This window comes from Lygodium microphyllum, chromosome 27, assembly GCF_053477565.2.
Source record: "Lygodium microphyllum isolate KBCC chromosome 27, Lygodium_microphyllum_v1.1.10, whole genome shotgun sequence".
NCBI lineage: Eukaryota > Viridiplantae > Streptophyta > Polypodiopsida > Schizaeales > Lygodiaceae > Lygodium > Lygodium microphyllum.
This window is the reverse complement of record NC_141161.1, coordinates 13,203,039-13,275,127: the sequence shown is the minus strand read 5'-3', so window position 1 is coordinate 13,275,127 and position 72,089 is coordinate 13,203,039.

Here is a 72,089-nt window from a genome sequence, read left to right as displayed (position 1 = left end):
AAATTACGAATATCAAGGGAAAAATATTCAACGTCGAAGGCGGCGGCTCAATCTAGGACGATTTTAAGCGCCAAAGTGCTTTAAAGGCGCCCGAGCGACACTTGTTGATTTTTCATAAATTTTCAGACTGTCGTGCGGATTGACAAGAGTTACCGGCCAATGCGGGATGTCAAGCCGGACGCTCAAGATTTTTCAGAGCTCAATTCGAAGTCCGGACGGGGAAATGACCACAAAATGGTCAAGATATGAAAAGGTGGACACTTGGGAGGCCAAAATTGAGCATGCCTTTTGAGTTTGGACCCCCCCAAAAATTTTATGCACCTTATGAAGCAAAAAACGTGGAGAGAGAATGAGGGATGAAAAAACGTGGAGCAACATGACGGCCGTTTTTTGCACCCTCTCATGATGGAGATGGAGTATGCAGGCTGAAAGCAACCTATACAATCGATCATGGGGCTGATCTTTCCTCTCTTGGCTGATCTTATCACCTATCTTCGCCTATCCAATGGTGGCCTCTGTGAAGAATTCTGATTTCAGTCTTTCTCTCTCCTCCCTCTCTCTCCCCTAAGGGCAGATTCATGTGGTAAAGAAGAAGAAGAATGGATGATGGATGCTTGTCCAATGAAGACCGGATTGCTCCGTGGTGCAAGAGGAGGGTAGATTGCTGATTGTGGATTGTCATGAGCATTAATGGTGGCTGGAAATCAGTCCCGAGATATGGCAAATAAAAACCCGCAACCCGCAAAGAACGGTAATCTCATTTTTACAAAGGAAATTGATGTTTTATGCAATTTGCTTCATTAATACTTGTTTCCATGGGATGATTATGCATTATAATGTTGTTTGCAATGTTTTCCAACTGTTTGAAATCAGAAAATTAGAAAATCTTAAGTGTTGTGGAGGAAATTAGTAGTGTAAAACCCGTAAAACACGCGAAATATGGGAAAATTGGGTGTTTTTGAGATATCAATGGAAAATATAGTAAGACATACCAACTAAATTTATGGTTTTGTTGCAAATGAACCTAAGGGCCACAACCCACAACTCATTTTGTATTTTCAGTCGTTTAATATTGCAAAAAATACAAGAAAAATAGGGAAAATTGGAAAAAAATAGGGAAAAAATAGATTTTGAGTGCCCAAAATTAAAGAAAAATAAGATTCATGTTTGTGGATGTATGGGGGGTCTGAAGTATGAGGTTTAGCCTCAGTTCAGCCCTAGCTTTATGTTTTAGTGAGTTTTTATGGCTTTTTATGCAATAAAAATGTGGAAAATGAACCCTAAACCTATGCAATAATGCACAATCTAAACGGGTGAGGGGGTAGAGTGTATGAAAGGGGTTTAAATGCTGAATGAAATGATGAAAAGCTTGCTGGTTTTTTATGCATACCATTTAGGTTGGTCGATAATTAAAGATTAAGAGTCTAGTAGCACGAGGGTTTCTTGGTGCTAGGTTCATGCAACGCCGCATACGAGCAATAGTCAAATTCATTGAAAGAATGCTTTTGCACTAAACACAAATGCTGATTTTCTTAATTGTTTTAGCATGTGGACATTCAGAACTTGTATAAATCATAAAGAAATGTTAAAATGTATCAGACAATATCTCCTGGATGCATGGAAATTGCTTTTTAGAGAAATATGACCAACGTTGAGTGAGTAAGGTTGTCCAAGCTGTAGGCTAGGCGTTGGGTCTAAGGGGAAAGAAAGTGAGGAATGGTACATTCTTGGATACGATCAATTGGTACCTTGAGTGGAAATGTGTGCAATGTTGTGTTATATATGTTTAGCGATGCATCGAGGGGCCAATCCCCAAGATGTAGGAGAGTCGCAGTGAGGTAGCGGCAGTCAGCCGTGGGAGGACCTCCTATGTTTGTACTTTGTGCTATTTGGCAATGTGCTAGGGACTCCCTCTGAGGAGTGTTAATTGGGTTAGAGTTGGACTATGAGACGTGATACAAATGTAAGATATTTAGGAAGATGATGTATATATCATCCACGCTCCTGGCCACAAGGCCGTGGGGTTGTTGAGCGCATGATAGAGGTCTGGCTAGTGCATGAGCCAGTGCCGGCCCGTTTTAGGTCCCATCAAGGTTGAATTAGTGCAAGCATTTGATTGTGATTTGAATGCATTAGGATTAAGAAAACATGAGAAAAAGAAGGCTATGTATAGTAGGGTTTCTGTTATTGTAAACAAGCCAAAAAGGAAAAAAGGTAGAGAAAAAGAGCTCTAATATATAATGCATCAAAAGGAAGAAAGAGGGAAGATCAAAATTGAGTAGAGAAGGACTTTGATAAGCCAAGAACAAGTAGAAGATCTCACTTGCACATTTGAGAGTGAGAGAGAGAGCTTGAGAGAGAGAGAGATAGAGAGAGAGCTACATTGTAATGTGCTCATCTATCAGCTGTCCAAGCACGTTTTAGTGGTCCATCGAGAAACGAATCTAAGCGTCACCGCGCTCGGCACTCCCATGGAATGTTTCGGGGTTTGTTGCCTAGGATTTCCCAAGAGTCCACCTAGCAACGGAATGTTCATAGCCGAACCCACTAGGATCGACCTGAAACTTGAGTCCCTAAGGGTCAAGGTCTCCTGAAAAATATTTTAGCGTCGATTTCTAGGCATCTTACTTTACCTAGAGATACCCAATCCGAAGCAGACCCATGCCGCACTTGGTTCAAGAAGAATGGGAAATGAGAGGGATGCACCGCTCAACCTCTCTGCCCGTAGGGCATAGTCCCATTCCGGTCCCCTAAAACAACATGAATCAGGTTCTAACCTAACCTTATCTAAGGGTCAAATGATGGTAAAACCTTGTGAGAAGCCTCCCAGTTCTCTGGGACCACCCGACCATAAAACAAACTCGTTGAGGATTCTACCCACCCACTTCCCTTAATAGTTTTAGTTTTCTAATTAGGTCCTACCACAATTATGTGTGACATTTAAAATCAGTTTCATTAATTAAGCCTTTTAGGGAATAGGATTTGTTCACATAACTTATAGAATAGATATGAGAATAGTGCAAGCAGTACTTTTGATAAACAAGTTCATTAACTTATTTTCTAGTTAATATTTGTCTCCTGCCCATACAAGAGAATTATGTATCCCTTGTGTCCAACAGAAGTACTCGGTCCAAATCACATGGCACCAAAATTTCCATCCTTTATCTAGAATAAGATCTTCCAATGCCCTCGACGTTGGGCTCACGGCAGTCTACAATTTCGTTCCGGTCTTGGCAAGGGGTGTCCAGAGCTCCACTGACCCCAAGCGACCTAGGAGTGAGACACAACTTCCATGGTCGGCCTTTTCACCACTCGACCTTTGGCTTGTGAATTGAGAAGTGCCCTCTCCGGGTAATCCGCAGTGTGAGCTTGGAGATGATCCACCCGTGCAAAATATCCTTCCTTAATTAATCCAATTAAGAATCAAGCATAATTAAGGCAATCAGCCTAATATCATCTTCTAGTGAAACATTCCTTTATTTTCCATAGCTACTTGTCATTACTGACCTTTGCCATGCTTTTACCATCAAACACAAGCACTTGGAATATTTATCCAAATCACAATGTAACAACGAGTTGATTGTAAAAAGCATTTAGGGTGTTGTTGAATCAACCAACAAAACTAATTGTATTTTTCCTAAACAATACAAGAATAGATGTGATAATAACTCCATTACATATTTGCTCTCCCCCTTGGGATCAAAGAGCGATTCTATGCAAAATTTACTAAATACTTGTATGCACAATTCCTAACGTTATTCTTTTTTCGATTTTGCTATTTATAACCCTTGACCTATTGCTCTATCAATGAATAAGCCAAATACAACTAAGTGCAATTAACTTTCCTTGATACATACGCTTTGCAAACTCCATCTTCTGAATATGTGAGAAGAGGCTTATCCCTTCCCATGACCTATTCTTGTACATCATGTTGGGGGTAAAGGCACCTTCGCCTAGCCGCCCGTGTATTACTACACTGACAGTCATTGCCACTACACAGTGCAGGTGGCGGATGCCCGTCACTATCACTTTATTCTTTATTCTTTTAGTGACTGTTTGAATAAAGGAAGGCCCAATTACACATTGTGACAATTGGAGTTCCCATTTCTTGTCTCTCTCTTTCTTTCTCTTGCTCTCCCACCATAGGTCTGGAGTGCAAGCTTCAATCCTTCTCTCCTTTCAACTGGTATCAGAGCAAGGCTTCTGACTCTTGAGTTTGGCTCGTGGCATTCTCAGCTTCCCATTGACTCCCCACTCGCATTGGGTCTCCTTCCCAGTAGCCATAGCTCATTCTCTTGAGCTCTCGTCACTCCCCGGCTTCTCGAGCTTCTTCTCGGCCTATTGAGGCACCATCAGGGCATTGATATTGAGGTATTGCTTCATTATTTCAGAGATTTATCTCAGTCCATAGGTCTAGGTAAACAAGGTTTTCACAAGTTGTGGGCAGCCATAGCTCACACCTCTTGGAGCTTCCTTCACCTGGATATTGCTTCCAGCGTATCAAGGCTTGTGCTGAGGCTTGGTGTAGGCCTTCTTTGGCCCCCATTTGTGCTCCCTTTGGGCCCCATTGTTGACACGTGGGACAGTAGACTCCCCATCCAGCTCACGTTTTTTTTGCACATGTTTCAAAATCTGGCCCAAAAATCACTCTTTTTGTCATATCTCATGCATTCGGACGATTCAGGCAAGGTAAGAGTCTACGTTGGGGTTTTGGTACACTCCGGACGTGATGGTGATGTTGGATTTGCCAAATTTTGATGAAAAAATATTCTGCAATAGATTTCAAGTTTGAGACTGTAACATGCCATATGAACCCCCCTGTAATTTAAAAAAAAAGAAAAACTTATTATCATTAGTGCAAATTTCTTTACTCCCCTCTCTCTCCCTATCGACAGCACGTTGGGGAGAGAGAGAGAGGGAGTGATGGTGCTGGGAGGCATGCAACCTCCAGGTGGGAGGGGTGGACATGCCACCTACCTCCTCCCCTCCCCTATATAAGGGGAGGCTTCTCCCCTCCCCTAGGGACAGACAGAGGAGACTACGTCCTCCCCTTCCTTACGTTGTCACCGCCCCTGACCGTCATTGTTGTGGGTCCTTCCTTGGGGCCTCCGTCCATAGCCACCTCCCCCCCTGGCCGTCAGTCGGCTCTTCCTTCTCCCCCCCTCCTCACTTAGTGGTGCTGCACACCCCTTCCCTGGGCCTTCCGATTGGGGCTCCCCCCCCTCCCCGCCGTCCTATTGAAACGGGTCCTTGGGACCTATGACCATAGCCACCCCCTTCCCCCCCCCCTTCCCCCCCCCCCTTCTGATCACCAGTTGCGCGGGGCCCCGTGAGGGAGAGTAAGAAGAAGGGAAGTAGAGGGAGAGAAAGAGAAGAAGAGAAGGAGTAGGAGAGAAGTAGAGGAAGAAGAAGAAGAGGGAGAGAAGGAGAAGGAGAGAGGAAAAGAAGGAGTGGGAGAGTGAAGAGAAGAAGAGGGAGAGAAGGAGAAGGAGAGAGCAAAAGAAGGAGAGGGAGAGTGAAGAGAAGAAGAGGGAGAGAAGGAGAAGAAGAGAAGGAGTAGGAGAGAAGTAGAGGAAGAAGAAGAAGAGGGAGAGAAGGAGAAGGAGAGAGGAAAAGGAAGAGAAGGAGAGAGGAAAAGAAGGAGTTGGAGAGTGAAGAGAGGAAGAGGAGAGAAGAAGGAGGAAAAAAGGGGTAGAAGAGAGGAGAGGAGAAGAAGAAGGAGGAGAGAAGTAGAAGAAGATGAAGAAGAAGAGGTAGAAGGAGAAAAGAAGAGAAGAGGAAGAGAAAGAGAGGGAGGGAGAAGAGGAGAAAAAGAAGAAGAAGAGAGAGAAAGAAGGAGAGGGAGTGAGAGTTGGTGAGTGACTGCAAAGAGCCACACCCAAACCACTCCCTCGGTGAAGGACCCCATCCAGCAGTCTTACCCACCCAAACCTGTCAAACTGAACACCGTTAAGGTCCGGACTGCCCAATCTCCGCGAGGCGAATGGCTCCCAGGAAGAAAGTCACGGGAAGCGTAGGCGCCCAAGCTACCGGTAATGCAGGAGAGGTGAGCGGAACGATCAACGCAACAAACACGAATCAAACCCAAGTTTTAAGCTTTAAAATTAATTAGGTATTATTTCTCGTGGAAGAGATGAAATGGTTTGTGATGTGCATGGAATAAGAACGAGTCTTAGGGTTTTGTTTACTCTAAGTACTAAGTTGCATGCACAGAAACGGTAGAGTTTGGAATTCGCATAAGATTATGTGCAGGAAATGATAGCTTTTACAAACATAAAATGATAAGGTTATTGCCTTATTTCACATAAAATGATAGCTTTTTAATCAGTTCAGTGCATGAATAGTCACTTAGAATTCACATTTTGCAGTCATGGTTAAAAGAAACACATGAAATGTAAATTTTTGTTCATGAGATACACTTGCATCGTTGGACAGAACCCTAGACTTTCATATACACAAGTCACATGTGATTCGGTGCATTAGAAATAAGTACTCGTTGCCAAGAATAAAGAGAGATAAAAGTTGTTTAGGAGATACAACTATACTAAATGCACAATGTGCATGATGGTGAAAGGTTGATTGGGAAATCCTGCATAGAATCGCACTAAGAGAATCGGAAGGATCGCATGCATCTAGACAGCATCTTGAAGGTCTAAATGAAGAATCATGTGTTGCCATGTGTGTTAACTGAGCTTGGTTGGAATTAGAGATTAAAAGACCCTTGGTTGGGTTGAGAATAAGGCATGTCCATTGCCTTGACTAACCAGCTAATGCTTGAGTTAGGGATTAAGATACCCTAAGGTAAAACCCAAGGGAAAAGGGCAAGTCAAAAATAAGTTAACTTATCAAGACCATTTGCTTGCACAATCTTGTTTGAAATTATTGGGATCTTGCCAAGTCGCGAAAAGACCCAAGATCGGATGTTGGGAGCATCTGGGAAAAAAAGGAGTCACACCTTAGCAGTTGGTCGTACAAACGACCTCCGAAACGTTCGTACTTGTACTTAGGTATAGTATTTGATCTCTCTGCTCAAGGAACTAATTCAAGGAAAACACTTAATGCTTCAGGTTGAAAGCCTAAGGGGAGAGGCATGAATAGTTATCTCCGACTGTCTGCCTGGCCCTATCCAAGGGGGTTGTTAGCCGTGCCGGGTATATGGACCTAACTCGCCGCGAGAGGTCTCTCTGTGGGTGTTGCTTGCAATGGGAGGACACTTGGGTGCCAGGTGAGGCTCTGGCTGTAAATCCCTTGCCTCCGGATCCCGTATAAGAGGCCAATGTGACTCGAGATGGGATCTCCAGGCCCGTGTACTAGTCAACGGGCGGAACTTGGAACAAGAATCCTGTAGATTGTTGGGATAGCCTTCCGGGCGTGATATTGGATGTACTCTAGGATTTTTATAAATAAAGAGCAGATATTGGAGAAAAGAAAATTTGCTGACATTGTTTTTGTGTCAGTGCCTAAGTTGCGTGAAGGAACCCGTGATTAATTTGATTACTTAAGGAAACTGCTTTTGCATGTCAAAACATAATGTGGTAGGTAATTAGATAACTAAAGCAAACTGAGGAAAGTGCGGTGGACGTGACTTAGGTCCGTCCTATGGAAGGGTGGTCCCAGTTAGCTGGGAACTTTTCTCAAATGATGAGATAATAAGACAATGAAGACCTAGTGTCAATAGATGTAGAATTTTCAGTTTATTCTGTTTTAGGGAAAAGGAATGGGACTATGCCATATGGCAGAGAGGTTGACCTTCGCATCCCTCTTGTTTCCCATTCTCCATGAACCAAGTGCAGCATGAATATGCTTTGACTCTGTTGTTCCTACGCAAAGTGGTACATCTGGAGCTCGACGCTAGCTTCTTCTTAGATACTTTGCCGATAGGAAAGGAACCCTGACCTTAGGTTGATCCCAAGTGGGAACGGTTGGACACTTCCGCTCGGGGTAGACTCGGGAAGACCGAGATCACAAACCCTGTGTCATTCTTTGCGAGTGCAAGGCGGAGCCTTCTAGACACTCCTCTAGACGAGCTACTAAGACGTGCCAGGGGAACTTAATGGAGGAAAATAAAGGGAAATAAGGGGACACCCAGGGGAAGGTGAGCAGAATAGAGTAGTGTTTTTTGTTGAAAACATTTCCTTACTCACTTATGGATGCTGGATTGCAGAGTCATGAAGCTTGGAGCAATTTCTTGGTGTTCCAGGTCATGCTCATGACTACAATGCGTGCTTCAGATTATCGTCAAAGGCCATGATGAATATTTGGACCACATCTATAATCCTTCACTCCAATAAACAAAGATGGATGGGAGAATCAGGAGTATACTACATAGCAGCCCACCAACTTGCGTACCTTCAAACCAACTTGAAGAGAATCAAGTGGATGGAGGATTTAAAGATCATGAAGCTGTTCATCTTTGTCGAAGCTCACGCAAATGAAACCTTGCATGTTGGTGGTCGGCAAGTCAAGCAGAACAAGTATGTGTACGAAGAAGTGACTTGGGTAATCCCTGCCGACAGAATCAAAGTACTAGGGCTCTATGAGAAGAACTAGTATCAAAGGAAGGGATACCCTAAGCTTCCTATGACTTATCGATTCCTGAAAATCCATGACCCCACTCCATATTATTACTCAGTCCCTGTAGCCAATTGTAACACAATCCTATTTTCCCTAAACTGATGTACCAATCAGCTTGCTCTAGTTTCCCAAAATAAACGTGCTCAAAGGGCTATGCCCTCATGAATGAACAAGATTTTTACTATTGTCTATCCTGATAGTAAATATAAGTTGTTAACATAAATAATCTTATTGTCCAGACGCAACCCCAAGTGCAGGTTCCAAGTTCGACTCCCGCACTAAGTATAGCTATGATTCAAGAGAAGAAGTTCCTTCTCAAACAAATCAAGCCACGTGACTTGCGTTTATGAAAGTCTAGGGTTTTGTCCGACGATGCAAGTGTATCTCATGAACAGAAATTTACATTTCATGTGTTTCTTTTAACCATGACTACGAAACGTGAATTCTAAATGACTATTCATGCACTGAACTAGTTAAAAAGCTATCATTTATGTGAAGTAAGGCGATAACCTTATCATTTTATGTGTGTAAAAGCTATCATTTCTGCACATAATCTTATGCGAATTCCAAACTCTACCATTTTTGCGCATGCAACTTAGTACTTAGAGTAAACAAAACCCTAAGACTCGTTCTTGTTCCATGCACGTCACAAACCATTTCATCTCTTCCACGAGAAATAATACCTAATTAATTTTAAAGCTTAGAACCTGGGTTTGATTCATGGCAAGGGAAGGACTGTTCAAGCTGATGTCGAGATCTGGATTGAGTCCATGGAGGACTATTTTTAGGCAGTAGGAACTGCACCTGCTAATAACCAAGCTATGCTCGCCAAACTTAAGCTTACAGGCGAAGTAAGACTTTGGTGGAAACAATGGTGCAGAGACCAAGCGATCTCGGAAGGGACAGTCACTTGGGAGAAGCTTAAGGAAGCTATGCGAGGGAGGTATCTGCCACCTACCTATCGCACATAGAAGATGAACAAATTCTATGAATTGAAGCAGCTTGGACTATCCCTTGATGAATATTATTCAAAGTTTGTTTCTCTCTTAAAGTACGCGCCACCAATGGATATGACACAACAGGTGTCAAAGTTTTGTGTTGGGTTAAATCCATCCATAAACACCCGCTTGGAATCAATGCGCCCAATGGACCTACAAGACGCACTCATTTGAGCTGCACCAATAATACAAGAGGTGCAGACCAAGACAAGGAACAAAAAGACTTGGCCTTACAGGGATTAGAACAAAGGAATGTATAGGGCTCAGACTAAGAGAGCGCAGCGTCAGAATCAGGGACAAAGGAAGAAAGCTAGGACCAATGCTGTCAACAACTTTGCTCCTATACAAGGTAATGACCGCAATCTACGTTGCTTCCATTGCAACAAGCCCAGACACTTTAAGAGGCAATGTCCCAAGCTTAGTAGAGGACATTGCCAAGGGCCATTCCAAGGAGCTGCCCATGGCCAAGGAGCCACTGTCATGGCCAGAGGGAGAACCTCCAGTGTTTCCAACAAGGAGCTGGGTGATGAAGAAGATCCATCCATGGATGCTGACATTGAGAGGGCAACGGTTCACGTCGCTCTTCACAAGAAGGGTCTGAATCGCCAATTCTCGGTGATCCAAACTCCATCGAATTATGAAGATAAAAGCTTCAAAACCCTAATTGATTGTGGTAGTACACATTCCTTCATTTCACCGATCTGTGCAAAAAGGCTAGGGATAGCCACAATAGACGCACCTACTTTACTTGTGGAATTGGCAAATAGTCGTGAGGTCTCTTGTACTAGGCAAACTACTAAGGTGAAATTCCTACTGGGTGGGAGGCCAACTTTGGTGAGATTCAGGGTAATGAACCTAGATGTCCACGAATGTTTACTTGGAATGGATTGGCTAATACCTAATGATGCCCACATCCATTGTGAAAAGTGCCAAGTCTCCTTCTGAAATTCTGAAGGGGAACTAGTTACGACTCAAGGGGAGGCTGGTAAGCCAAAAATACAGCTGGCAAAAGCAACACGGATAATAAAAGGAGTTAGAAAGGGCCTACCTGTCTATCTGATTAAACTGAATAAGCTAGATCAGAATCAAGAATCTGGGGAAGAACCTTCATGGTTAAAGGAATATGCAGACGTATTTCCTGAGGAGCTGACAGAACTTCCTACTCAAAGGAAAGTCAACCATGAAATCAAGCTGGCACCAGGAGCTGCACTAGTCGCAAAGAGGCCGTATAGGATGTCCATCCCGGAAGCTATTGAATTGAAAGAGCAACTCAAGCAACTATTAGACCAAGGCTACATCCGTCCTAGCAGTTCGCCATGGGGAGCTCCAATACTATTCCAAAAGAAGAAAGATGGAATGATTCGGCTATGCATTGACTATAGAGGGTTGAATCAATCAACCATTAAAAATAAATACCCCATTCCAAGAATAGATGAATTACTTGACCATCTTCAAGATGCAAAGATATTCTCTAAGATAGATCTCAGATCTGGATATTATCAGATAAGGATCAAGGAAGAAGATATCCCGAAGACTGCATTCAGCACAAGGTATGGACACTTTGAATTCCTAGTGATGTCATTCGGGCTAACAAATGCTCTTGCTACCTTCAATAGGTTAATGCATTATATATTTAGGCCCAATCTTGATGACTTCATACTCATATTCTTTAACAATACCCTAGTCTACTCTAAACAAGAAAAAGATAATGAACCCCAGCTTCTCATTGTTCTTGAAACAATGAGAGCACACAAGCTTTATGCCAAGAAGAATAAGTGTGCCTTTTTCAAGTGATAGATTGAATATTTGGGATTCATTGTATCAGGAGAAGGGATTTCAGTAGATCTAGCCAAGGTTAGAGACATTCTGGAATGGCCAACACCAACTTTTGTCAAAGAAATACGTAGCTTCCTTGGATTGATAGGATGGTACATGATTTTCATCAAAGATTATGCTTTGATTGTAGCACCTCTAACTGACCTACTAAAGAAGCAAGTAGCAATTGTATGGTCACCTGCCGAACAGACCAGCTTTGACAAACTAAAGCAAAGCTTAATATCAGCACCCATCCTGAAACTTCCTAATCTTAATAAGGAGTTTGAAGTGGTAACTGATGCTAGCGCACTTGCCTTAGGATGTGTGCTTATGCAAGAATGTCATCCTGTAGTGTATTCTTCAAGGAAATTGAAGAGCTATGAAAGGAATTATGCTACCCACGATCTGGAGCTATTGGATGTCATCCATGCTGTTAAACTTTGGAGACATTACTTACTAGGTAACAAATTTTCCCTAGTGATGGACCACAAGAGTCTTAAATGGATCTTCACCTAGAATGAGCTTAATATGAGGCAATGTCGATGGATCTAAGTGCTGGAAGAATATGACTTTGAAATCAAATACATGCCTGGAAAAGAGAATGTAGTTGCTGATGCACTCAGTTGCAAGGCATTTCTAAACTCCCTTATTTTGCAAGATCCATCAACAACCAGATCTCTAGCCACAAAGGTATCAATGCTAAACAACCCAATTATTGAGCTAGCTAAAGAAGAGGCGTGTCATGACCCAGTCTACCAGAAATTGCTAAGGGAGATCCCCATCAAGGATCAAGACCTGAAGCTATAGACAAAGTATCAAGAATTCTCTGTCAGTAGTGGACTTGTCTACTTTAGGACAAGATTATGTATCCTTGCAAGCCAATCTCTCAAGCAGAAGATACTTTGGGAAGCCCATGACTCCCCTTTCTCAAGACATCCTGGCTATGCCAAGACCCTTAATGCGGTCAGGAAGAGCCATTATTGGGATAGGCTCAAGGGTGACGTTCTCAAATATGTCATGGAATGTTTGTCTTGTCAAAGCATTAAGGTAGAATATGTCAAAATGCCACTGGAAATTGAAACCACTTGACATTCCCCAAATGAAATGGGAATTCATTAGTATGGACTTCGTGATTGGCCTACCCCAAGTTCAGGGAGGATACAACTCTATTATGGTTGTAGTAGATATGCTCACCAAGGTTGCACATCTCATCCCTATCAAGACAAACTATAAAGCCTCATACATTGCAAGATTATTCATCAAGGAAATATTCAAGCTGCATGGGCTACCCAGAATAATCATTAGTGATCGTGACTCTATCTTCACATCACACTTCTGGAGGGCTATCTTCGAGGCTATTGGAACTCAACTATGTTTTAGTGCAGCTTACCATCCCCAAACTGATGGTCAAACAGAACGAGTCAACCAAGTCATTGAAGATATGCTTAGGGCATACTGTTGTTGCAAACCCAAAAAGTGGATTCAATATTTGCCGCTGGTTGAGTTTGCCTACAATGCTTCCTACCAACAGAGTATTCAGATGACCCCTTTTCAAGGATTGTATGGGCATGATTGTCATACCCCTTTAAGCTTCTCGGGTCCAAATTTGAGGGTAGAAGCTTCAAGGCAGATGCTAGAAGACATGGATGACCAAATCAGATCAATAAGACAAGACATCCAAGTCGCCAAGGATAGACAGAAGGCTTATGTAGGCTTGAAAAAGCAAGATAGATCCTTCATTGAAGGTGATATGGTCTTCATCCGCATATGCCCTAAAAAGAGTTCACTGTCCTAGAAGCTAAATCCAAGGTATTGTGGACCTTATAAGATCATTAAGTGCCTAGGGCCTAATGCTTACAAACTACAACTGCCCGAAACCCCAAAGTTTCATAATGTATTCCACGTTAGCCTATTGAAAAAGTATTTACCTAATCCAAATCATATACTTGATGATCAGCAAATTGTACTGCCTAGCCAAGGAGTCCTTAAGCTATGGCTTAATAAAGTCCTAGATATCAGGGAGAGGCATTTGAGGTCAAGGACCTTGAGAGAATACCCCATCCAGTGGAAAGATTATCCCAAAGAGGATGCCACCTAGATGGACGAAGATACTCTCAACCAACAATACCCCCGGGTCCTCTCGAGATGAGGACATCTCGATTCCTCTAAGGGGGAGAGGATGTAACATGCCATAGGAACCCCCCTGTAATTAAAAAGAAAAAGGAAAATTTATTATCATTAGTGCAAAATTTTTTACTCCCCTCTTTCTCCCCGCCGACAGCACGTCGGGGAGAGAGAGAGAGGGAGTGATGGTGCTGGGAGGCATGCAACCTCCAGGTGGGAGGGGTGGCCATGCCACCTACATCCTCCCCTCCCCTTATATAGGGGAGGCTTCTCCCCTCCCACGGAGACAGATGGAGGAGACTACGCTCCCCCCTTCCTTACGTTGTCACTCCCCCTGACCGTCAGTTGTTGCGGGTCCTTCCTTGGGGCCTCCGTCCATAGCCACCTCCCCCCCTGGCCGTCAGTCGGCTCTTCCTTCTCCCCCCCTCCTCACTTGGCGGAGCCACACACCCCTCCCTTGGGCCTTTCGATTGGGGCTCTTCCTCCCCCCTTGCTGTCTTGCTGAAACGGGTCCCTGGGACCTATGACCATAGCCACCCCCCTTGTGATCACCAGTTGCGCGGGGCCCTGTGAGGGAGAGTAAGAAGAAGGGAAGTAGAGGGAGAGAAAGAGAAGAAGGGAAGGAGTAGGAGAGAAGTAGAGGAAGAAGAAGAAGAGGGAGAGAAGGAGGAGAGAGGAAAAGAAGGAGTGGGAGAGTGAAGAGAAGAAGAGGGAGAGAAGGAGAAGGAGAGAGGAAAAGAAGGAGAAGGAGATTGAAGAGAAGAAGAGGGAGAGAAGGAGAAGAAGAGGAGTAGGAGAGAAATAGAGGAAGAAGAAGAAGAGGGAGAGAAGGAGAAGGAGAGAGAAAAAGGAAGAGAAGGGGAGAGGAAAATAAGGAGTGGGAGAGTGAAGAGAGGAAGAGGAGAGAAGAAAAAGGAGGAAAAAAGGGGTAGAAGAGAGGAGAAGAGAAGAAGAAGGAGAAGGAGAGAAGTAGAAGAAGATGAAGAAGAAGAGGTAGAAGGAGAAAAGAAGAGAAGAGGAAGAGAAAGAGAGGGAAGGAGAAGAGGAGAAAAAGAAGAAGAAGAGAGAGAAAGAAGGAGAGGGATTGAGAGTTGGTGAGTGATCGCAAAGAGCCACACTCAAATCACTCCCTCGGTGAAGGACCCCATCCAGCGGTCTTACCCACCCAAACCTGTCAAATCGAACACCGTTAAGGTTTGGATTGCCCAATCTCGGCGAGGCGAATGGCTCCCAGGAAGAAAGTCACGGGAAGTGTAGGCGCCCAAGCTACCGGTAATGCGGGAGAGGCGAGCGGAGCTACCAACGCAACAACGCACAATGTGCATGATGGTTAAAGGTTGATTGGGAAATCTTGCATAGAACCGCACTAAGAGAATTGGAAGGATTGCATGCATCTAGACTGCATCTTGAAGGTCTAAATGAAGAATCATGTGTTGCCATGTGTGTTAACTGAGCTTGGTTGGAATTAGAGATTAAAAGACCCTTGGTTGGGTTGCGAATAAGGCATGTCCATTGCCTTGACTGACCAGCTAATGCTTGAGTTAGGGATTAAGATACCCTAAGGTAAAACCCAAGGGAAAAAGGGCAAGTAAAAAATAAGTTAACTTACCAAGACCATTTGCTTGCATAATCTTGTTTGAAATTATTGGGATCTCACCAAGTCACGAAAAGACCCAAGATCGGATGCTAGGAGCATCCGAGAAAAAAAGGAGTTACACCTTAGCAGTTAGTCGTACAAACGACCTCCGAAATGTTCATGCTTGTACTTAGGTACAATATTTGATCTCTTTGCTCAAGGAACTAATTCAAGGAAAACACTTAATGCTTCAAGTTGAAAGCTTGGAGGGAGAGGTAGGAACAGTTACCTTCGACTGTCTGCCTGGCCCTATCCAAGGGGGTTGTTAGCTGTGCCAGGTATATGGACCTAACCCGTCATGAAAGGTCTCTCTGTGGGTGCTACTTGCAATGGGAGGACACTTGGGTGCTAGGGGAGGCTCTGGCTGTAAATCCTTTGCCTCCGGATCCTACACAAGAGGCCGACGTGACTCGAGATGGGATCTCGAGGCCTGTGTACTAGTCAACATGCGAAACTTGGAACAACAATCCTATAGATTGCTGGGATAGCCTTGGAGCATGATATTGGATGTACTCCAAGATTTTTATAAATAAAGAGCAGATATTGGAGAAAAAGGAATTTGCTTGACATTGTTTTTGTGTCAGTGCCTAAGTTGTGTAAAGGATTGATTAATTTGATTAATTAAGGAAGCTGCTTTTGCATGTCAAAACATAATGTGGTAGGTAATTAGATAACTAAAGCAAACTAGGGAAAGTGCGGTGGACATGACTTAGGTTTGTCCTACAGAAGGGTAGTCCCAGTTAGCTAGGAACTTTTCTCAAATGATGAGTTAATAAGACAATGAAGACCTAGTGTCAGTAGATGTAGAATTTCCGGTTTATTCTGTTTTAGGGGACAGGAATGGGACTATGCTGTATGGCAGAGAGTTTGACCTTCGCATCCCTCTTGTTTCCCATTCTCCATGAACGAAGTGCAGCATGAATCCGCTTCGACTCTGTTGTTCCTATGCAAAGTGGTACATCTGGAGCTCGACGCTAGCTTCTTCCTAGAGACTTTGCTGATAGGAAAGGAACCCTGACCTTAGGTCGATCTCAAGTGGGAATGGTTGGACACTTCCACTCGGGGCAGACTCGAGAAGACCTAGATCGCAAACCCTGTGTCATTCCTTGTGAGTGCCAGGCGGAGCCTTCTAGACACCTCTCAACGGGCTAGTAAGACGTGCCCCATAAGCGGACAAGCGGGCACATTACAGAGACAGCATGTATTTGTATGCCTATGGCTTATGTGATGCTTCTACTGATGTCTATTGATACCGAATTACTTGTGGATGTTATGCCTCTTATGTGAGACGCATTTGGAGCCGACTTAGCTCAACCATTGACTATTTTGAACAATCCCAGATCTGTCCAAAACAAGGCAGCCACTTGCTACTTCAATTTTATGCTTACAGGTCTTGGCATTTGATGCCCGATTATGCCTGGTTGGTGCCTATACATACGGGAATGTATGCCTATGGTTTGCCTATGGATTTGAGCTTGGATTGAGTACTAATTTGCTTAGTTTACAGAGGTTATATGCTACTGGAAACTTCAAGGCTGAAGCTATTTATGCTACAGTTGGGTTATGCCTATTGGTCACGGGGTGCTCCCGGCTACTCGGTATGATGCCATGATGTATTTGGACTATGCCACATGTCTTGTTTATGCTCCAAAATGCTTTTGAGCTGAGATTAGAGCTCAATTTGGGTTTGACTGTCACTTGTTTGCAGCTGGCATTTCATCTATGACATGGTTTATGCCTAGGCTACCCAGTATGTGTTATGATGTCTTGGTGAATGCTTTATGCTTTGGCTGTGGATGGCAGTTGTTTGAGCTCATCTCGACATTCATTTGAGTATTCCCTTGAGTAGTTGGAGACATTGACTTGGATTTTTCCGTTACGACTTGGCATTTTCCATTACGACCTTGGATGCTATTGAGGCATTGTCTTGGTTAACTGTCTTTGGTACTTTGACTTGGTTTGCTTGAGATAATGAGCTCATTTATCCGCCTTTTGAGCCAGTGGGAGCATCTTGTATGCTTGACCGACATTGAGGAGGAGGTTTATGCTATTTGAGCATTTTGCAGATACTTGAGACTTTGGGATCTCTTACACTTACATGTTGCATGGTTCATGCACTGATATCTTGGAATTGCTTTTGACCTGAGCTTGGGCTTTGAACACCATATTGGGAAAAATGGAAATTTTCCATAAGTTTGGGACATGTGGTCAAATCTTTTTATTTGTCATAACTTGAACAATATAACTCCAAATCAAGCGATCTATAGCTCAATAGATTCCATTTTTCAAGTTCTTTCCAATGATAGGTCACATCATATGGTTTTGAGAAATTTATAGGCATGTTATTCGGGTGCCATCTTTTTAGTATTCAAAATATGGGAATTGGGAGATTCCCAAACTCACTAATATTGTGTTTTTGCACTCTAGTGAGCATACACCTATTGGTGTCAGGTCTTGCCAGTGTTATGTATACTTTGCCATACTGTCCAGGGTGTATGCCTACTCATTGACGGATGCTTTGGTGACATGTTTGGGTGTTTACTTAGGGTCTTGATGACTGTTTGGTGCTGATTTATGCTCGTTTATGGTTAGTCATGTCTTGACTGTCATTTCTTGACTTGGTGCAATGATTTGGTCAGCAATTGCCTCTCACACTACCCTGCTGTTATTTATTACAACAAGCATATAAATCCGGACTGACATATATTTTTCATGCTGAAATATTCTCAGCTTGCATTATGACGAGTTCGTCTGATCATGCTATTTTCAACATCACTAAGCTTGATGGTATGAATTACTCTTATTGGAAGAGCCAGATTTGGTAGGTATTGGTGCAAAAATTGCAGATTAAACCATTGAGGTTTAGCGGGGGCAGTCGCCTACAACTATGCCAGATGAGGAATGGTTTGAGCTTGATGAGTTATGAAAGTCCACTATTGTATTATCTCTCATAGAACAGGTTCATTACAATGTATTTGAGTACTCTTAATGAGTCATGGGATGTATTTCGCACTACATTATGTGCCTCTACTGCTATGTTGAAATTATCTAATGTTGAGAGTGCTCTTCTGTAGGAAGAGGTTAACCGTAAGAATTTGGATGCCTCTCATGTGTCGCATGCTATGACAGTTAGAGGCAGGAATAATGGATATGGAAAGCATGGCAGTGGCAGTGGCCGTGGACGGGATTCTCAAAAATATCAGTCCAAGTCTCGTGGGAAGTCATGTAGCAAATCCCGTGGCAGGAATGCAGATGTTACTTGTCACCATTGTGGGAAAAAGGGCCATATTAGGCCACAATGCCATGAGCTGCGCAATGAAAGGTGCAAAGATAAGGGAAAAGACAAAGTGCAAGATAAGTCTTCTGATCGCAGCATAGTGCCTGCAAAGTCCAGTGTTAAAATTGAAGAGATCAATGTTATGCAACATGAGGATGTTGAAGATGATGATTATATCCTTGCAGCTTCTTCTAGTGCTTCGCAGATGACCGAGATACACTCTATGTATGCATAATGTTGGCTCTTGGACTCATGTGTGTCCTTTCATGTGACACATTGCTGAGAGTGGTTTCATTCATACCATACTACTTCGGGTTCTGTGCGCTTGGGTGATGACAGCTCTCTTGATATTGTGGGCATTGGAGATGTTAGGCTACATTTTCCTTCTAGCAGCAGTTTTGTTATGCAGGATGTACGCCATGTGCCTGCTTTGACATGCAGTCTCCTGTCAGCTAGACAGCTTGATGATCCAAGTTATCATGTCTCTTTTGGAGACTCTGCATGGAAGATCACTCGTGGTAGACTTGTGATTGCGAGAGGTGCCAAGGCTGGAAGCCTCTATCCCTTGATTGTATCCGCTTCTTCCCTTGATCATGTTTTGTCTGTGGGTTCTATCCCACATGTATCTCCTTGGCATGCCCGTTTGGGCCATATGTATTTGAAGGGAATGAAAATGCTTTTTGGTTTGTAGTACCTACTGCCCCTTGATTATGCATGTTTTGATTCATGTGAGCATTGTCTTTATGGCAGGCAGACTAGTCTACACATAAGAATTCTGGTAGGCCATGCATGAGTGAGCCCTTGGCATTGGTACATTCAGATGTCTGTGGGTCCATGCCTTGTCAGTCTATGGGTGATGCAAAGTATTTTGTTACGTTCATAGATGATTTTTCATGAAAAGTTTGGGCTTATCCCATTATGCTGAAATCCGATGTCTTGGCTGTGTTTCAGAGATGGCTTGCATTGGTTGAGAACCAGTCTTGGTATAGGCCAAAATGCCTAAGGACAGATAATGGGGGTGAGTATGTCTCACGTGCTTTTGAGCAATTATGTGATGAGAGGGGTATTAAGCGTCAGTTGACCGCCCCCTACACCCCCCCCAGAATGGTTTGGCTGAGCGGATGAATAGAACCATCTAGGAGCGTGTACGCAGTATGCTTAGCCATGCATGTCTACCACAGAGCTTTTAGGCTGAGGCAGTTAGTACAACTGTGCATATCATAAACAAATCACCTTCTAGTGGTTTGGATTTCCAGGTTGCCGAGGAGGTATGGACTAGAAAACCTCCCTCTTATGTGCATCTCCGTGTCTTTGGATGTGAGGCATTTTGCCATGTGCCCTAGGGACAAGAAAAGTGTTGAGATGACAAGCTCAGCACATGCGGACACTGATGATGGACCGCCTGGTTAGATGGGTCCACACATCTACACTTAGCATGTCGGTGGTCATTATGAATCACACATGGCCACTGACTCATTACTTATTATATTCAGGTTGTTACACCTATTTACAGCTAGCATAGTTATAGTGCCAGTTGACTAGTGTAGTCGGTTATGCATTGTTTGACTTAGTAGGCCACTTTCCTTTATGTTGTATCTTAACTATTCTTTGTGTACATTGTAAAGTGTGTGGAAGAAGAAAGAAAAAACCAACAAGAAAACGTTTTGGCCTCCATCTCTCTTCTTGTCTCTTGAGTGAGCTTCTCCTTGTGCATTATGTGTGTATTCGGTGCATCATCTCGAGCAAGTCTCCCCACCACGCAATTCTTGACATGGTATTAGAGCCGCACCACTAAGAGAGGCTGATTTTGAAGGCTGAAGTGAAGGAGAAGAAGCAAGGTTCGAGCAAGCAAGCCACGGGTAAGAAGCTCTTCCATCCTTCCACTCTTTCTCTTGGATAGTGCCTGTGGAGGCACTGGAAGTAGGGCAGAGAAAAAATCTCAGATTGCAGTGACATTTGGTGTGCGCGAAGAGCATTGTGTATTCTACAGATTATTCCTTTAGGGCTTTCCCACATTTATTTTGGGCATCTGAGGCTGTTTTAGGCCCCGTTTTATAGCCGCAAGGTTGCGGATAGTAGTTTCAGGGTACACTGTGATTTCGATTGTTTTGACCAAAAGTAAGTGCGCAGGTTACAGATTGTTATGAAAAAGGCTGTCTGGTGTATTGCTGTGCACTACAGATCGAGGGTTGCAGAAGATTTGCTTGCTGTTTGGTATTAGTTTTGTGATAATGGCAGAGAACAGTGGAAGCCCCATCATTGAGAAGCTCGACAAGAACAACTACCCTTCATGGAAGTTTCGTGTCACGAACTTCCTTATTGGAAAAGGCCTCTACGAGTTTGTTTCAGGTGAAGAAAAGGAGCCAGAGGTGAGTGATCCTCCAACTGCAGAAGAGACAAAGGCACGAAAAGAATGGAATGCAAAAGATAAAAAATTCATGTATTGATTGTTTGCAATAATTGACAATAATATGCTGGGACACATTAGAAATGAAGAGAATTCATATGCAGCTTGGACTATACTTGAAAGTATGTTTTCTGTAAATACAAAGGCACGAAAGATTCAACTCAAGCAAGAGTTGAATACATTGAAGAAAGGGAAGATGTCTATCAATGAGTATGTGCTGAAGGTAAGGAGCATTGAAGATGCCTTGGCAGCGATTGATGCAATGCCCGATGATGATGATTTGGTGTCGTCTACCTTGGGTGGACTTAACAATGAAAAGGCTTGGAAGTCTTTTGTAACTTCCGTATATGTTAGAAAGCCATTTCCAGATTTCGATGAGTTGGTCTCCCTTATGATCACTGAAGAGATCAACATGCAAAGTGAGACATCTAAAAAAAGTAGTGAATAGGTCCAAGCTTTCTACTCCAGTTCAGGAAGGGGATGTGGCCGGTTCTCTTCAAGAGGCTGTGGTACAGGACGTGGTAGTGACAATCAGCAAAACAGATTGAATCAGCAATTTGGCGATATGCAGGTTTTAGAAGGTCGTGGTAACTTTAGAGGCAGGGGGAGCTTTAGAGGAAGAGGTGGATGGAAGAACAGAGGTTCTAACAACTCTGGTATTGTGTGCCACTACTGTGGCAAAACATGTCATATTGCAGCCCAATGTTATGCTAAGAAAGATGATATCTGCAGTGGTAAGTTGCAGCAAGGAAACTATGCATCGTCTTCACGACAGAATGAAGACAAAAATGAACGTCTGTTTGTTATGCAGCATATGCTGCATGCTGTTACAAGAAAGGGAACACATGATGATGTTTGGTATGTTGATTTAGGTGCATCCAATCATATGACCAGCCATGCAGAATGGTTTGGAGAGATGTAGGATTTGCAAAATGCAAGTTATGTGCAGATGGGTGATGATTCATGCCACCCAATTTCACACATTGGAAAAGTTCCCTTGTCCTTGCATGATGGTAAGACAAAGAGTCTTTTAGATGTATTACATGTGCCATCTATTACAAAGAACTTGGTGTCATTCGGTCAAATGGTCAAATGGTAGAGCAAGGGCTGCAAGTGAGATTTAATGCAAAGGGCTGCTTTGTAGAAGACTTTAATGACAAGTGCAGATTAGTTGCAAAGGGAAGTAGAATTGGACGTATGTTTACTCTGGATGTTGGAATTCCTACTATGAATGCTGCTATGTATGCTAAAGGAAAAGATGTTGTTGCAGATATTGAAATTTAGCACAAATGCATTGGACATGCAAATGTACAAAGGCTAAAATTAATGCAGTCCAAAGGGTTGGTTACAGGTTTGCCTACATTTAGAGTTGCAGAATTTCATAAGGTATGCGAAGCATGTCAGTTTGGTAAGCAGGCAAGACAACCCTTTTCACATGACTGAGATGTAAGCAGAAATATCCTTGATGTTGTGCATACAAACATTTGGGGGCCTACACAAAATGTATCTCTTGGAGGCAGTTCATACTTTGTCACATTCATTGATGATTGTTCTAGAAAACTGTGGGTATATTTTATGAAGAAAAAGAGTGAAGCTTTTGAGCACTTTAGAACTTTCAAGGCTGTAGTTGAAAGAGAAATAGGCTTGAAAGTAAAGTGCTTGAGGTCAGATGGAGGGGGAGAGTACCTCTCAAATGAGTTCAGTGATTTTCTGAGGTCTCATGGGATAAAGAGATAGTTCACATGCAGGTATACCCCACAGCAAAATGGGGTTGCAAAAGGAAAAACAGGCATATTGCAGAAGTTGCACGTGCCTTGATGGCTGAAAAGAATATGCCTAAGCATTTTTGGTCTAAGGCTGTTCATACTGCTGTTTATATTATGAACAGAACTCCCACAGCTGCAGTTCATGGTATGACCCCTGAAGAATGTTTTACAGGTAAGAAGCCTGATGTCTCACACTTGAAAGTGTTTGGCTGCATTGCGTATGTTCATGTGCCAGATGAGTTGCGGAAGAAACTGGATCCAAAGGCTGAAAAGTGTGTCTTTATTGGATACTCTTTAGAGCAGAAAGGGTATCGCTATTATAACCCTGTCACATGTAAGTTCAGAGTGAGCAGGGATGTCATCTTTGATGAAATGAGGAGTTGGTATGCATCTAGTGGTGATGCATTGGATGATGATGATGATCATGACACTCATGTGCAGGCTGAAAAGCAAGAATCACGGACTCTTAGTGGACCAGAGACATCATCTGGTAGTCCTTGGTCTGGGAGACTAAGGAGTACCTCTACATCTTTAGGTGCATCTAGTAACCCTGTCACATGTAAGTTCAGAGTGAGCAGGGATGTCATCTTTGATGAAATGAGCAGTTGGTATGCATCTAGTGGTGATGCATTGGATGATGATGATGATCATGACACTCATGTGCAGGCTGAAAAGCAAGAATCACAGACTCTTAGTGGACCAGAGACATCATCTGGTAGTCCTTGGTCTGGGAGACTAAGGAGTACCTCTACATCTTTAGGTGCATCTAGTAGCACTACAGGTAAAGACAAAGGAAATAATAAAGTGTTAGATAGCATTGATGTAGTTCTTGATGGAGACTCCAGTGGCTCAGAGAGCTTAGATGATGAGCTTGGTATTCCTTCTGTCAAGACACTAGGTGTACAGAGAGCTCATAATAATGTAAAGGCTCCATTGAGTGATCCGGTGATACGCAGATCTAGCAGGGTCAGATACTCTATTAAAAGATTTGGTTTTGAAGGTTATGCAGATTACCATTATGCTTATATGGTGAAACTAGTTGAGGATTTTGAGCCCACTTGTTTTGAGGATGCTGTTGGTCATGCTCATTGGGATGCAGCAATGGATGAGGAGATGGCTACATTAGAGGCCAATAAGACTTGGGATCTAGTATCATTGCCGAAGGGCAAGAAAGCTATTGGATGTAAGTGGATTTATAAAATTAAGCACAATGCAGATGGTTCTATTAGTAGGTACAAAGCTAGGCTAGTTGCAAAAGGCTATGCCCAAACATATGGCATAGATTATGATGAAACCTTCAGTCCAGTTGCTAGAATGGCAACTGTTAGATGTGTGATTGCTTTGGCAGCAACCAAAGGTTGGAGGTTATAGCAAATGGATGTGAAGAATGCCTTCTTGCATGGTGATTTGCAGGAAGAAGCGTATATGGATTAGCCAGCAGGTTATGAAGATTTAGAGCATCCCACGTATATGTGCAGGTTGAAGAAGGAGCTCTATGGGCTCAAGCAAGCACCTAGAGCATGGTCTGACAAGATCAGAGAGTATCTTGTCAATATTGGCTTTTATGTTTCTGATGCTGATCACTCACTTTATGTGAGAAAGGGAGATGCAAGTTTGGTCATCATAGTCATCTATATGGATGATTTGATTATTACAGGTGATAGAAATAGTGGGATTGTTAAAGTCAAGGATTTTTTGAAGAAGAAGTTTGAGATGAAGGATTTAGGTGAGCTAAGGTACTTCCTTGGCATTGAGGTGATCAGATGTGATGATGGTATATGGCTGTCCCAAAGACAATATGGCTTGGATATGTTGTCCAAGTATGGTATGACAGCATGCAAACCACTTTCAGTCCCATTGGAGCAGAATGTAAATTTGAGTACTGATGTTGGGGGATGAGATAGAAGACCCTACTATGTTCAGGAGGATAGTGGGGAGTTTGATCTACATGACCATTACAAGACCAGACTTGAGCTACGCTATTGGTCTTGTGAGTCAGTTTATGCAAATACCTAGAAAGCCACATTTGAATGCAGTCAGATGCATATTGAGATATGTGAAGTCCACATTACATTATGGAATTTTCTATGAGGCAAGTACAGATATACATGTGTTTGGATACACAGATGTAGATTGGGCTGGTAGTATGTCTGATAGAAGATCTACCAGCGGATACATGTTCTCTCTTGGTAGTGCAGTAGTTGCTTGGAGCAGCAAAAAGCAATCTATAGTTGCTTTGTCGAGTACAAAGGCTGAGTATAGAGATGCTGCTATTGCAGCATGTGAGGTAGTATGGCTACAAAAGTTAATGGCTGATTTGGATGTGCAGGTGGAAGGTCCAATTGTCATTTATTGTGACAACATGAGCAGTATACAGTTGTCTAGGAACCATGTGTTCCATGCTAGGACAAAACATATTGAGGTACACTACCACTTTGTGAGAGAGAAGGTACTAGCAGGTGAGATTGACTTGGTGTATGTCAGCACACAGGATCAGATAGCTGACATCTTCATGAAGGCATTGGGTACAGAGAAGCTTCAAAAGTTTCGAAGCTTACTTGGAGTCGCAGAGATGTAGTTGAGCTTAGGGGGAGTGTTGAGATGACAAGCTCAACACATGCAGACATTGATGATGGACCGCCTGGTTAGATGGGTCCACACGTCTACACTTAGCATGTCGGTGGTCATTATGAATCACACATGGCCCACTGACTCATCACTTATTATATTCAGGTTGTTACATCTATTTACAGCTAGCATAGTTATAGCGCCAGTCGATTAGTGTAGTCTGTTATGCATTGTTTGACTTAGTAGGCCACTTTCCTTTATGTTGTATCTTATCTATACTTTGTGTACATTGTAAAGTGTGTGGAAGAAGAAGAAAAAAACCAGCAAGAAAACATTTTGACCTCCATCTCTCTTCTTGTCTCTTGAGTGAGCTTCTCCTTGTGCATTCTGTATGTGTTCGGCGCATCATCTCGAGCAAGTATCCCCACCACGCGATTCTTGACAAGAAGTAAGTTGGATCCTAAGAGTGTCAAATGCATTTTCCTTGGTTATGGGGATGCACGCGAGATGGGTTACTGTCTCTGGGATCCGCAGGCGTGGAAAGTCATCCGCAGTCCTGATGTAGTCTTCCATGAAGAGAAGATGCATAGGCAGCTTGAGAGAGTTGTTGAGATCCGCAGGGTCATATTTCAGGAGGAGTCGAGAGCTCCCGCACAACCAGTTGGATAGCCTACAACTGCAGTAGATGCTCATGGTCAGGGTGTTGGACAGGTAGCTGGGTAGGCAATTGAGCCTGCCATGAGACGGTCTACTTGAGACAGACGTCCACGTGATAGATTTCAGCCCTCAATGCATTATGTATTGGTTACAGATGCAGGAGAGCCTTTCACTTATGATGAGGCTATGCGTAGGGGTGATAGTCACTCCTAGGAGAGGGCTATGCAGTCTGAGATAGACTCCTTGCATAAGAATGAGACTTGGGATTTGGTTTCCTTTCCTAAGGGCAAGAAGGCTTTGCCATGCAAGTCTTGGCTTTGGTTGCTCAGCTTGACTTGGATTTATACCAGATGGATATCAAGACATCTTTCTTACATGGGGACTTGCATGATGAGATTTATATAGAGCAGCCTAAGGGCTTTGCAGAACATGGCAGGGTGCACCTAGTGTGCAAATTGAAGAAAAGTCTTTATGACTTGAAAGAGGCACCTAGGGCGTGGTATCATAAGTTTGATGCCTTTATGCAGTCACAGAGCTACAGCAAGAGTGCTATGGATCCGTGTCTTTACATGAAGAAAGCCCGTGATGATTCTTTATTGATTTTGGTCCTCTATTTGGATGATATGCTGATAGTAGGAAAAGCTCATGATGAGCTAGATGCTCTTAAGGCTCAGCTCAAAAAGAGCTTTGAGATGAAAGATCTAGGATAGGCCTCTCACATACTTGGTATGCACATTAGATGCGACAGGCATCAGGGACTCCTCTACTTGTCACAGAGGGAGTACATTCATAAAGTCCTTGAGTGCTTCCGCATGCAGGACGTAAAGCCTATTGGCTATCCATTGCCTTCTTATATGAAGGTATCACAGGCTGATTGTCTGCAGACAGATGAGCAGAGGGTCGAGATGGCCAAGATTCCCTATGCATCCATAGTGGGCAGTCTTATGTATGCCATGATCGCCACTCATCCAGATATTACCTTTGCAGTTGGTGTTGTGGCACGCTATATGGCTACACCTAGCAAGAAGCATTGGGATGCTGTGAAGGGTATCATGAGGTACCTGAAGGGCATTGCAGATATGTGCATATGCTACGGCAGCTAGGATATAGGAGTCGTGGGGTACACTGACTCTGATTATGCAGGACATGCAGATAGTAGGAAGTCCACTTCCGGCTATGTATTCACCTATGCTGGAGGTGCTGTTTCTTGGATGTCCAGGGTGCAGAAATGCATGGCCCTTTCTACTACAGAGGCCGAGCATGTTGCAGCCACTGAGGCTTGCAAGGAGGCCATTTGGTTGGGTTGTTTGGTTGCTGACCTTGGTATTGATGCTATCCCTACACTGCATTCAGATTCTATGAGTGCTATTTAGTTAGCCAAGAATTCGGTCTTCCATGTGAAGATGAAACACATTGAGGTGAGGTATCACTTCATACATGGGGTCGTTGAGGACAAGTCTGTTGACCTTGTCAAGATCTTGACTAACTAGAATCCTGCAGATCTGCTTACAAAAAGCCTCTCTACAGAGCGCTTTGCCTTCCTCAAGAGGTTGATAGGCGTGGGATGAGATGACGTCTTTCCTCATCCTGTTGTACATGTGTACATGTTGTACTGTCTTTTTCTTTTTTTCTTTTCACTCCTCACTAGGGTAGATTCGCTTTTAAGTGGGAGGTTGTTGGGGGTAAAGGCGCCTCCGCCTAGCCGCCCGTGTATTACTACACTGACAGTCACCGCTACTGCACACTGCAGGTGGCAGGCGCCAGTCACCATCACTTTATTCTTTATTCTTTTAGTGACAGTTTGAATAAAGGAAGTGGCCCGGTCACACATTGTGATTGTTGGAGTTCCCATTTCTTGTCTCTCTCTTTCTTGCTCTTGCTCTCCCGCCATAGCTCTCGAGTGCAAGTTTTGATCCTTCTCTCCTTTCACATCACAGTATGGAGCCTAACGTATCTCATGTGAAAATTAAGGCAAGCATCTATCAATTTAGAAATACATTACTTACGACCGGAATCACAGTTGGATTGATAGTGATGCCTTCACCCAAAGCTTCGTTGATGGTTGTAGGATTGCCATCCGCACGCGACATTCTTTGCTTGGAGGCCATCGTCTGCAAGTAGACTCAAGAGATTAAGAAGACAAAATAGAATCAAGATGGGAGAGCATAAGAGAAGATGACTAAGTCGAGGATCGAGATAGAGGAAGTTGAGCTAACTCTCTCCCTTGAAGCCTCTCGGGGTAACTCTTCTCTGTGTGTGTGTGTGTGTGTGTCTCTCTCTCTCTCTCTCTCTCTCAAGTTCTCTCTCACAATATCTTGGAGGGGTATCCTTCTATCTACCTCTCTCTTGTAGCCTCTCGAGGTCTCCTTGTGCTTCCTTGTGCCTCCTCATCTGTCATATTTATAATGAATTAGAGAAGAGGGAATGTGACTGAGAATAAGAGTTCTTGGTGGAGGGACTCTTGGAAAACCGAGTGATCTGATGCTTAACTCATAAATTTGATGGTTCCATTAGCTCCAAAAGGGGGGTAAAACCTCAAGACACTTGCTTGGAAAGCTTTCAGATCACTCCTTCTTTCTCTCCCTGTTTGAAGTGCTGTCTAGTGCTTGTAGACTGCGATCACGATGTGTGCGATTTTGCCAATCTCTCTCTTTATTTTTTCCTTTTTATAAAATCTCCAAAACTAACTAAAACATCACTTGTCTTTTCTTTTGAAGGACATCCAATTCTAGAAATCTCCTTATCTTTTTAGGATAATATCTAAAATATCTAGAATATGCTATTAAATAAAAATTATTAGTTATTAATGTTAGTTAGTTTTTACCTTAGTTAGTCTTTAGTTAGTAGCCTTACTAACTTATTAATTGACTAACTAACTTTCAAACTAACAAATTGTAACATGCCTGCCTATCGGCTATCCAAGTATGTTTTAGTGGTCCATCGAGAAACGAATCTAAGCGTCGCCGCCGGCACTCCCATGGAATGTTTCGGGGTTTGTTGCCTAGGGTTTCCCGAGTCCGCTTTGCAACGGAACATTCACAGTCGAACCCACTAGGATCGACGTGAAACTTGAGTCCCTAGGGGTCAAGGTCTCTCGACAATATTCTAATGTCGGATTCTAGACATCCTACTTTACATAGAGATACCTAATTTGAAGCAAGTCCATGCCCCACATAGTTCAAGGAGAATGGGAAATGAAAGAGATGCACCGCTAAACCTCTTTGGCCATAGGGCATAGTCCCATTCAGATCCCCTAAAACGGTATGAATCGGGTTCTAACCTGACCTTATCTAAGGATCAAACAACGGTAAAACCTTGTCAGAAGCCTCCAATTCTCTAGGACCACCCGGCCATAGGACGGGACCTGTCAGGGATTCCGCCCACACGCTTCCCTTGATAGCTTTAGTTTTCTAATTAGGTCCTACTACAATTATGTGTGCCATTTAAAATTAGCTTCATTAATTAAGCCTTTTAAGGAATATGATTCATTCGCGTAACTTATAGCACAGACACGAAAAGAGTGCAAGCAATCCTTTTGACAAACAAGTTCCTTACCTTATTTTCTAGTTAATCTTTGTCTCCTGATCATATAGGAGAATTATGTATCCCTTCTGTCCAACAGAAGTACCCGGTCCAAATCACATGGCATCAAAATTTCCATCCTTTATCTAGAATAGGATCTTCCAATGCCCTAAACGTTGGGCTCACGGCAATCTACGATTCCGTTCTAGTCCAGGCAAGGGATGTCCAGAGCTTCATTGACCCCAAGTGACCTAGGAGTGAGACAAAATTTCCGTGGTTGGCCTTTTCACCACTCAACCTTTGGCCCGTGAATTGAGTAGTGCTCTCTCGGGGTAATCCGCAGTGTGATCTTCGAGATGATCCACCCGTGAAAATATCCTTCCTTAATTAACCAATTAAGAATTAAGCATAATCAAGGCAATCAACCTAATATCATCTTCGAGTGAAACATTCCTTTATTTTCCATGGCTACTTGTCATTTACTGACATTTGCCATGCTTTTACCATCAAACACAAGCACTTGGAATATTTATCCAAATCACAATGCAACAACGAGTTGATTGTAAAAAGCATTTAAGGTGTTGTTGAATCAACCAACAAAACTAATTGTATTTTTTCCAAACAATACAAGAATAGACGTGATAATAATTCCATTACATATTCGCTCTCCCCCTTGGGATCAAAGAGCGATTCTATGCAAAATTTACTAAATACTTGTATGCGCAATTCACTACCCTTGGGATTCCAACACATCTAAGCACTCATTTTTTCCATTTTTTCCATGTTTGGGCCTATTTTACAGCAACAAACCCTAACCTTTCCACTCCGATTTCTCGATCCTATCCTACTCTAAATGCAACAAAAATCAAAAGAAAAGTACTAAAATGATTTCTCCTACTCAACTAATCATCAAAAACCAAAAATACTTACTTGTAGCACAGAATAAAAAGCCCAAAAACTTTTATCCACCTCAAGCTCCAATTTGGGAATGAAACCCTTATTTGATGCTCAATTTGAAGCCCACAAGCATGCAAGCTTGAATCCGTTGGTCCCAGAAAGGAACCAAAATGTAGAGGCGAGTCACGCTCAACCGCCAAGACCCACCAAAATGTAGAGGTGAGCTCACGCTCACCAAGACCCATGGACCACTTATTGTTCAAGCGTTTCAAGCGAGCACTAATGGCTACCTCTCACATAGCCGGCACACTATTCCTCTCTATTCCTCTCTATGAGTGTAGTGAGCTTACCTTGATGCTCGAATGAGTTGCCTCCTCCCTCAAGCACATCGGAAGCTCCACGATTCTTGATGCAAGCTCAAGCATCCTCAAGCCTCCACCTCCAAGCTCCATCCTCCGTAGAGGCGCGCGAGACAAGAGAAGAAGAAGAGAGGAGATGGTGGAGAGCTTCAACTCCTTGATCCCTCACCCTCACACACTCAGTCCCTCACACTCTCTCACTCCCTCTCTCAAGCACACATAAGTAAGAAAGAGGAGAGAAGAAGAGTCTCTTGTTGCCACATGTCAAAGAATGAGCTCTCATTCACTTTTTGAGCTTTATATACATGCCCTAAAATCCCATGGGCACCCATCCCCTTTTTTACACGACCGGCCATTGTGGCAAGGTTCTTTTTCCCATTCCCTTCTGCTTAGCCTATTTCTTTAGTTTATGCCCGTCTACCCTTTTACAATTTGCATAGGAGGGAGCCTGGCGCTCTTTTACAAAAATTTTGGGACACCTTTCACTTAAAAATGTGCTTTTGCCTTTAGCTTGATTTTAGAGGCCATCCTTGAACCTTTGCTTGTTCTCCGTCCTGCTTCTTCCATTGCCTCTGTATTTTACATCTTTTTCTTCTGTCTCAAGATCGGGCTAACACTATGGGAAGTATGGACACATAGCAAAGAATTATCATAAAAAGCAAGACATGAAAGAAAAATGCAAAAAACATGGCAATTATGTATATTCCAGTAATACTCATGATGATTAGATAGATAGGATGTTTACTATGTAGCATGTTTCTAAGGATATGCCTACGTAAGGTAAGGCTGATGAATAGTGGTATATAGACTCAAGTGCATCCAAGCATATGACTCTGCATGGTGAGTGGTTTGATGAAATGACTGCAAGCTCTCATGGTTATGTATGCACTAGTCATGATACACAACATGCCATCAAGTGTACAATTGTGGTACAATTAATCATGCATGATGGAAAAAGAAAAAGACTTTGTATGATGTGTTACATGCATGGTAAAAATTTGGAGCAAATTTTAGTCTAAAGACTAGTTTTTTGAGGTTTTTTAAGTCACAGGGGGGGCTTGAAAACTCCAAAAATTTACGTATTTTGGCCTAAAATTTGCCCAAAAATAGCTCAAAAATCATGTTTTTCATAAAATTTGCCCAATTTTCTAAACTCTTCACTTTTGATCAACAAACATTTCCCAACCTATCTACAAACTAGAAATCATGGGAATCTCTTATTTTTTACCGTCGTTACATGTACCATCTATCACTAAGAATCTACTATCTGTTGAACAAATGGTAGAGCAGAACCTACTAGTTAGGTTCAATAAAGATGGTTGCTTTATTGAAGAGTATAGAAATGGGTGCAAGCTGATTGTTAAAGGCAAAAGAGATGGCAGGATGTTTACTTTGGATGCTTCTATTCTTGAGTTAAAGGCAACCATGTTTGCCCATGATAATGAAGTAGTTAGAGATATGGAAATCTGGCATAAGTGCATTGGTCATATAAATATAGAATGGTTGAAAACTATGTAGCATAAGGAGATCGTACTTGGCTTGCCAAAGTTCCAAGCATACAGATTTAGGACATGTATGTTCCACTTGTCAATTTGGAAAGCAAGCGAGGTTCCCATTTGTCAAACATGTCAGAAACAACTCTAAACCTTTGCAATTGGTGCTTTCAAATATATGGGACTAGCCCATAATGTGTATTTTGGTGGTGTCAGATATTATGTATCATTTATGAATGATTTCAAAATATATACATGGCTATATATTTTGAAACACAAAGATGAGGTGTTGAACATATTCAAGGATTTCAAAAACATATAATGAACATGAATTTGGATGCTATATATTTTGAAACACAAAAATGAGGTGTTGGATGTCTTCAAGGATTTCAAAACACATGCTAAACATGAATTTGGATGCTATATCTCATGCTTGAGATTTGATGGAGATGATAAGTATGTTTCTCAAGAGTTTGATAGATACTTGACAGGTACCTGGCTAAGTATGGCATGAAAAGATAGCTTACATACACCACAATAGAATGGTGTGGCAGAGAGAAAAATCGGGTGCTTATGGAAGCTGCAAAGGCCACGCTCAATGAGAAGAATTTTCTAAATGGTTATTGGGTTGAAGCAATTGTAATTGCAATTTATGTTTTGAATAGAACACCTACATTTGGCATTCATTATCTTAGGATAGAAAATCCTACAAGTGGTACAATCCATCTACTCGTGGGACACTCATTAGTAGGGATGTAGTATTTGATGAGTTAGCATCATGGTATGGTAGTCAAGATGTAGTGGTTTCTAATGGACTAGCCAGTCATACTCATGTTGAGAATTATCCTTCCACTAGTACTATAGTGAGTGGACCTATAGGTGATGTGTCTTCTACTATCAGACAAGATGGCTACATGGTCATGGTTATTCATCCATTGACACAGATATGTCAGTGAGGGGGAGATTAGATAAAGGCAAAGAGAAGATATTTGATGATGTGGCTAGCCCACTTACATTTGGATATGAGTCACTTGGCAGTACAATAGACTTGATAATGAATTGGGTATACCATCTATTATGATGCCTAGAGTAAGGCAAAGTAGGTATGTTACCATCTGTTATGACACCTAAAGTAAGGAAAGTAGGTATGTAACTCCTCAGAGAGGCAATCACATAGTGAACCAAAGTTAAGAAGGTTAGAAAGGGTTAGGAAGCCTATTGACAGGTTGACTTACAATGGGTATTCAGCTAGACATTTTGCTTACATGGCTAAAGTGATGGATCACAAAGATCCTACTAGGTAGTTGGACATAAAAATTGGTGTGCTGCCATGGATGAGGAATATGCAGTACTGGTTGAAAATGACACATGGGATTTGGTTAGTTTACCTGAAGGAAAAACACCCATTGGTTGTAAATGGGTTTATAGAGTGAAATGTAAGGCATATAGATAATTGGAAAGATACAAAGCTTGGCTGGTTGCTAAGGGGTATGTGTAGTAGTATGGCTTGGATTATGAAGAGACTTTCAACTTGGTTGCAAAGATGGCAACTATGAGAACTGCCATTGCATTAGCAATGTCTAAGGGGTGGAAGCTTTGGCAGATGGATGTTAAGAATGCATTTCTAAATGGAGATTTGATTGAAAAGGTATATATGGAACAACTGGAGGACTATGTACACCTTGATTACCCGAACCATGTGTGTAGGCTGAAAAATACCCTTTATGGATTAAAACAAGCACTGAGAGCATGGAATGCTAGCACAAAGGCAAAGTATACAGGTGCAACCTTAGCTACATGTGAAGCAGTTTAGCTTGTAAAACTACTACATGGCTTGGGTATACAATTGGATAGGAAGGTCATATTGCATTATGCCAACATGAATAGTGTGATGTTGGAGTCTATCATGCTAGATCAAAACATATAGAAGCTCATTATCATTTCATCAGGGAAATGGTACTTGTAGGACGTATAGATCTACTTCATGTAAATATTGAATATATGTAGCTGACATCTTTACCAAATCACTTGGTAGAGATAAATTTGTTTGTTTCAGAGAGCTACTTGGAGTACATTAAGTGACTTGAGATTGAAGGGGAGTGTCAAGAATCAAGGTAACACCAACTTTATCTTGTACAATTGTAGCTAGCTATTGTTAGTCATGTGTGTGGCAATTAACTGAGTCGAGGTCTAGTCAATTATTAGTGACCTAGTTCCTTAATTTATACATGACTTAGACTGTGTGAGTAACACTTAAGGAGAATGATGGAATAATGAAACAATGAGAGAGTACACTATTGCTCCCTATTGACAGCTTCATGTATTTGCCTCTCTCTCTCTCTCTCTCCCTCCCTCCCTCCCTCCCTCCCTCCCTCCCTCCCTCCCTCTCTCCCTCTCTCCCTCTCTCCCTCTCTCTCTCTCTCTCTCTCTCTCTCTCTCTCTCTCTCTCTCTCTCTCTCTCTCTCTCTCTCTCTCTCTCTCTCTCTCTCTCTCTCTCTCTCTCTCTCTCTCTCTCTCGACACAAAGTACTCCTCATACATGAATTCCAGTAATGGGAGACAATTTATTAATGCAATGTATCTTTTACATCGGGTTCTAAGAATGAAATTTGTACAAGTCTGTTTCTTAAATGATTTATAAAATTAAGTATCTCATTGTTACATAAAATATTTTTCGAATCAAGGGTTGGAGGAACGTAGAACTAAATTTGCTTTGTCTTATTTGTATTCATGATGGAAAAGCTAACTCTATGCTCCTAGACATTAAAAATATACTAGATGAAACACAATTAGATGAGCATAAAATGATAGGGTTTGCATTGGATAGAGCTAGTGCCATGGTAGGGGTAAACAAAGGAGTTATCGCTAAGTTAAGAAGAACCATTCATCATCTTATAGGTGTTCATTGTATTGGTCTCATCAAGAAAATTTAGTTGTTAAGGATGCTTGCAAACATTTTATAGAGTTTGTATTTTAGATAAATTTACTAACAAATTAAGAGAGTTGTTAAGAGATTCTATGTTATACCATGAGGAATTAATCAATATCTTAGATGTCTTTAAAACAAAACACTATGAAGTACTTCATATTCATGGTGTTAGGTGGTTGTTTAGAGGAGATATGTTTTAAAGGTTGGTAGTAATGATGCTTGCTTTACTTTCTCAATGGAAAGCTCAAAATCAAGCATTGTATACCTTAGCAACCAATTATCAACTCCAATTTCCACTTCATTTCTTAGTTGATGTTCTAGTAGAAGTAGACTTGTTGAATGTTAAGTTTCAAGTACTAGAATATGTAGACATCACCACCATAAGAAGAGGTATAAATGCCTTATCAAATACATTAATATATAGATATTTAAGAGATTATTTTGGTGGAGACTCTAAATTTGTCCAATAATTTCTTAGAAAACCTAGAGGTGGAATTTATATGGTTGAGAATGTGTATAGTGAAGTAATAGAATATATCTTGAAGTATGAAAGTTTACCGAATATTATGAAATCCAGTTATATTAGTAGATGTACTCTTTTAGCTAAGGAGTTCACTAAAAAAATAATTGTAATATTTAATGAACGTTCTATTGATTGTACTTGTTTAACTCAGGTAAAATTTTTTCATCGAATCATTATCCAATTGAGATATGTGATGGATGCCCATTTGTGAGATAGTTCATGGGATGGTTATGTGATGGATTGATTTATTTAAGCAGATGGAGCAACAAACCCACTTGGTTCAAATCCAAAGAGATGAGATATCTTCTTTGAAGAGTCAGTTAATAGAGGCTCAATCAGAGGTTACTAGAATCTCAGAGGAGAAGGAGAGGATGTCCAGAGAAGCGCAAGAGTTTCAAACTCGGCCGAGGACCTGAGGTTGGCCCTGTTCTCCTTGGGTCACTATGCTCAGCTCCCTCCTTTTTACACGCCTGAGTATGAAAAAAATAAAAGGCTAAAAGGAAAATGTGTTAAACAAAAATATTTCTTGATTAGGCTATAGGAGTCATCGCCTAGTAGGAGCTCTTGGTTGAGTTATCCCCGATTAGTAGGTAGTTCAGACTACCACTTAAGATGACCTCTTTGATAGTTCCTTTTAGCTTGGCTATGTTGGAGCAGTCAGTTAGCGACTAGCTTCGAGCTTTCTATCAGATGATGCTTAGCTTCTCCCTCATGGACTTCATGTCGTGATTTTTATCAAGGGGTAGGGTGAGAGTTGTTTTATGTTTTGTTGCTTATTTTCTTGTAGCAGCTTGATGCTTTTTGTGGTTATGTATATGCAGATCAATTTGTGGGATTTGATGGGCTGAGTCGCCCTATCTCATGGTCTCCAATGAGACTGAATGTTGGGACCTGTGAAGCGTTGGAGCCTGTTTTTGGAGCAAAAAAGTGGCCGAGAGGCATCAAAGACCAAATTTTCATGCAAAATTAAATGGTGGCAGATGGTTGAGCTAGAGTTTTTGTAGATGGAGTTTGATGCCAAGCATCCAACGCAATTCTTGGTTCATCAATCGAAGGCCGTTTGACCCCCCATTTAATCCCCGCAAGGTTTAGCGCTCTAAAGTATCTATGTAATTCAGGAGTCAAAAAGTACACAATGGGGCCCATATTTATAGATTTCAATGTCATAGAGTCAATCATCTAGTCGGATCAAAATTTCGAGTCTATTTGCCCCTCTAAACGGGTCGAAACCGCTTGGTTTGCAATGTGAACATAGAGGTTTTGAGCTAGATAATTTATAAATGAAATGAAACTTTGAAAAAACATGCAAATTTCATGTTGAGCAAGTGGGGGGGCATTTTTTGATTTACGTCCCAAATTTTTGGAACTTTTGTACATTTTTATGCCTCAACAATCATGAGAGATAATGATGGATCTCTGATCTATGGAAGAAGAGCAAGATTTTGGCTATAATCTTATGAAATATGATGAATGGAATGAAAATTTGAAATTTTAGACTTTCTCTTTCCTCTCTTCTCTCTCCTCTCTCTCCTTGTTTGTGCATATGGATCAATTCATGAGAGAAGGGGGTGGGGTGCGATGAAGGATGCTGATCAAATGATGTTGTTGGAGTAGTAGAGATCATAGATCATGCTGAGAGAGTGCGTCAGCGACCAAGAAAGAGCATCAGTAGTCTCCCAACCATGAAATACTAGCCTCAAAACCGTGGTTTTTATGCGTAATGATCTTTCCTTTGATTTCATGATAAATGGGTGAAGAAATTGCTTGAGAATGATTGGTTTTGGTTTTCCATGCTATTTTTTCTTGGAAATATTAAAGAACATAAAAAAATTCAGTAGTATAATAATTTTTTCCTAAACACGCAAAACCTGCAAGTTACGATTTTCATGGAAATAATGAAATTTGGGGGTTTTGTTGGGTTTTTTGAATTCATATGAGATGAAAATGAATATGGAAATAATACTGAGCATACTTGATCAAGAAAAACCAATAATTCTAAAATATCATAATTTTTGGACAAATAAATATGGAAAAATAGTGCAAAATTGGAAAAAATAGGGTAAGTCATATATTTGGGAACCCAAGCTGTGCGCTAGACGATTGGATCTTTGGAAAATTGTCAAGTGAGACAATTTTATATCCTAGAACGTTTGAAATATATAAGAGCGGAGTGTGTTCGTATGTGCTTTATGTTAGAGCAGCGCATCTTGGGGCCAATCCCTGAGATGTAGGAGAGCTACAATGGGGCCACGACAAGCATTCAGCTGGAGGGGTGCCTCCTTTATGTTTGTATTACATTGGTGTACTCACCAATATGTGTGGGATCTCCCTTTGAGGAGTAAGGAAGGGCAATCATTGGACTATGTTCCATTACAAACACAATATCTACATTAGCAATTAGGGCAGTGTGTCCCTTGGATGCTCCTAGCCATGAGGTCATGTGGGGTTATGTTGTGAGTGCTAGAGAGGCTTGGCTAGTGCCTACAGTCATTGTCAAGCTTGTTTTAGGTCTCGACATTGCAAAGCACTAAGCATTTTCATTCCCTTAAGCAACATATGCCCAAGATAAGCATGCTAGAGAGATACATGTGGGATAGACTCCATTGACAAAGCATGGTTAATAGTACTAGATACACAAAGGGGTAGAGGCTACCAGACTTGGCACCCTTTGCAAGAACAAGCTTTCCTATGAGTTATCTTCCATGCAGAATCACCAAAGCATATATGATAACCTGCATCATCAAGGTGTTGAGCAGACGTAAGGCTTTTAGTCATGGTGGGTACATGATGTACATTACATTGAACAAAAGTGCTACTAGAGGGAAACTGTAGAGTGAATCACCAATGCCAACAATAGTAAGAGACCAATCATCACCTAAGCACACAGTACCAAATATACTACGATAGGTATGAAATCATTCACAGTAGGGGATCACATGAAAATACACACTTGAATCCAAGAACCAACAATGTGTATGCATAGACTGAGCCTCGGTCAACTAAGAGTCATCACATGAAGAGGATGCTAAGATGTAGTCACCATAAAACTCATCAAGCTCCATGACATTTATATCCTCTATCTTCATGTTGGAATTTGTAGGTATAATACTACGATCATTGAATTTCTCTATGTGTCCTGCTTTCCCACAATAATGGCATGTAAGATCAAACTTATGTCCTCTAGACTTGTTGCATCCACGTGACTTAGATCGGGACTTTTGAGAGTCCTTCCCATGACAATCATTATCTTTCTTGCCACTTTTTCCACTTGTAATGGATAAAGCATGTGAACTGTGGGAAGCATCATTATTTTTCATGTTAATTTCTTTAGTCAAAAGAGCACTCTCTACATCCTTCAATTTCAGCCTATCAAGTTTTTTGGTACAGATTGCAGTGTAAATAACATCCCAAGACTCAAGTAAAGTGCCAAGCAAAAATAAAGGATGCAGATTATCTTGAAACTCAATACCCTGTTGAAGAAGATTCTTCATGATAGAATGAAACTAGCTAAAGTGAGCAGACAATGTGTCCACTCCTTCATGTAGAGATCCATCAATTGTTTAAGCCAATACATCTACAAAGCAAGGCTCTGCTTTGCATGAAGTTCCTAAATCTTTTCCCATAGATTCCATACACTCTGATCTTCATCTTCAACAACATTATTGTGGACCTCTTCAGAGAGTGATACAATGATAGTGGACTTGCGTAGTGCATCTAAATCAGCCTAGTCATCATCATTCATGTTCTTGAGTTTAATACATTTATTTTTTAGTGGCTTAATTTGCAATTTTTGCCAAAACCTGCCATATTTGAGACTTCCAGTAGCCATAGTTGGTGCCATCCAACTTGGCAATGTTAAACAAAGCCTTATCTTCGAGATGACAAGCATAATGAGTCAAACAAAGGTAGACTATGCAGAAAAGAGCCTGATGTAATTAGTAGTAAATAGGCCAAAATAAGCTAAAAATAAGAGAAACTGCTAAAATGACTAGATGTCCACCGAATATAGTACCAAAAGTACATCAAAATGACATGATTAAGCTCAGTAAATACATTAGTGTCTGCATAAACCAACTTGTTATAATAAATCACAGTAGTGAGAAAAAGAGAGCAAACAATGAGTTAACAATGATCCAAAGTCAAGTATGACTGCTATGTCAGATCTCCCATGAAGTAGGCATGTAATAAAAAATGTAGCAGCCAAGAACCATGAGCGAAACACCCAAATGTGTCAGAGCAATCGATGTCAGTAGAAGGATACAAGCCCTAGTAAAAAGAACTCAAAGAGTAAGCCAAGCTAGATGTATGCCTAACTCATAGGACCTTATAAAGGTCTGTGTATGCTCAAAGAGAAGATAGATCAAATCAGCCCAAAAGCATCCAATGTAGACAAGTATCTATCAAGAGCATAGACATGTAAGAGAGATCCCAGTCTCATCTACTCACAAGAAGCTCAATTGCATAAACCACAAGCTCTGCAATATCCAGAGATAGCATGAAGCTCCCACTGGAAAAAAGATCAATGTCAATCAAGCAACCAAGCTCAAAGATAGCATGCAAATACATAAGGCATGATGAGCCAAGATCGTATATCAACGAAGCATCCAAACCAAGGGATCGGTCAAGCATCACCTATAACATCCAATACATCAAGTAACAATCAATGTTAAATCTCTAACAACCCAAATAAGTATCCAAGAGCTCCAAAGTATGCAAATGAATGCCCAACTAAAGCTCCAAGTGGCAATTAGACATAGAAAATGTAATGAGCATGCATTTCTAACATATGCATCAAAGCAAGTACCAAAGGGTCAATATTATAGATCATAGGCATAATGACTGTCACAAAGCATACCACTGTAGACCAATGTCAATCAAATGCCAACCAAGATAGAGCTGATCAAATCTCAAAAGGAATTTTGGAGCAATACAAGACATGTGCCAACCTCCATATAACATCCATGTAGTCATATGAGTCATGCGAGGGAAGCACACGTTGACCAATAGGTAGAGCATAAACTTGACCAAATGGGCTTCAGCCCTGGTTATTACACTAATAAATCCACTATAAAAAATGAGTAAATAAGTTCTCAAATCAATCTCAAAGCCATCTCAAATCATGGGCATATGATATATCAATGTATTAGCATTAATGGTACACATCAGTAGTGCATATAGAACACTCGAATCATGGCCAGGAGCAATAGGCATATAAAATCCATATTAAAAGAGATTTAGCCTTGATGTATACAACAATGAATACACGGTCAAATCAAGCTATTAGTACCAAAATCAGCTCCAAATCCAATCTATAACATGGGCATAGCATTCCCATACATGTAGACATCACCCCAATATAACGAAACATCTTAAGACCAACAAAGCTTACCATAGAAGCATCAAATAGAGTGTTGCCCTGTACTTCCAACCAACAAATCTTAGCCAAAATAGAGTAAATGAAGTGGTTAAATCAGTCCAAAATCAACTCCAAGCAATGATATAGCAACCTCGAATATGCACGCATCAATCGGGCATAACTAAGCATCATCCAACCAATGGCAATGAGTGTAGACATCAAAGATAAGTGCTACCATGTTTTATGACAGTATGTGGACTATTATAACAGTCCAAAACCAAAGCTTAGCACCCAAATTGAATGCCAAGAGTGGAAGGATCAATGCCAACTTGCATCAAAATCAATTGTATAAGTGCTTGTATACTTACCCAATGAAGAAGATATGATGAAAGAGATGAAAAACATGAGTTGCTAGAAAAAAAAAAGGGTTTGTTTCACACAATGTGATGCTGCACTAATGGGATGAGGGCTATGGGGGGCTACTCCAACTTGCTCGAGAAGGCTCAAAAAGTGCCCAAGAAGAATGCAACCGATAGGAAGCTCGAATGGAGTGGCTATGATTGCCAACAAAGAGATGACTATTGTAGGTATTTGAATGGAAGCTGAGAGTGTGTTGAACCAAGCTGAGCTTGCAAAGAAGGTGGCTCTGATACCAATTGAACGGAGATGAGCCTTGAAGTGGAAGCACGAGTGGGAGTAAGAGCTATGGTGGAACGAGCAAGAGCAAGAGAGAGAAACACATGCAATGTGGAAACTTCAACAATGACAATGTGTGATTATCCTTCCCTTTATTCAAATGTCACTGAAAGAATAAAAAATCAAGTGACAATGATAGGCACTCGTCACCACCTGTAGTGTGTGTAGGTGTGGGTACTATCATTAGTGTAGTAATACATGGGAAGCTATATGCAGAGGCGCCTTTACCTCCAATAACGTTCAGTGGGAGGAACAAAGAAAATAGATGAAGTTGAAGATCCCACTTTAGAAGAGGACATGGAAAGAGCAATGGTACATGTTGCTGCTCTCAACAAGAAGGGCCCCAATCATTAGTTCTCGGTAATCCAGAACCTGACAACCTACCTGTCAAGAATCGCGTGGTGGGGGGACTTGCTCAAGATGCTACGCCAAACACACACAGAATGCACAAGGAGACTCTCACTCAAGAGACAAGAAGAGAGATGGAGGCCAAAACGTTTTCTTGCTGGTTTCTTCTTCTTCTTCCACATACTTTACAATGTACACAAAGTATAGATGAGATACAACATAAAGGAAAGTGGCCTACTAAGTCAAACAATGCATAACCGACTACACTAGTCGACTGGCGCTATAACTATGCCAGCTATAAATAGGTGTAACAACCTGAATATAATAAGTAATGAGTCAATGGCCATGTGAGAGTCATAATGACCACCGACGTGCTAAGTGTAGACGTGTGGACCATCTAACCAGGCGGTCCATCATTAATGTCCGCATGTGTTGAGCTTGTCATCTCAATACTCCCCCTTAAGCTCAACTGCATCTCTGCAACTCCAAGTAAGCTTTGAAACTTTTGAAGCTTCTCTGTACCCAATGCCTTCGTGAAGATGTCAGCTATCTGATCCTATGTGCTAACATACACAAAGTCAATCTCACTTGCTAGTACCTTCTCTCTCACAAAGTGGTAGTGTACCTCAATATGTTTTGTCCTGGCATGGAACACAGGATTCCTAGCCAACTGTATACTGCTCATGTTGTCACAATAAATGACAATTGGACCTTCCACCTGCACATCTAAATCAGCCAATAACTTTTGTAGCCATACTACCTCACATGCTGCAACAGTAGCACCTCTATGCTCAGCCTCTGTACTCGACAAAGCAACTGTAGATTGCTTTTTGCTGCTCCAAGCAATTGCTGCACTACCAAGAGAGAACATGTATCCGCTGGTAGATCTTCTATCAGACATACTACCAGCCCAATCTGCATCTGTATATCCAAACACCTGTACATCTGTACCTGCCTCATAGAAAAGTCCATAATGTAATGTGGACTTCAAAAATCTCAATATGCATCTGACTGCATCCAAATGTGGCTTTCTAGGTACTTGCATAAACTAACTCACAAGACCAACAATGTAGCTCAAGTCTGGCCTTGTAATGGTCATGTAGATCAAACTCCCCACTATCCTCCTGAACATAGTAGGGTCTTCTATCTCATCCCCAACATTAGCACTCAACTTTACATCCTACTCCAATAGGACTGAAAGTGGTTTGCATGGTGTCATACCATACTTGGACAACATATCCAAGCCATACTATCTTTGGGACAACCATATACCATCATCACATCTGATCACCTCAATGCCAAGGAAGTACCTTAGCTCACCTAAATCCTTCATCTCAAACTTCTTCTTCAAAAAGTCCTTGACTTCAGCAATCCCACTATCACTATCACCTGTAATAATCAAGTCATCCACATAGATGACTATGATAACCAAACCTGCATCTCCCTTTCTCACATAGAGTGAGTGATCAGCATTAGAAACATAAAATCCAATATTGACAAGATACTCTCTGATCTTGTCAGACCATGCTCTAGGTGCTTGCTTGAGCCCATAGAGTGCCTTTTTCAACCTGCACACATACGTGGGATGCTCTAAATCTTCATAACCTGCTGTCTGATCCATATACACTTCATCCAAAAATTCACCATGCAAGAAGGCATTCTTCACATCCATTTGCTGCAACCTCCAACCTTTGGCTGCTACCAAAGCAATCACATATGTGATAGTTGCCATCCTAGCAACTGGACTAAAGGTTTCATCATAATCTATGCCATATGTCTGGGCATAGCCTTTTGCAACCACCCTAGCTTTGTACCTACTAATAGAACCATCTGCATTGTGCTTAATCTTATAAGCCCACTTACATCCAATAGCTTTCTTGCCCTTCGGCAATGATACTAGATCCCAAGTCTTATTGGCCTCTAATGCAGCCATCTCCTCATCCATTGCTGCATCCCAATGAGTATGACCAACAACATCCTCAAAACAAGTGGGCTCAACATCCTCAACTAGTTTCACCATATAAGCATAATGGTGAGATGCATAACCTTCAAAACCAAACCTTTTAACAAGGTATCTGACCCTGCTAGATCTGCGTACCACCGGATCACTCAATGGAGCCTTTACATTACTATGAGCTCTCTATACACCTGGTGTCCTGACAGAAGGAATGCCAAGCTCATCATCCAAGCTCTCTGAGCCACTAGAGTCTCCATCAAGAATTGCATCAATGCCATCTGACACTTTATTCTTTCCTTTGTCTTTACCTGTAGTGCTACTAGATGCACCTAAAGATGTAGAGCTACTCCTTAGTCTCCCATACCAAGGACTACCAGATGATGTCTCTGGTCCACTAAGAGTCTGTGATTCTTGCTTTTCAGCCTGCACCTGAGTGTCATGATCATCATCATCATCCAATGCATCACCACTAGATGCATACCAACTACTCATTTCATCAAAGATGACATCCCTGCTCACTCTGAACTTCATGTGACAGGGTTATAACAACGATACCCTTTCTGATCTAAAGAGTATCCAATAAAGACACATTTTTCATCCTTTGGATCAAGCTTCTTCTGTAGTTCATCTGGCACATGAACATATGCAACACAGCCAAATACCTTCAAGTGCGATACATCAGGCTTCTTACCAGTAAAGCATTCTTTAGGAGTCATCCCATGAACTGCAGTTGTGGGAGTTCTGTTCATAATATAAATAGTAGTATGAACAGCCTTAGATAAAAAATGCTTAGGCATATTCTTTTCAGCCATCAAGGCGTGTACAACTTCTGCAATATGCATGTTTTTCCTTTCTGCAACCCCATTTTGCTGGGGTATACCTGCATGTGAACTATCTCTTTATCCCATGAGACCTCAGAAAATCACTGAACTCATTCGAGAGGTACTCTCCCCCTCCATCTGACCTCAAGCACTTTACTTTCAAGCCTGTTTCTCTTTCAACTGCAGCCTTGAAAGTTCTAAAGTGCTCAAACGCTTCACTCTTTTCCTTCATAAAATATACCCACAACTTTCTAGAACAATCATCAATGAATGTGACAAAGTATGAACTGCCTCCAAGAGATACATTTTGTGTAGGCCCCCAAATGTATGTATGCACAACATCAAGGATATTTCTGCTTACATCTCTGTCATGTGAAAAGGGTTGTCTTTCCTACTTACCAAACTGACATGCTTCGCATACCTTATGAAATTTTGCAACTCTAAATGTAGGCAAACCTATAACCAACCCTTTGGACTGTATTAATTTCAGCCTTTGTACATTTGCATGTCCAATGCATTTGTGCCAAATTCAATATCTGCAAAACAACACCTTTTCCTTTAGCACACATAGTAGCATTCATAGTAGAAATTTCAGCATCCAGAGTAAACATACGTCCAACTCTACTTCCCTTTGCAACTAACCTGCACTTGTCATTGAAGTCTTCTACAAAGCAGCCCTTTGCATTAAATCTGACTTGCAGCCCTTGCTCTACCATCTAATCGACTGACACCAAGTTCTTTGTAATAGATGGCACATGTAATACATCTGAAAGACTCTTTGTCTTACCATCATGCAAGGATAAGGGAACTTTTCCAATGTGTGAAATTGGGTGGTATGGATCATCACCCGTCTGCACATAACCTGCATTTTGCAAATCCTGCATCTCTCCAAACCATTCTGTATGCCTAGTCATATGATTGGATGCACTTGAATCAACATACCAAACATCATCATGTATTCCCTTTCCTGTAACAGCATTCAGCATATGCTGCATAACAAACAAACGTTCATTTTTGTCTTCATTATGTTGTGAAGATGATGCATAGTTTCCTTGCTGCAACTTACCACTGCGAATATCATCTTTCTTAGCATAACATTGGGCTGCAATATGACCTGTTTTGCCACAGTAGTGGCACATAATACCTGAGTTGTTAGAACCTTTGTTCTGCCATCCACCTCTTCCTCTAAAGCTCCCCCTGCCTCTAAAGTTACCAGGACCTCCTGAAACCTGCATATCGCCAAATTGCTGATTCAATCTGTTTTGTTGGTTGTCACTACCACGTCATGTACCATGGCCTCTTGAAGAGAACCTGCCACGTCCCCTTCCTGAAGTGGAGTAGAAAGCTTGGAACTGTTCACCACTTCTTTCAGATGTCTCACTCTGCATGTGCTGATCTCTTCAGTGATCATAAGGGAGACCAACTCATCGAAATCTGGAAATGGCTTTTTGACATATACAGAAGTTACAAAAAACTTCCAAGCCTTTTCATTGTTAAGTCCACCCAATGTAGACGATACCAAATCATCATCATCAGGCATTGCATCAATCGTTGCCAAGGCATCTGCAATGATCCTTACCTTCAGTGCATACTCATTGATAGACATCTTCCCTTTCTTCAATGTATTCAACTCTTGCTTGAGTTGAATCTTTTGTGCCTTTGTATTTACGGAAAACATACTTTCAAGTATGGTCCAAGTTGCATATGAATTCTCTGCATTTCTGATATGTCCCAGCATATTATTGTCAATTATTGCAGACAGCCCATACATGACCTTTTTGTCTTTTGCATTCAATTACTTCCGTTCCTTTGTCTCCTCTATAGTTGGAGTATCATTCACCTCCGACTCCTTTTCTTCACCCGACACAAACTCATAGAGGCCTTTTCCAATAAGGAAGTTCGTGACACGAAACTTCCATGAAGGGTAGTTGTTCTTGTCGAGCTTCTCAATGATGGGGTTTCCACTATTAAAGAGCTTATTTGCAGAATATACAGTGGTCTTCGCGCACAACAAATCTCATTGTAATCTGAGATTTTTGCTCTGCCCTGCTTGTGGTGCCTCCACAGGCACTGTCCAAGAGAAAGAGTGGAAGAATGGGAGAGCTTCTTACCCGTGGCTTGCTTGCTCAAATCTTGCTTCTTCTCCTTCACTTCAGCCTTCGAAATCAGCCTCTCTCAGTAGCGCGGCTCTGATACCATGTCAAGAATCGCGTGGTGGGGGGACTTGCTCAAGATGCTGCGCCAAACACACACAGAATGCACAAGGAGAAGCTCACTCAAGAGACAAGAAGAGAGATGGAGGCCAAAACGTTTTCTTGCTAGTTTCTTCTTCTTCTTCCACACACTTTACAATGTACACAAAGTATAGATGAGATACAACATAAAGGAAAGTGGCCTACTAAGTCAAACAATGCATAACCGACTACACTAGTCGACTAGCGCTATAACTATGCCAACTGTAAATAGGTATAACAACCTGAATATAATAAGTAATGAGTCAGTGGCCATGTGAGAGTCATAATGACCACCAACGTGCTAAGTATAGATGTGTGGACCCATCTAACCAAGTGGTCCATCATTAATGTCCGCATGTGTTGAGCTTGTCATCTCAACACTACCAAGTAAACCATTTAAGATTTTGATTGATTGTGAAAGCACCCACTCATTTATCTCATCGAAGTGTGCAAAAAGGCTAGGAATAAACATTGTACCTACATCTAAGTGTTAATAGAATTGGCAAATGGGAAAGGGAAATTTCTGAGGAGGTAATCTTTCCAACACGGGGTTCAAAATTATGAATCTAGGAGCTTATGAGTGTTTTCTATGGATGGATTGGTCAATTTCCAATGACTCTCATATTCATTGTGAGAAAGGTTAAATCTTGTTTCTAGATAAAAGCGAAGAGATAGTAACCACTCAAGGAGAAGCTGAAAACCCTAGAATCCAACTAGCAAAAGCTTATCGAATAGTGAAGCGACTAAGAAAATGATTGTCTACCTATCTAATCAAACTTAATAAGATTGAACAAGGAAAGGAAGCTAAAGAAGAACCATCTTGGTTAAGGAAATATGCAGATGTATTTCCTGAAGAGCTTATAGAACTTCCTCCACCAAGAGAAGTTAATCATGAGATTAAGTTAACACCAGAAGCTACTCCAGTAAAGTGACCCTATCGTATATCCATTCTAGAAGCCATTGAGTTGAAGGAACAACTCAGAAAATTTTTGACCAAGCATACATCAAGCAAATTAATTCAGCATGGGGAGCCCCGATGTTGTTTCAAAAGAAGAAGGACAGAACCCTCCATCTCTACATCAACTATCGTGGGCTAAACCGGCAGGTGATGATTAAGAACACGTATCCAATTCCAAGGATAGAAAATTTACTTGACCATCTTTAAGATGCAAAGATCTTCTCAAAGATTGATCTAAGATCAAGCTATTATCAAATAAGGATCAAACAAGAGAACATTCCAAAAATATATATTTAACTCAAGGTACGATCATTACGAATTCATTATGATATCTTTTGGATTAACTAATGTACCTACAACCTTTAATAGGCTAATGCAAGATATCTTTCGGCTCTATCTTGATGACTTTATCCTTGTCTTCTTCGATGATCCTGACTTACTCAAAGAAGGATGAAGGTCTTAGACCACAACTTCAAGTTTTCCTTGAAACAATGAGGGTGCACAAGCTTTATACCAAGAAAAATAAATATGTCCTTTTCAAGAGTTAGATTGAGTACCTTAGATTTATAGTCTCTAACAAAAGGGTTGTGATAGATCCTACTAAGGTTAAAGATGTGCAAGAATGGGCACCATAAAAAATAGTTAGGGAAGTCTGAAGTTAATTTGTCTTGACAAGATGGTATAGGATTTTTATTAAGGACTATGCCTTGATTCCTACACCCTTGATTGAATTACTCAAGAAGTAGGTAGCCATAGTGTGGACTCCCATTGAATTGTCTAGCTTTGAGAAGCTTAACAAAGCTTGATCACGACTCCTATTTTGAAAATACTACATTTGAGCCAAGAATTTAAAGTTGTCATTGATGCAAGATCTCTTGCATTAGGTTGTGTTGTTTACATGTAAGAAGGTCATCCAATAGACTATTCGTCTAGGAAGCTAAAGACTCATGAGAAAAATTACACTACCATGATGTGGAGCTACTTGCTACAATTTATGCTCTCAAATTATGGAGACACTATTTTCTCAACAACAAGTTCACCTTAGTCACCAAATATAAGAGTCTCAAATGGATCTTTACTTAACTAGTCCTAAACATGAGGCAACAATGATGGATTGGAGTCTTGTAGGAGTATGAATTTGAGATCAAGTACAGGCCAGGTAAGGACAATGTGGTTGCACATGCCCTAAGCCTCAAAGCATTTCTCAACACCCTTATTTTAGAGGAACCCTCTAAGGCATGATCTCTAGTAGTAATAGTCCTACATGACTTTGAGATCAAGTACAGGCCAAGTAAGGACAATGTGGTTGCACATGCCCTAAGCCTCAAAGCATTTCTCAACACCCTTATTTTAGAAGAACCCTCTTATTTTAGAAGAACCCTCTAAGGCAAGATCTCTAGTAGTAATAATGTCAATGCACAGTGATCCAATCATAAAAATGGCTAAGGAAGAAGCATGTAAGGATCTCAAGTACCAATAGATGATAAAAGAGTTCCTATGCAAGGAGATAAACCCTAAGTTCAAGTTCAAGCATTTGAACTTCTCTATAGAAGGAGGCCTTTTCTACTTCAAGACAAGATGGTGCATCCCAAGGAGTCAAGATCTCAAAAAAGAGATACTTTTTGGGAATCCCATGATTCCCCTTTCTCATGGCATCTAGGCTATCCAAAGACTCTCAACACTATAAGAAGAAGTTTTCATTGGGAAATCTCAAAGAAAATGTGCTTAAATATGTCACTAAATGCTTGAGTTTCCAATGAGTAAAGGCTCAATGCATTAAGATTCCATGAATGCTCCAACTACTTGACATTTTACAAACGAAGTGGAAATTTATCAGCATGGGTTTTGTAGTTGGATTACCCTGTATCCAAGGATGATACAATTCAATCCTAGTAATTGTGGATATGCTAACTAAGGTTGCTCATCTTATGTTAGTTAAAACCAACTACAAGGCTTCAGATACTACAAGGATATTGGTGAAAGAGATCTTTAGGCTGCATGGATTTCCTAAAAGGAGCATCAACAATCATGATTCTCTCTTCACTTCTCATTTACGAAAGAGATTTCTTGAGGCCATTGGTACCCAACTTTGTTTGAGTATTACCTACCATTCTCAAACAACTAATGGCCAAACTGAATGGGTTTGCCGTCATTGAGAACATACTTAGAGCTTACTACTACAAGGAACCTAAGCAATGGATACAATATCCACCTTTGGTGGATTTTCTTACAATGCATCATATCATTTGAGCATCCAAATGACATTATTCCAAGCTTTGTATAGACAAGAATGCCTAACTCCACTAAAATTTTCTGATCCTACCATAAAGCTAGGAGCTTCCAAGAAGATGTTAGAGAAAATGGATGAACAAGTTAAGGCTATTAAACAAGATATCCAAGGTGCCATGGATCGACAGAAAGTATATACTGCTCTAAGAAGACAAGAATGGATCTTCATGAAAGTTGTTCATGTCCATCTTAAGAAGAGTTCTTTATCCTTGGGAAAATTTAAGAAGCTATTGTGGGCCATACAAGATTCTCAAGTATCTAAGACTCAATGCTTTATAAGTTACAACTTCCTAAACACTTGAGAGTTTACAAGTTATTTCATATTAGTCTTCTAAAAGGTTATGTATCCAATCTTGATCATGTTCTTGATGATCAAGAAGTTGTAGTGCCAAGCCAAGGAATTCTTAAGCTTCAACCTGACAGAATACTTGATATAAAAGAATGTACCCTTTGAAAGAGAACCATCAAGGAATATCTTATTCAATGGAAAGACTAACCTAAAGAGGATCCCACTTGGATGAACGAAGATAATCTATGTAAACAACATCCTCAGTTTCTTTTGTAATGAAGGACTAGACCCCATTGAAATCTTGAAGGTGATTAGAAATCTTACAAAGTGCTTCATGAGATGTAATAAGCCCTACAAATGTAATAAAAACTGCCTTGCAATGGCTTTTTTATCTTACCTTTGTAATCACTACAATGCTTGAACTTCCAATGTTGTATGCAATCAAAGCAGCCCATAGAAGCATGATGGGTCCCAATCCACAAACCCTGCAAACCAACTTATTCCCTAACTTTGAGATGAGGACATCTCAATTTCTCTAAGGTGAAAATGATGTATGTCCCAGTCATTAAAAAAGACCCCATGTGTGAAGGGGCACTTAGGAGGGAGCTAATAAAGGTTTAGAGGAAAACCTTTTTAAAAAATACACAAATTGGATGAAATTATAGACTGCCGTGGCATTATCATTTCCCTTGAACTCGCCACGATCATTATCATTGAAATCATTACTGCATGTTAACTCTAAACCTTCGTAGGCATTATTGAGCCCCATGCTATCAATATCAGATAACCACATGAGAATAATGTCATTATTATCCTTAGCGTTCCCATTCTCTACACACTTATTGTCAAAATTAAATTCAAAGAGAGAGAGATATATATATATATATAAGAAGGAGAAGAAGAGAGGAGGGAGAGAAAAAGAGTAAGGAAGAGATCGGAGAAAAATAAGAGCAAGAAGAAGATGTCGTCTTCAATGACCCTCACATAACAAGCACCTCTTCAACTTGTGGAAGTTTCATCCACTCTCTTGCTTCTAGCACTCGTGAAATGGCCTTTTCTTCTCTCTACAAGATCTTCGTCTCACAAGGAACCCTCCTAGCTACTCAAAGCTTTTGATAAAGACTAATAAATTTTGGAAGTTAGTGTACAAAGACTCCCTATTCACAATGGAGCAGGCACCTAGGAAATGGTACCACAAATTTGATACATCCATGCAGTCAGAGGGCTATAGCCATAGTGTTATGGACCCGTGCTTATACATGAAGAAAGCCCGTAATGGTTTATTAATCGATTTTGTTACTCTATGTGGATGACTTGCTTTTAGCAGGGAAAGATCGTAATGGGCTAGATTATCTTAAGGCTTAGCTCAAGAAGAGCTTTGAGATGACAAATCTGGGAGAGGCCTCTCATATACTTGGTATGCACATTATGCATGACAGGTCTCAGGGATTACTCTATCTATCACAAAGGAGTATATCCATAAAGTCCTTGAGTGGTTTCATTTGCAGGATGTGAAGCCTATTGGCTGTACATTTTTCCTTCTCAAGTGAAGGTATCACATGTTGATTGTCCGTAGATAGATGAGGAGAGGGTTGAGATGGCCAAGTTTCCCTATGCACCCGTAGTGGGTAGTCTTATGTATGCCATGATAGCCACCCATCCAAATATTGCATTTGTTGTGGTGTTGTGGCATGCTATATGGCTACATCTAGAAAGAGGCATTGGGATGTCATGAAGGGTATCAAAAGGTACCTAAAGGGCACTGTTGATATGTGCATATATTATGGTAGCTATGATACATGAGTCATGGGATACACTGACTCCTCTAACTATGTAGGACATGCAGATAGTAGAAAGTCTACTTCTAGCTATGTGTTTGCTTTTGCTAGAGGTGTTGTTTTATGGATGTCCGGGGTGCAAAAATGCATATCCCTTTCTACTACAGAGGTCGAGTATGTTGTAGCCAATGAGGCTTGCAAGGAGGCCATTTGGTTAGGTCGCTTATTGTAGATGTTATCCCTACACTGCATTCGGATTCTTCAAGTGCTATCTAGTTAGCCAAGAATCGAGTCTTCCATATGCGAAAATGAAACACATTGAGGTGAGGTATCACTTCATTTGTGAGGTTATTGAGGACAAGTCTACTGACCTTGTCAAGATCTCAACTTACCAGAATCCTATAGACTTGCTCACAAAAAGTCTCTTTACAAAGTGCTTTGCCATCCTCAAGAGGTTGATGGGCATTGGATGAGATGACATTTTTCATCATACTATTGTATCTATGTATATGTTGTACTGTCTTTTCTTTTTTTCTTTCACTCCTCATTGAGGCAAATTTTCCTTTAAGAAGTGGGAGATCGTTTTGGGGTTAAGGCACCTTTGCCTAGCTACCCATGTATTACTATACTGACAGTACCCGCACCTGCACATTGTAGGTGGCAGTGGGCCTCCGTCATAGTCACTCCATTCTTTATTCTTTCAATCACATTTGAATAAAGGGAAGGTTGGTCACACATTATGACTATTGGAGTTTCCACATTGTGTGTGTCTCTATCTCTCTTGCTCTTGCTTCTTCCACCATGATAGCTCTTTCTCCCACTCATGCTTCCACTTCAAGGCTCACCTCCCTTCAAAGGTTACCTTAGCAACTTTTCCTTTTGTGATCAAAACTACTCAATTCTGGCCAGAACATTGTCTTGGTGGATTGATTGGCCTAATTTTTGGCATAGTTTTTTGAAGTGGCTAGGTTTATTGCAATGGAAACACCTTGGTACTTCCTTGTTGCAAATTGTAGGTATAAAGTTTTCAACTATACTTGTCTTGGACTTCTTCCTTTGACCGGTCTGATATTGTCCTTAGATCCTTTTAACATATCCTCGTGGTCTTTTGTATTGAGAACTTTGTCTCCAAAATTTGCCACTCTTGGAGGTTGCATGTAGCTCCTAGATAATGGGTCTTTTTCATATTAATGTATCTTATAAATCAGATGGGCACATTACTTCGAGATAGGTATCCAATGGAGGTCTTAATCTATAGCTAAACTTTGACACTTATTGGGTGATGTTCATGGGTGAGGCATAGTTCAAAAGGGACAAATCTAGAATAGTAGACTTCCAAACTCAATTAGGATTACTTCAAACTAAAGAATTCATTCATTTTTAGTGTGTAGTATGCTGATGGGAGGTATCACCTACATATAGCTTCCTTCAGCTTTTCCCAAGTAATGATTGCGTCCACAACCCCTTGGTCCTTGCACCATTGCTTCCACCAAAGTTAGGCTTTTCCCGTCAACTTTAACTTAGCTATCATTGCCTGAGCGGTGATTTTTGACTCCAAGAAGTGCTTAAAATTTGCCAAAAAATCCAAATTTCCAGGGAAAAATAGACTTCGTCAAAGGCGGCAGCTCCAATCAGCATGATTTTAAGCAACAAGCAACCTAACGGGCTCCAAAAGTGCTTAAAGACCCAGCTGCTTGTGGTTTTGGATTATTCATAATTTTCCCATCTTCATATTGGATTCCAGGAAGTGTTGAGCAGTGCGGGACTTTGAGACGAGTGTGTAGAAATTTTCAGCTTGCAAAATGGATGCCGAACGCGAGGATGGGAGTGCTTGGGGTTCAAAGCCCAAAAGGGACTTGGTAAAAAAGGACTTAATGGATTAGGGGGGATGTGACCTTTGGGGTTTCCCCCTCCCAAATCGATTTTGTTGGGGGGGGGGGGAGGGTTCGGCCGTGAAGAAGATGAAGGCACCGTTTTCTCTGCACGACGATTTCGTGAGGGAGAGGGAGAGGGGGTCATGGCACCTCAATGTAACCATATAAATTAATCATGCCAGGCATATGCTTTCTTCCTACACTCTCCATCACCACGTCTTGCACGTCCAACGGCTGCCAAGACATGGAGATCCTATTCTAGTCTTTCTCTCTTCTCCATCTCTCTCCTCCAAATGGTGGTTCATGTGGGTGAAATCAAGAAGAGGAGGGGTTGAAGGAGGCTTGTCCAACATGAACCAGATTGCTCCACGATCAAGAGGAGGCTGAGGGGAGATGTTCAATATTGAAAATTTGTTGATGTTCAGTCTATTGGAAACCTGAAAAAATAATAAAAAAACCTACAACACACAAGTAAGCGGTATGCGTCATTTTTACAAAGCAAATTTGCTTCTTTTTATGTTTGATGGGTGAAATCGAATTCATATGGAACAAATATTTGTTTGGATATTTTTTGCATTATGATTGAGGGGTGTGCATAAAAGGAATGTAGATCCATAATGATAAATAGTCATAATAATTAAATTATAGCCCGAAAATCACATTTTTAATGTAAAAATGAAGGTTTTATTGGTTCGGGTGGGGAAAAAAGATGTGCATGGGATAAAACTATGAGACAAAACATCTTTCAGCTTTCATAATCAATCCATAATCACAAATCAGAAAATAACCTATTTTTTGCATAAATAAATAGCAAAAAAAAGGAAAAAATGGAAGGAAAATGGTTTAGGAGTTTAGAGAAATCCGAAAAATTATGGTTAGTGTCCGTGCATGTTTGGCAAGGGTCGAGGTATGGGGTTAAGCCCTAGATCATCCTTTTCTTTATGTTCTAGTGCATTTTCATTACTTTATATGTCGAAAATGACAAAAAATAACACCCTACACCTATGCAATGCAGCACAACCTAAATGTTAGAGGGAAAGGATGAGGTTAAGAGATTAAGAGGGCTGAGAGGGTGTGAATATTTGAAATATTTGATTGTGCATTGAATTTAGAATTGTGATATTTCAATTTAAGGGGCTAATAGCACGAGAAATCGGTGCTAGTCTCCATACATTGAAGCATACGTTTAGTGAAAATCATGAAAGGGTTTTTTTTCCACATCACAAAGTGTTAATTTGATTAATAATGTTTGTGCACTAGGATCATATGCACTATGCATGACGCATGCCATGGTATCGATCTTGGATTGCATAGCAATTGTCTTCCTAGGACATGACTTATACGTGGAGTGGAAAGGAATCCAAGCTGTAGGTCAGTTGTTCATTTTCTAAGGGAATTATTTGGTGAGGAGACATGGTATCTCCTAGAATACATTTAAAATGAAAGAGTGGAGTTTGTATCATGTGTACTTTTTGTTGAAGCGATGCATCTTGGGGCCAATCCCCGAGGTGTAAGAGAGTCGCAGTGGAGCTACGGCAATCAGCTGAGGGGAGCTTCCTTATGTTTGTGTTACGAGGCACTATGCCTACATGTTATGGGATCTCCCTCTGAGGAGAAGGGAAGGTAAATGTTGGACTACATATCAGCTACAAATGCATAATTAAGTCTATCTAGTGTACATGGGTGTATTACAAATGCTCCTAGTCCACGAGGCTATGTGGTGGGGTTGTTTGTTGTGTGCATGAGGTCCGGCTAGTGCCATAGTGCCATAGCTAGTGCCGTCCCATTTTAGGTCCCATCAGTGATGCATTTGCCAGGAGCCGCCAACAAGTGGTGGTTCCAAATCTAGGGTCTCTAGGGACCAAATAGTTGGTTTATATCCTCTGACAAGAACCGTCAAGCCGAAATACAAAAAGCAGAACGTGCTGAGAGGGTTAGACGGTGGTTGGAGATTGTAAGGCATTATTCTCATCAAAAAAGCAAGCTAAAGAAAATTCTTCGCAAACTTAATACTTATACCCCCATTCCATCGACTGCACAGTTGCAATATTTTCTACATGGATTAGATTTCAATATCCAGGTGCAGCTTAGTAGTGTTGCTTTGGTCGACATTAATACTACTATTACCCAAGTAGAAGGAGTAGATTCACGCTTACAAGCGACTTACGCAGTAAGGATAAATTGTAATGGTAATAATTTGGTACTAACCAACGGGAGTCAAGGGGAACCCATGTCAAATGCGAATGGCAAAGCGAGTATCATGCCGAATCTGCCTATCTTACCAGCTCCTCCTAGTAGTATGACTATGCCTATGGCTAGTCAGATGGGGCCACTAAATGGTGGAGGCTAAATAATGAATCCTAATGTTGTCTCAGTAGGTCAGCAACAACCAATTCCTAATCAAGTGGTTAGGCCAATGAGACGACAAACAGATGATCGTGGCTATGAGTCAAGTGCCTCTAATGTCCTGGGCGAAGTTAAGGACATGATGAAGCACTACACCAATATGATTTTTGAATAATATAGACAAATAGTTGTGGATGTCAATTTCCTTAAGAAATAGCAGAATTTGATAGGGAGCCGACGCCCTGAAGAGGGTGCCCCCTCAAGATTTAGGTGTAAGTGGTGTGGTGGCCAACATTTCCCTAGGGATTTTTCGAATGTCAAATGCGATATTTGTGGAAAGTCTGGCCACTTAGCTGCTACCTGTTGAAGTAAGATGAGTTCTCTCCAACAAGGGAGTAAATTACCAAGTCTAGTTAACCATTGCGCACAAGGGAATAACCTCCAGCAAGATGAGGGACCAAGACAAATACTGCAACAAGGAAATGCTAATTTAGAGGAGTTTCCTCATGGCAGTGGAGTCAGTCTTATTGAGTCCGTACGTGTCAATGACGCTGGAACTTCTAATCTAGGAGCTGCCGTAACAAGAGGTCAAAAGATTAAAGAGGGCGATAAAGGAATTGTAAAACCTGTCGAGGGAAACTTTAAGCAAGATGCTAGGGAAAAGCAAGTTCTAAATCCCGATATGAAAGGTGGACCTCTAAGGCCTGTTGATAGTAAATTTGATCCCGAGAAGGATAAAAGATTGCCAAGAAAGAATGAAAAAGTTAAAAAAGAGGCACCAAAGCTGGTCCAAAGACCAAAGGAGAGAATGGTTTGGTGCAAGAAGAGAACTTTGGCTAACTACCACGACCTTAATCTAGAAATTTTTCTTTGCAAAGTCAAAGCAGACGTGAATCTCTTGCGATTGATTAAACTTTCTCCAAGAGTACGCAAGGAATTTAAGAAAATCCTACGTATTGGGTATATTGTAGAACCTTTGGGCATAGCTAGAGTGGGAGAAGATTGATTCGGTCATGCTGAAAAGCATTGCCCTAGGGTTCCAACATATGTGGATGGAATATTAGTGGAGCCCGCTATCATGGACACTGGATCCTCCATCAATATCCTGAGTTTAGATTTAATGGAGAGGTTGGATCTAGAAATTCAAAAAGATAGCTCTACACTTCTTAGGATGGTTGAAACTTTTGGTGACATCTCCCCAAAGGAGTTGAAAGTATTCATTGATGACCGAAGGGTAGCCACCACAAGAGAAAGGCAATTGATTATTTTGCGGAAGTGTTTTGAGCATTGTAGACAATTTTGCATAGCTCTCAACCCACAAAAGTGCGTCTTTGGAGTGCCTTATGGGCTATTGTTAGGCCATGTGGTCAATTCAGTAGGGATTGTGACTGACCCTGAAAAGATCAAGGTCATAGTTGCCATGAGTCCATCACATACTCCAAAGGAAGTGCATAGCTTTTTGTCATCTATGGGGTATTATCAGAGGTTTATAAATGCCCTGGCAGAAAGAACGTTGCCATTGACAAACTTATTGTCCTTTAACTATCAGTTTGCATGGAGTGATGCTTGCAAAGTATATTTTGACGATGTGAAGCAGAAGCTTGCCAAAGCACCTATTTTAAAAGCACCTAAAAGGGGAAAAATGTTCTATATATTTTCAACAGCCACCATGTATAGTATCAGTTGGCTGCTTATCCCAAATTTAGGAAGAAAAGTGGTTCCATCTGATAGCCTTTGCTAGTCAAAAGTTGGGCATATCAGAAATTAGCTATATCTATATGAAGAAGTTGTGCCTTGCGATGGTATTTGTGACCAAAAAGTTCAAGTTTTACATTCTTTATGAGAAGGTGGTTTTTTATACGAAGGCGGAAGGGCTTCGATTGTTGTTGAATAAGTTATAGCTGACTGATCGTTTAGCAAAGTGGTTAATCACTTTGCAAGAATTTGATTATGAGATTAAGAGCAAGCCACCAAAGTTACAGGGCATTGTTGAATGTCTTGTGGATTTTGGAGAGCCAAAAGAGGTCTTGGCTAAAGGAAGTGACATGGAGACATTGTTTAAGATTGTACGGTGTCCATTTCCTCCTGGTATGCTGCTATAACGCACTACTTATCTATAGGAGAGACTGGAGCTACTTTATCAAAATTCAAGAAGAGGAAAATTAAACAACATGCGTTGAAATTTTCCTTGATTGCAAGAACACTATATCAACAGGGTGTTGATGACATCTATCGTCGATGTGTGATGCTTGACAAGGTTCCATTTATCTTGGAGGAGTGCCATGACTCCGCTTGTGGAGGGCACTTTGTTGGGTGGTTGACGGCAAAAAAAGGCTTTAAGAGCTAGTTATTGGTGGTTGTCCATCTTCCAGGATTCATTTGAGTATGTTAAGAGATGCGATACATGTCAAAGACATGACACTCAAGAGAATAGGAAGTGACCACTTATGCCTATTATGGCTATCCTTCCATTTGAGAAGTGGGGCATCAACTTTGTGGATCCTATTACCCTATCGTCTACCACTCAGAAGAGATACATTATAGTAGCCACTGATTACTTTACAAAGTGATCAGAAGCATGGGTGACAAGGTAGGACAATGAAAAAAAGATTGTCAATTTCCTCCTTGAGCAGATCATCTACCATTTTGGTCCACCAAAGGAAATAGTATCGGACCATGGAACCCATTTTTTGAACAAGGTAACTAAAACTTGGAAGATCAAGCATAACAAGATGACTCCCTATAATCCACAAGCAGCAGGGGTCTATAATGACAAGTGCCATGGGAATAAAGGAATGCTCTTCTTGGAAGATGATATTAGGTTGATTGCCTTGATTGTTCTTGATTCTTAATTGGATTAATTAAGAAAGGATATTTTGCATGGGTGGATCATCTCCAAGGTCACACTGCATTTCAACCCAAGAGGTCACTGCTCGATTCATAGGCCGAAGGTTGAGTGGTGAAAAGGCCAACCAGGCGTGTGTGCATGCGTGCATGCGTGCGTGCGTGCGTGCGTGTGTGTGTGTGTGTGTGTGTGTGTGTGTGTGTGTGTGTGTGAACAATGTGAAGTCATGAAGAAAGAAATAGTTTGGAAGGACTACAACCTTTTTTTGAATCTATGAGCTTTATCATTATTTTGAAGGATGTAAAGAGAGTTGGGCTCCCTTTAGTGGTATGTATTGACAAAAAGTACCAATGAGCAGCTTGTGGGTATCCTATCCAAAATAGTCTCCAAAAAGAAACGGGACTAGGATACAAAATTAAATGTGGCGGTTTGAACATATAACACAACGTTTAAACGCGCCACTTGCCACACCCCATTTAAATTAGTTTATGGGAAGGAGTGTGTCTTGCCCTTAGAAATTGAGTTGCCGACCATAAGATTCGCAATCAATCATTCTTTGGGTGATGAAGATGCCCTATTCGAGTGGTTTACGACTATAGCCCACTTGGATAAGCTTAAATTGTAGAGTTTGTTACACCAGGAAGTGGCTAAGCATCGGATAAAGCAGCTACATTATCTAAAAGCAAAGAAATATACCTTTAAGAGAGGACAGTTAGTTCTATATTATGATACGTGTAGGGAGCTATTTCCAGGAAAGTTGGAACCTCGATGGGATGGCCCTTACAAGGTAGTTAGGATAGGTAAAAATAAGTCCACAGCTTTACTAGCCGATCTACTTGGAGTGGAATTTAAAAATAAAGTTAATCTTAATAAGATTAAAACTTATTATTTTTGAGTATGCTAACGCACTAAATGCATTGCAGGTCCATGCTAGGGTTGATTTGAGACTTGCAAGAGAGCTTAAACTGGTTGATGGGGCAGTTAATCCCTTGTTTGGAGCACCCATATCTAGAGCAAAGATATCATCAGGGGAAGCTTCTTTGGTAGAGCAAAGGGTACAAAGTGATTGAGCACAAAGTCAGTACCTTTGTGTGGGAGATTAAAGTTTTCTTCCATCACTGTTTACAAATTTTGACAAGCATCCTCTAAATATGCTGGGATTGAGCACAAAGTGTACAAAGGGTACAAAGTGATTGAGCACAAAGGGTACAAAGTGATTACAAAGGGTAAAAAGTGTTTACAAAGGGTACAAAGTGATTGAGCACAAAGTCAGTACCTTTGTGTGGGAGTTTAATGAAGAAGGTGGGATGGAGCCGTCAGTTCATCCTCTAAATATGCTGAATTTTGACTATCATCATTACGAATAGGGGAGTTCTTGATGGCTGGCTGTGTAAATCCATTGTGGACATACATGTTATACTTTGATGGAGCCTCCAAGGGCCCTAATAAAAAAGGAGTGTTGGTGTAGTTATCCAAGATCCCTGACATAGAGTTGCAATGAAATTAGCTACTTATCTCGGGGTAGGATTCACTAACAACATGGTGGAGTATAAAGCCTTGATTATGGGACTGAACATTGCCAAGCAGGGTGGTATTCGATAGTTGCTAGTAAAAGGGGATTCCCCAACTGATCGTAAATGAATGAAATGGGACATATATAGTTTGGAATCCTATCCTTCGCATGTATCATTGAATTGTTATGACCCTATTTGATGAGTTTGAGAGAGTATCTCTTCAGATGCTTCCACGAGCTTGGATTTAGTTTGCAGATTTCTTAGCAAATTTTGCTTATGAAGAGGACCTTTTCTTCAACTGTGGTCCTAGTCCGGATGTTGCTATTGATCATGAGACCTGGTTGCTTGTGGGGAGTTTTGTGAGACCACACGTTATATGGCACACGATGGTTGATATGGGTAATGCAAAGACCCATCTACCACTATTATCCTAGACCCATAGGTTGATTCAATGACATGTTATGCGTACCCCTCTTGCTATATATGCAATAGGGATGGGTCACAACTTAATGCATTTAGTTTAGGGCTGAGAGCCCTATTTTTCCCCTTGGAATAGAGCGTATTTTTGTATATCTGCCTTCTTCCAAGGAGGGATCTATATGAGCTAGTTTGCTTGATTTTTTAAGGCCAAGAGGGCCAATTTCTTTAAGGTTTTCATGTTTGATTTCCTTAGGCCAAGAGGGCTAGTTAGTTTTATCGTGTCATGTTTGATTTCTTTAGGCCAAGAGGGCCAATTAGTTTGCTGTGAAATATGCTATTCCTTTAAGACAAGAGGGCCCTATATCTGTTTGGTGCAGGTACGTTTAATGGTTTGTTGTTTTAGTAATTGTATCATACAGGTTGACGAAGTCGCTGGAGGGAGCCTTGGCTGCGGAGGAGCTTCTTGCGGCCATTCTAGGTGGTTTCGTCCCCTTTCCGAGTCTTTTTTTCCCTTCAGCAAATAATGATACATGTGTATGTGTAAGGGTGCTTTCTTTTTGGGTGTTGGGGACTAGCAATCAAGCCATGAAGTCCCAAGTTTTAGGTAATGTATTTCTGGGGGAGGTCTGAGTATTTATTGCCTCCTGTACCAGCATTGTCAAGCACAGAAAGACCTATTTTTGATAGAAATTCTAGTGACCTTGTTCTGTTGACCTGCTAGGCGGATGTTCTAGGAGGTCCTGTTAGTGTGGGGCAGTTAGAGAAGCCTACTAAAAATACCAAATGAAAAAAACCCTAAATATCTAAAAGAAAGTCTATGAATATACAGAGGTGTGTAAAAAGGGGTTCTAACCCCTATATTAATAGAAACGAAAGGAAAAATCTTTGAGCAGTTATTTATCGCCTTGCGACGGCCTGGTAGGTTCCTGGGGACAAGACATGACCTGAGGGACCTGAGGCCGATGCCTTGTCTTCCTAGGTGTAGCAACTATCTGAAAAGAAAATCAAATAAAGGAAGGTTGGAGCGAAAATAAAAGTGAGCATGAAAAAAGGATTAAGTGTAGCCTTGCGAGGGCTTAGTAGTTTCTTGGGTGCCAAGACAGGACCTAAGGCTGATGCATTGTTCTCCTTGGGTCACTACGCTCATCTCCCTCCTTTTTACACGCCCAAGTATGGAAACCTAAAGAAAGATGTGCCAAAAAAAAATAATACTTTTTTATCATGCTATAGGAGTCCTTGCCTCGTAAGAGCTCCTAGTTGAGTTGTCCTTAGTTAGGTAGATAGTTTAGACCACCACTTAGGATGACCTCTTTGATAGTTCTTTTTAGCTTGGTTGTGTTAGAGCAATCAGTTAATGACTAGCTTTTGGCTTTCTGTTAGATTATCCTAGGCCTACTCCTCATGGATTTCTTGCCTTGGTTTTGTTAGGGGGTAGGGTGAGAGCTGTTATGTGTTTTGTTGTGTATCTATTTTGTACCAGCTTGATGCTCTTTGTGGTTGTGTTTATGTGCAGATTTGTTTGTGGGATTCGAGGGCTCCCATGGTCAGCAATGAGCGATGATTTTTGAATCCGAGAAATGCTTAAAAATAGGCCAAAAATCCAAATTTCAAGGGCAAAATAGACTTCATCAAAGGCGGCAGTTGCAAATCAGCACAATTTTAAGTGGCAAGCAGCCGATGGGCTCAAAAAGTGCTTAAAGACCCACCAGCTGGTGATTTCGGATTTTTCATAATTTTTCCATCTATGAAAAGGGACTTAATAAAAAATGACTTAATGGATTGTGAAGAAGATGAAGGCATTGTTTTCTCTACATGACGATTTCATCAGGGAGAGGGAGGGGGGTCATGGCACCTCAATGTAGCCGTATAAATTGATCATGCCAGGCATATGCTTGCTTCCTTGCTCTCCATCACCTCCTCTCATGCATCCAATGGCTTCCCGGACATGGAGATCATGTTCTAATCTTTCTCTCTTCTCCATCTCTCTCCTCCAAATGGTGGTTCGTGTGGGAGAAATCAAGAAGAGGAGGGGCTGAAGGATGCTTGTCGGTATGAATTGGATTGCTCCACGATTAAGAGGAGGCTGAGGGGAGATATTCAACATTTAAGATTTGTTGCTAGTTGGTCCATTGGCAACCCAAAAAAATAATCAAAAAACCCGCAACACGCAAGTAAGCGGTATGTGTCATTTTTACAAAGGAGATTTGCTTATTTTTTATGTTTGATGGTTGAAATGGAATTCATATGGAAAAAAAAAATTGTTTGGATCTTGTTTGCATTATGATTGAGGGCTGCGCATAAAAGGAATGTAGATCCATAATGATAAATAGTCATAATAATTAAATTATAGCCCGAAAAGTGCATTTTTAGTGTAAAAATTAAGGTTTTATTGGTTCGGGTGGGAAAAAAGATGTGCATGGGATAAAACTATGAGACAAAATATCTTTCAGCTGTCATAATCAATCCATAATTACAAATCATAAAATAACCTATTTTTTGCATAAATAAATAGCAAAAAAAAGGAAAAAATGGAAGGAAAATGGGTTTTGGAGTTTAGAAAAATGCAGAAAATTATGGTTAGTGTCTATGCATGTTTGGAAAGGGTCGAGATATGGGGTTAATCCTTAGCTCACCCTTGTCTTTATGCTCTAGTACATTTTCATTACTTTATACGTTGAAAATGACAAAAAATAATACCCTATACCTATGCAATGCAGCACAACCTAAACGTTAGAGGGAAAGGGTGAGGTTAAGAGATTAAGAAGGTCAAGAGGGTGTGAATCTTTGAAATATTTGATTGTGCATGGAATTTAGAATTGTGATATTTCAATTTAAGGGGCTAGTAGTACGAGAAATCCGTGCTAGTCTCCATACATTGAAGCATACGTTTAGTGAAAATCATGAAAGGGTTTTTTTCCCACATCACAAAGTGCTAATTTGATGAATATTGTCTGTGCACTAGGATCATATGCACTATGCATGATGCATGCCATGGTATCGATCTTGGATTGCATAGGAATTGTCTTCTTAGGACATGACTTATACGTGGAGTGGAAAGGAATCGAAGTTGTAGGTTAAGTTGTTCGTTTTCTAAGGGAATTATTTGGTGAGGAGACATGGTATCTCCTGGAATACGTTTAAAATGAAAGAGCGGAGTTTGTATCGTGTGTACTTTTTGTTGAAGTGATGCATCTTGGGGGCCAATCCCCAAGGTGTAGGAGAGTTGCAATGGAGCCATGGCAATCAGCCGAGGGGAGCTTCCTTATGTTTGTGTTATGAGGAACTATGCCTTATGTTATGGGATCTCCCTCTAAGGAGAAGGTATGAACTACAAACACATAATTAAGTCTATCTAGTGTACATCGTTGTATTACAGAGGCTCCTGGTCTGCAAGGCCGTGTGGTGGGGTTGTTTGTTGTGTGCATGAGGTTCAGTTAGTGCCATAGCTAGTGCCAACCCATTTTAGGTCCCATCATTGCCTGGTAAGGAGGAGCAGTGCCTATAGCAATGAAGTAATCCTCCATAGATTCGATCCAAATTTCTCCTTCAAACTCAACATCCTTTCCTTTGACATTACACTCAGGAGGTTTGATTTTCTTATTAAGAAGTTGTTTCTTCTCTTTCACTTTTGTCGAGATAAACATAGGTATGGGAGGCACAATATCCTAGTTTTGTTAATATTTGTAAGATTAATTACATGTCTCATATACTTATAACATTCATATCTCTCTAATAATCGAATCCACAATTTTTAAGTTTACAACATAAGTCTAGTACAAAAGCGCGCAATCTTGTAAGAAATTCAAGACTCTTTTATTATTTATAACGTGCAATAGGGCTAACCAAATGTTTTTATTACATCAAATAGAGGAATCAAGCTAGGAAAATTTTTGGATTGCAACTGTTCTAATTGTGAAATTCAAATACATCAATAATGCTATAGGTTGGAGGCTCGTCAAATATATTTAGGACTTTGTATTTTTGGGGGAGATTTGGAAAACCATCTTTACAATAATTGCTACAATATGAATACCTTAAAATAGCAACATGCTCAATTGGGAGAATGAGGAGCACTTAGTCCTAAAGATAATGGTTTTGGCAAATCCATTCTCTACCTATGTTGAGGATGGGATTTAGATATGATTCTTCAAAGATAAATAGCTTAACCAGTTTAAGGTCTTCCATCCACTTAATTCTTTTGAGGTTGTTTTGAAGATAGGCAAGTCAATCGGCTTTGATAAAGCAATAGACTTCGCTTCGTATCCATCAACCCTCCCTATATAGCAGTGAAGGATTATACATATGCTCCAAGTTCCTCATAAAGTGATTCCGCCAATCCAAATCAAGGGGATGCATAGCAAAGATAAACACTACTTGGAATATAGAGAATTTATGCCAATATTCATTATTCTGAAAGTAATCTCATTGATTGTAGAAGTGGTTGTGCTTATTGCTCTAACTCCCCAAACCCTAGCAATTCGAGTTCTTTTGAGGTTAACCTAGCTGAGATGAGATGTCCTCGTTGCTCCTCCACTCCGAAGCTAGTGCTAGGATTAGGTGCCTTGGCATGGAGCCCATGTTGTAGCACTCTCCTTGCCAACTCTAATTCTCTTTTTACTTCCTCGAGTGTTTCTTCTTCTCTTGACTGAGTGACATTCAACATTGTGCTTAAAAAGGCTCATTGTTGCTCCAACATTCTTGTCTCCACAACTGCAACTTTGCTCTCTTCCATGATACATTCACTCTCTAAATGGACTAGCGTATAAGATAAGTCTTTGATTCTATTCTCATTCTTGGAGGCTGCCCATTCCTTTGCTTCTCTTTCATCTATTCTAGCCCTTGATTTTGGTATTGGGCTAGAGTGGCAATTGCCTACTCCTATTTCTGCCACAATACATGCATTTGTTGTTGCTCATGGTTCCTACACTCTACTTGCTACGTTAGTATTGCATGTTCGTGGAGAGTTGCTTAAAGTTGATTGTGCAGCTCTACTAGCTTCTTCGTGGCCTCCTCATATTTTTGTGTCTTTGCCACATGTATCTCTTTCCTTGCCTCCTCTCTTTGCCTCTTCAACTCCTTATTTTCTAGCTCCAGGCACTTGTTTTCCCTTAAGTTGAAAGCGTACATGTTTTCTAGGGCAATACGGTTATCTCTTTCTTCATCGTATAGATTCTTTAAGCTCTCTTCTCCTTGCCTTGCCCTTAAGGCCTCTTTCAATGCAATTGTCTCTCTTAAGATGATCATCACCCTTTTTTTTTCTACCTTGTAGGCTACAAATGTGTTCTTCTCTTTCACCAAATTGTCGTATTCTTCACTGTTGCGCATGGCTAAAGGTAGTAAAGTAGTTGACACTTCCAATTGTGGTATCTTCAACCCTTGGCATGATTTGGCATCAATGCAACGGTTGTCGGCCTTTTCATTCCTGCAAGGGGGGCTCCTTCACTAGGTGCAAGTGCAATCTCTTACACTGTGCTCACTAAATACTACACCCAAGCCATAATGTTGCTTTGATTGACCACCCTTTCGATGGTTCCTTGCATTGGTGTGTATATCAAGGTGACTGTGATAGGTGGGATTGCATGTATAGGGGCATTTCCCTTGCCTTCTTCCACTGGTCTTTGTTGAGATTTACAATCACAACAAACCCACTGTGGCCTCTTTGCATGAGGTAGTTATGGGCTTAGGACATGTAGGCTGACTGAATCCCATATGCACACAAAGGGAAAATGCTACCCATCCAACAACTATAAAGCATTGTACTTGACTACCACTTTTTTATATATGATGAATGCAATATCGTGATGCTTTACCATTTCAATTAGTGTCTTGGTCATTGTCAATCTTATACACAAGATCGTGTTTATGAGTCCAAGTCTCAATCTTGGAACCTAATTCACTTGTGTAACAGGTTAAGTCTTGTCTATGTCATCATGAGCTTAATCTTCATCTTCAATCCACCATAGCCATTGCCATGCTCTAAATCCCGCATCTTTTCACATGGTATCAAAGCTCAGTAGCTGAGCATGGCACTACCTCTCTGGTCTTTTCTCACCTCTAATCATCTCTAGCCCAGCTCACATCCAACTTAGGACTTCATTTTCAACTTCATCTTCATCTTAACCTTGAGTCTACCATAGCCAAGCCTGAACCCTACCTCCTTTGAGCTCCTAGATCTCTATACAAAGCATATCTCCATGAGATTCCTTCTAGGGATGTGATCCTTGACTCAGGGAGCTTCACTGTGTCACATAAAACTAGAAGATTGCTACTTTATCTGCCTGGCATTGCATGAAATTTGATGCGATGTTCAGAATTGCACCTACTGTTGTCATACTACTAGGGTGCTACGTGTAGACCGCAATTCAGCATGCCACCATGGGGTTTTGGTAGCCTATCTACCAAGCTTCATTCCCATATAAAAGGTTTTAAAAATGATCAAGTATCCAGCTCACACAAAGCAAAAAACCAAGGCTGCCCAAAAACCCTAATTGTAGACTCCATAGCAGTGGAACTCAAGCTTCAACTTTCTTCATTTTCTCACTCCTCTTGGTACACTGAAGTTACTACCACTCTGATTTGAAGATTCCAACAAGGATTTCTCATCAAGGAGGAAAATTTGTGAACAATTTGGAAGATTTGGAGATGACATCAACACCAAGTTTTTCGTTGCTACAGCCTCAAGCTCATTCTCCACTACACTCTCATAGCTCAATCTTTGCCACTCAAAGATGTGCTGCAACAATCAAGCCTCTAACCATTCAAATCTGAAGTTTTAGCAAGCTCAAATTCAAGAGAAGATTTTTATTTGGAAGGATAGAAGCACTCAAGTTCAACAAGAGTGCAAGCAACAATCATCATAGTATCTCTTGATGCTACATACAAAGTGTGCCTTCACACTATTGTCTTGTGTCCTTTGACACACTCAAGATTAGCTCATTGCTGGTTACTCTTAGCCTTTTTAAGATAGTCCTCACTAAAATGAGAGTACCAAGCATGAATAATTTTAAATGGATATATTGTTCAAAGAGTAACATTACTCTTATTGCTCATTTCAAACGCATAGAAGATGTTCTTGTCTTACCTGCAGGGAATGATGGAGTTGTGGGCATTCAAGTGCTATCACTATTTGAAGAAATGCCTCCTACCTTGAAGATAGTGCAAGAGATTGAAGTCATTTCCATTGCCTCAAAGATGATACCTTTGCTTAAGGGGGACATGAAAGAAGAAGACTATAAGAACCTAGAAAAAAAGAACAAAAAGATCAAAGTAATGGGCACTGAAGCTGCAAGCAAAGTGAAGAATAAGTAAAATATCAAGCTAGACTACATCAACAATAAGACCTGTAATGAATTGAATATCTATGTCAAAAGAAATGTTGAAAACTGCAAGGGCCTGATTGTCCTTGACCCAAATTTTTACTAGACTTTTTAGCATTCTAATGCCTAGCCCTAATGCTTTTGACATAAGCTTGTAAACTCCTCATGTTTTCTACAGCCTCTGTACACTTTGTGAGGCCCCTATTACAGCCTCTAGATGTCCATCATGTTTATGTTACCCACACTTAGCCTTTTCTACGACAGCCTTTGGTGTTTGCCATGTTTATGGTATATCCACACTTTGCAGGCATTGCTTACACTAAATCCTCTACACACTTTGTACTTTATGGTTGTGATTGAGGAGGGGTGTTGAGATTTACAATCACACCCATTGTGGCCTCTTTGCATGAGGTAGTTCAGGGCTTAGGACCCATATGCACAGAAAGGGAAACTGCTACCCATCCAACAACTATAAAGCATTGTACTTGACTACCACTTTTTTATATATGATGAATGCAATATCATGATGCTTTACCATTTTAGTTAGTGTCTTGGTCATTGTCAATCTTATACACAAGATTGTGTTCATGATTCCAAGTCTCAATCTTGGAACCTAGTTCACTTGTGTAACAGGTTAAGTATTGTCTATGTCATCATGAGCTTAATCTTCATCTTTGATCCACCATAGCCACTGCCATGCTCTAGATCCTGCATCTTTTCACTACCTTTGCCCTGCCTCTTCTGTTGCAACACTTGTTCCTAGCACATCTTCTTGAGTGGGGCTCATCATTGCTAATTCTTCAAAATGAGAGAGTTGCTCCACTATTCTCCTGATAGCCAATTATATCTATTTCTTCTCTTGTTGCCTCAGTTGCTCCTCCTCCTCTTATTATTTCTTCCTATTCTCCTCGTTAAGACTCTTTGATTCCTCTTCCATCCTCTATAGTTCTATGTTTTCTTCAAAGGTGGACCAGGTTCTCCTAAGGAGAATTTTGCGTGTGATATTTCTTCTCCCACCCTAGGTTGACAACTCTAAGGCTTGTTGCTCGCTAATTGTCCTTTCACTCAAGGTTCCTTGTGGTTGAGTGGGTTGGTCAGCCTCCCTCTCATGAGCAATTCATTATCTTTTGTCCTGTTGATTTCATCATCCACCTACTCTTCTCCTAAGAGTGAAATAAGCGGGCTCACTAGAGTAGGGGAGTGATGCTCCTTTGGGATCAGCGATGGCTCCGTGATTTCCTCTACTTCTTCTTCTCTTTCCCCCTCCCCCAAGGCTTCTTGGATTATGTCCATTAATACCCCTCCAAACCCTATAACTTGAAGCCTTGGAAGGTGGTTTTTTCCTCTCTCACTCCACTATGGTAGCTAGAGACTCCCCCTACTACCCTTGGCACTGTTGCTAGCACCTTTGTTGACACCTAGATCATTTTCCAGATGTAGGTTTTCTAGTTTACCTCATCCAATGCATTTTTTGTAAGCCTTTCCAGCAATGGCACTCCTATTCTATTCATGAGAGCATTGTAACTTTGGCTTGACAAGAGAGTATGGACCATTTTTTCTTGCAGTCGAATGGTGGGATCAGGAATGTCGGTAAAGCTGATTCCATCAATTGTGCAAATTTTCTTTTTGTCCATCTCCAATATCCTACAAACATCCCTCTTCAATCTCTTCTTCAACTTGTCCACTTGTCCCAAGGCCTTCTCCACAATTTCTGGACTAAGAGCAACGTCCACCCCTCTATTGGTATCTCCTTGCCTGATTGTTAATGTGTTGTTGTTCCTCTTAGCATCAAAGGTCCTCAAGAACTCAGTGCATTTGTTGGTTGATATCCTATCCCACCTTCTCCAAGTACTTGGCAAGGTTGCATTGTTCTGTTATTCACTTGGTGACCTCTTTAGATGTCGCCAATCCCCCCACATTGTGCATGATGCGGTATTTTAGTTGGTTGAATGCATGTATCTCCATGGCTAAGCCATATCTTCTGTGTTCCTCATTTGAGAAGAGCATGTTGTCTTTGTCTTGTTGCCTTGCCATTTGGATTCATGTCACCACATAACCACCCACAATTAGTTCTCCTTCAAGGACATTTCTTGCATGGAAGGTAAAGTGATTAGAAAAATACTATTAGCTAATGAAATGTATAAATCACTAAATGAGAATTCCACATCAATTGACCCATACATTTCACACAAGAACTTCATGGAGCATTTTTACTCAAAAAAGAATAAAATTCCATACTTTGAAGTTCAATTCCTATTTCAATTTTTATTCACCTTCCACTTTACCCCATCCTCCTTAGAAATGATGAGGATTCTTCCTAGGATTGTGGAAGTAAAGGTTGAAGGTCTTCAGTGCATCCATGATGTGCCTTACTTTTTCAAGAGCTAGTCATAAAACATGGAGTTATATTCTAGGGCCGCATAACAATGCATATCTTGTGGATGAATATCCACTTGTGTTATATAAGTTAATACATCTCAAGAGGTCATGAAAGTTAATTTGGCTTGCAATGTGGACTTCCTCCTCCGTTAGGATCCTATCCAAGTATGAATATAGCATGATGTTGTTTTCTAATGGTTGATTTCATGTCATGTCTAACACCCTAAATGAAGCTAGGGCCACATATGTCTAGTCATACTCAGAAGACTTGATGGCATATCATTGCTCTGCATTGGTTATGATTTGATAATCCTCTTGAGCCCATGAAATGTGCAAAGTATACTACTTGTGAAAAAAATTGGACACGAATTCAACCAATCATTGGAGCTTAGCAAGTTCTTGTGGTGGCATGGAAATTTTACTTTTCTTTATGGATGTGATTAATCGTTAACTTAAGGTCTCTACTCTCAAAATTTCATTATCGATCATTTCATTGGTTTATTAGGTGGGAGCTCATTCCTGAGCAATTGCCTATGGATTCTTGGTTGAGATTTGGATTGATAGACCATTAGAGCATTCATGGAATGAGCACCCTTCATTTTGATCTTTCTTCTTCCCTATTTTGGTTGACTTTTCTAGGCCTTGGTTTTTGGGGCATGAGATTGAGGATCATACATGGCACTTGAGAGTTTAGGTAGCCACATCAAGGTGTTACATTCATAGCAACCTTGGGCTTGCAACAGGGCTTTTGGAACCGAGTGCTGCCTAGTCACTTGTGAGCTATTGTGGGAGCACCAACTCTGTCGTTTAGGCCTAGACTTTGAGGCATGGAAACTATGAGTTTGAAGCTGTGACCCATGTTTTGGAACCCACTTGAGCATTTTTTAGTAGCTTTGGTATGGTTTTGAGAGAATGGTGGGTCTTTGCAATGGGAGAACATTGTGGTGTACTACCCCCCTCCTTAGGGTTGGTACTAGGTTTAGCTATCAATGGCTCTACAGGCTTTTGGATGGCTGTGGTACCCTTGCTAAAGGCCGTTATTATTCTAACATTTCCAATGGCAAGGTGGATTTGCTACACATTGTATGCAACATTACAATGAGCTTGTTTTTTGAATACGCAACG